This window comes from Manihot esculenta, chromosome 15, assembly GCF_001659605.2.
Source record: "Manihot esculenta cultivar AM560-2 chromosome 15, M.esculenta_v8, whole genome shotgun sequence".
Taxonomy (NCBI): domain Eukaryota; kingdom Viridiplantae; phylum Streptophyta; class Magnoliopsida; order Malpighiales; family Euphorbiaceae; genus Manihot; species Manihot esculenta.
The window spans coordinates 15,729,662-15,801,750 of NC_035175.2; the positions used below are offsets into that span (position 1 = coordinate 15,729,662).

General features: G+C 33.7%; 1 protein-coding gene and 3 non-coding genes across 5 annotated transcripts; 1 reads left to right on the forward strand and 3 right to left on the reverse strand.

Annotated features, from left to right (window-relative positions):
* Positions 1 to 31,696: 31,696 nt before the first annotated feature.
* LOC110601030 (calcineurin B-like protein 9) lies at positions 31,697 to 38,038 on the forward strand. Of its 2 annotated transcripts, none has more exons than XM_043951501.1 (9): positions 31,697 to 31,949; positions 32,412 to 32,574; positions 33,269 to 33,351; positions 34,482 to 34,541; positions 35,335 to 35,443; positions 35,583 to 35,635; positions 37,065 to 37,145; positions 37,513 to 37,625; positions 37,737 to 38,038. In XM_043951501.1, the coding sequence occupies exons 2-9, from the start codon at positions 32,496 to 32,498 to the stop codon at positions 37,798 to 37,800; spliced, it is 642 nt and encodes a 213-aa protein (XP_043807436.1). In that variant the 5' UTR covers positions 31,697 to 31,949; positions 32,412 to 32,495; the 3' UTR covers positions 37,801 to 38,038. The 2 variants fall into 2 exon arrangements, with proteins under 2 accessions (XP_043807436.1, XP_043807435.1); XM_043951500.1 differs by having other exon boundaries at positions 31,698 to 31,949; positions 32,435 to 32,574.
* A 2,381-nt stretch (positions 38,039 to 40,419) lies between these two features.
* Positions 40,420 to 40,491, reverse strand: TRNAQ-UUG. Its single transcript has one exon. It is a non-coding gene; the product is annotated as a tRNA-Gln (tRNA).
* Positions 40,492 to 42,440: 1,949 nt separating this feature from the next.
* Positions 42,441 to 42,512, reverse strand: TRNAQ-UUG. Its single transcript has one exon. It is a non-coding gene; the product is annotated as a tRNA-Gln (tRNA).
* Positions 42,513 to 65,399: 22,887 nt separating this feature from the next.
* TRNAQ-UUG lies at positions 65,400 to 65,471 on the reverse strand. The gene has a single exon. It is a non-coding gene; the product is annotated as a tRNA-Gln (tRNA).
* Between the last annotated feature and the right edge of the window lie 6,618 nt (positions 65,472 to 72,089).

Consider the following 72,089-nt stretch of genomic DNA (forward strand, 5'->3'; position numbering starts at 1 on the left):
GAGTTTTAGTTTAAAACTAATAAGTTTAAAACTAAAATAATTTTAGTTAAATAAGTATATCTACAAATTAGCATGTAAACTTATAAAGATGAGTTATTAAATCTCAATGATCCAAATATATGCAAGTTTAAGAGTGTAACTAAACTATATAGAGCTGAATTTTAAAAAATTTAGATTTGGCTCATTAAAGTATATGCAGGGTTTGAGTTTATTTCTCTTATGATAGTAATTTCAGTTTGCTTAACGAGACTGTTCACGAGCCTATTCGCGAGCCTGCTCATGAACTCAGAAACGAGCCGAGCTCACAGCCTTAACGAGCCGAATACTATGGAGCTCAAGCTTGGCTCGTTTACCAAACGAGCCTAAAAATTAAGCTCGAGCTTGGCTCGTTTAGAAATCGAGTCGAGTCGAGCTTTTATCGAATCGAACCTCGAATAGCTCACGAACGGTTTGGTTCATTTACACCCCTATGCACGACATGCTAGCTTCATTAATGCATTTTCGGCTAGACATTCTGTGGATATTCCTTCATCTAGCCTAGGCACACAACCATTCTCTGGCAATTTTGTACAATACACACCGGAACAGCAGTACTCCACTTTTGCATCTGATGATATCTATTTACCATTGCATTATACTGCAACACACGATCCGAACTCGGTAGCTCCTGATCTAAATATTAATCCTGCTGCTCCTGAAGGTGAGGGTACAAGTGGTGACCGCAGGCCATATAGAACTCGACGTCCACATGAAAGAAGGGGACGCCCATATGTCACGGGAGGACATTTGGGACATCATTAGCATTATTTTTCTATTTTATCATTTGTAATTATATTGTTTTACTTTTATTACATTCCGTAATTTTAATTGTTTATATATTTTTTTAAAAATTTTTATGATTCACAAATATTTTTTTATTTATTTATAAATATAATTTTAATAAAAATAATAAATTCTATAAATAAATATAAAATATATGATATTATTTTTAAAATAAATATAATGACAATGTTATATATATATATATATATATAATTTTAATTATTAAAATAAATTTATATATGATTATTATTATTATATTAAATGATTAATATTAATATAATTTTTATAATTATATATATATATATATATATATATATTATATATAAATAAATAAATAAAATTAATATAATATATATATTAAACAAACCTTAGGATTACTGCACTTTTGAAGTGCGGTAGATTTTTTTTAAAAAAATTTAAAAAAAAATTTAAATCAAATTCTACCACACTTCAAAAGTGCGGTAGAATTTTTTATTTAAAAAAATTTTATTTTTAGACTAATGACTCTCTGCCGCATTTTATAAGTGCAGTAGAGCCTACTGCACTTATAAAATGCGGTAGAGGACTGATTCACCCTGATCCGGAAAAAAATTTCCCGCGGACCAGGGTTTAAAAAATATATATTTTTTAACTTTATTTTGCAAAAAGCCCGAAGTCAGCTGGGAAAATTAATTTTTCTACTTGGACCAAAATATCCTCTAACACGCTTTTAGGATAAACTATTGATCTATCCGCTAGTTGGATTGTGATTCCTGTTTGTTTCAAAGGACCTGTATCTAAAGACAAATAAACTAATAAAGGCATAACATTGATGAAAGCTCCTAAATCACACATTGTTTTCTTGACTTCAAGGTTTTCAACTTTACATGATATTGCAAACATGCTTTTATCTTTACATTTTTCTGGAAACTTTCTTTGAAGTACAACTAATACATTCTCCCCTACTTAATCTTTTCGTGCCCATACAATTTTCTTTTATTAGTGCAAAGGTCTTTTAGAAATTTCACTTACCTAGGTATTTGCTTTATGGTTTCAATAAGGGGTACGTTTACCTGGACTTTGTGAAAAATCTCCAATATCTCTTTTTCTTCCTTTTCTCTTTTTGATTGAGCAAATCTTTCATGAAAAGGAGGATGTATTACCTGAATTGGGGTTGTTCTACCTCTAATTTTTTAGGTTGATTCTCTACTGGAATTTCTATTTTTGCTTCTGCCTTCAGGTCTGTCGTACTGGTTTGGACAAGCCTCTTTGGGCTGGCAGATTCCAACTCCTTCCCACTTCGTAGCGTAATTGCGCTTGTGCTTTGTTTTGGATTTGGCATGGTTTGGGCAGTTGTCCTTGAGATTTCAGCTTGCTCACTGATGTAGCAAGTTAGCTCATTTGATTTTCCAAATTCTGTATGCTCGATTTTGTTTCCTATTGAAAAGCAAGAGTGCTATTAGCAAGGGATTGAACAATGTCTTTTAGAGACATACCTGATTTTGCAGCTTGATAGTTTGCTATTGGCTGGTAGTTCTATTGTCTATTCTCATAGCTAAGGTTTTGATGATCTCTCCACCTCGGATTGTAAGTGCTTGAAAATAGGTCATACTTTCTTTGTTGTCCATTGAACCCTCCAATGGCATTTAACTGTTGCTCTCCTTCCTTGAGGATAGGACAAATATTTATGGGATGGTCGGCTTGTTTACAAATACCACAAGTTCGTGCATTATTCTCTGCAGCCAATTGTTGAATTGCAGCTGTTAGTTGTGAAATTTTAGAATCTAAAGATGCAATACTTACCTCATTGGCATTTCTTGAAATGTTCTTCTCTTGGCCATACTGTCTAAAATTGGCGGCTATTTTGGAGATTAAAGTTTTACCTTCTTCAAATTCCATTTCGGCAATAGCTCCTTCACTAGCAGCATCTATTGTTCTTCATTCTAATGGTAAAAATCCTTCGTAGAAGTGAAGGTTAAACTGTTTTGGAGTGATTCCATGTTTTGGACAACTTGCAATTAATTTTTTATAACGTTCTCAATGTTCATGTAGAGTTTCATTTTTTTCTTTATTTGATTCCACTTATTTCCTTTCTTATAGATGATGCTTTGGTTGCTAGAAAAAAACATTTCTAAGAATAAGTCTCTAATTTGCGCTCAAGTAGTAATTGAATCTGGAGGCAAATAGTAGAGCCAATCCTTAGCGGATTCAATCAAAGTAAAAAAAAAGCTACTAACCTTATTTGCTCGTCAGTTATACCCTGTGGTCTCATACTTAAACAAACTACATAAAACTCTTTTAGATGACGATGGGTCTTTATTCTCCAAACCTTGAAATTTTGATAACATGTGAATCATACCTTTTCGTAATTTCAATGGTGTATTCAACACTAGGTATGTGATGCAAGGGGGTTGTTCTTCCGTGGCAACAGCTGCGGCCACTGTGTCTCTTCAGTTAGTGTCAATTGGAGGCTTGGTTGGTGTTGAAACGAGGTGTCTTCGATGCATAGAGGGGATTGGGCAGATAGTTGAGAGGCTTCCGAATTGGCCTATTCTTGTAACTTGATTATTTTTCTCAATCTTTTTGCAGTCTTCTCGATTTCTGGATCAAACTGAATTCTGCTATTTTCAGACTTAATCATAAAAATAAAAACAAACTGTTAAAGATTCCCGGTAACGGTGCTAAAATTTGACGGGTGTCGAATCCGTTAATTAAAATTTACTTATCTTTCCTTGATTTAATAAGAACTTGTAGATAGGGTAAGTAAGTATTAATCCTACAGAGATCTTAACTCTGTTTAATTTAGATGACTAGTTGAAATAGAAGAGTAGTTTAATACAAAAGTGAAAAAAAAGAAAGTTTTTAATGAAATTGATTTTTTGCCATGGGCAAGCCAAAAATACTTAAAAGCAAAAGAAACAATGCAATTAAATTTGAGAAATAACTAATTAATTAAAAATTCAGTTGAAAGTAATCAAATTGAGGTGTTTTGCAATTGATCATCGATTAGAAAAATAATTTATTTTATTATCTATTTTTTTGTTATAGTGGTCAAACACGCGAATCCTGTTGATCAAACATAAATTAGCCACATTTTTATTATCTTTATTATTGCTTATTTACACATTTTTCAGCTTAATTTATGATTTTTATCTTATTTTTACAGAAAAGGAAGAAATTGGAAAATTGGAGAAAAAGAGCAGAAAGGCTGGAAAAGTGATTGGGCCAGAGTGATTTGGCCAAATCACTCGCAGAGACGGAAAAACTGGACGGACTCACAGAAAGCGATTGGGGCAAGTGATCTGCCCAAATCACCCGCCCCAATCACATTGATAGTAGAAATTGACAGCAGAGTGGGAAAAAGGGAAAAATCATATTTAAAAAGAATAGAAGCCCAAAAACACTTCAAACACTGCCAGCTCAAATCCAAAAGCCAGAGCATTCCATCTACAACAAAATACAAGAAGAAAAAGAGGAATCAAAGACCACAAAGACCAAGTCAAAATAGGGATTCCAAACCCTAATTGAACTTGAACTCTCCAGCTATAAGAAGGCAGCCTCCAAACCAGCAAGGGCATCTCTCCACCTTCGGAAATTTGCAGAACTCAGCAGGAAGCCTGCGGCAGTCCCTTCTTCTCTTCTTTTCTCCTTTCTTTTGTGATTTTGTCCACCATGAGTGGCTAAATTCCATTCCTTTCTAGTTGAAATTGGGGAAATTCAAATTTGTGATGAATTGGGAGATTTAAAACTCCATTATTAAACTCCTATTTGCTTTCAATATTTATGCAACTTGATCTTTCTATAATTATTACTTTGCTTTTGGAATCAATTTAGGCCTATTGCTTTTAATTGCTTGAGTAATATATTGTTTGAATGAGTTAAGTCCGCAATTGCTTAGGTTGTTTAAACACAAGTATAATCGGTTGCATAATCTAAACTTGACCACGCGGTTGGCAAGGTTAGAATTGGGCTTCTCTAAGTCTTAATGCAGTCAACAATTGTTCGATGCTAAAAGCCCCAAGGATGTTCCTTGGCAACTTGTTGACTAGTGTTTGATTAGCGAACGTTTCCTAATCAAACTAGAACTAAGGAGGAATTTGGTTGTGAGAAGCGTCTTCCACAACCAAAACTAATTTATTGAATTAAAATAGGAGTATTAAATAATCAATGATCAATTCTGAACAAACTGAAATAGATCCATATTTCAACTAGAATCTTTCCCCCATTGAAATTCTCACTTATTTAAATTATTGCTTTCTCTTGCTTTCTAGATTTAATCCACCAAAACAAAACCCCTCTTTTATTTATTTGTTATTTGTTTGCCTTAGTCATTATTAGGAAAATCTTTGGTGTCAAATCCCTGTGGTTCGACCCTATTGCCATTATCTACAAGTTAATTGTTGATTGTTTAATAGGTTTATTTTTTACGGCTTCGACAACCGCTATCACCTATCAATTCTTCCTTATGATTAAATTAATCTGCTTCGTACTTAAATTAATTCCTAGTTAACTAACAACCCCAACACGTATGTAGATTTAATTAGTCAACTGTATTAAGAGAGAAGAACTCAAACTTGATCAATAAAAACACATAAATTATTTAAATCAAATCTACTAATTCCTTAGTATAAATGAATATGCTAATTGCTACTTATTATTAACTCAATTAAACAATTATGGATTTAATTGGATTAATTAGTAATATGTTGTCTTCCAAAGAGATTCAATGGACCCTTTAAATTTGTAATCTCAATGGATCCCTTAAATTCCTAAGAAGATTACAATGGAGGTGGTGTTCCTTGAAAATAGAAATTAATAGAAAATAGAAATAAGATAAAGAGAATTTAAGCACATAATCTCACAACTTAAATAAAACCTCGATTTGGATTAACTTTCAACTGAAAAGAATTGTTTAGTCTCTAAGGGTTATAATAAAATTGCAAAAAAAAAAAAAACTAAAAAAAAAAAAGAAGATGAAAAGAAGAAGCAGAAGGAGAAGGAGAAGGAGAGGGGGGAGGGCGGCGGCTCAAAGACAAGAGGAGGGAGAGAGGGAAAAATATGATGTAAGTTTAATTCTTCAACAGAAAGATAAAATTTAATAATTTAAAATATATTCTACTACTCCTATCTTATCCCTATGCTAATCTGATTATTTTTTATTCAATTTGAAACTGATCTTATCTTTGTTTTAGATGAAAAAAATCTTTCAATTCAGCATTTTCTTAACTTCCACTAAAAAATCTGTCCAAAATCAAATTCTAAATAAAAATTAATTATTTATAGCAAAATCATAGAATTTAATAAAGAAAAAGTGGTAAATTTTGCAATTCGTTGTATTTTGAGTTCTTTAGCTTTAATGATTTACTATATTTTTATTTGTGGTTTATATGTATTTTCTTTTATTCAATACAGAGTAGCCGTAGATGAAATTTTCTTGATAAAATTTTTATTTGCGCTCTGATTTAAGCGCTTGGCTTTAGTTGGGAGTGCTTCTTCCTCCTTAGTTGCATGTTCTTCGATATATTACTTTGTATCTGCGGTAATCAATTTCAACCGAATGGCGAAAGGCTATAAAGGTGGTAACAATGGTGAAGAAGTCGGAGAGTTACATAAAGATTTTATGTTTTTGAGCCATGTGCCCTTCTGGAATTTGGGTGTCGGAAACCTCTAGAAGGGTAAAAGCATGTTTTTATAAAATGTTTTCATGTATTTTAATGTTTTAAGTATGATTTTAAATAAGTTTTTGCATGAAAATTCTTTAAGGAAAAACCCTGGTTCGGCCGCCGAAACTCACTTTCGGCCGCCGAACATGCATGGACTTTGGGAGGCACGTTAGGCCCCCGAAAGTCTAAGTGAGGGAAGTGCAGGTTCGGCCGCCGAACCTCATGTTCGGCCGCCGAACATTGCATGGATGCGGAGGCACATTCGGCCCCCGAACGTGGCCTGGCCAGCCACTATAAAAGGGTCCCCTTGGTCCGCACGGGCGAGCTTTTTCTCTCCCATTGTCGGCCAAGGTGAGTCTCCACCGTTCCTCCCTCGATCTTGAGTGTTTCCTCTAGATCTTTCATGGTTTTAACAAGTTTATAACTTTGTTTTGAAGATTTGTGAGCTTTGAGCAAGTTTTGAGTGCTTGGAGGTTCAAAGAGCTTAATCTCTCCATCTCCAAGCTAGGATCGCTTTCCTCTCGTTTCTTCAAGAGGTAAGGGTCGATCTTGAACCCTTTTTATGTTTTAAACAAGTTTTAAGTAAGATCTATGGGTAGAAATGCATGTTAGGACATATGTTGAGTTTATGGGTTTTGATGATGTTTGAGCAATGTAGCTTGATTGTGTGTGAATGAAGTGTTGTAGATGGGGTATATGCATGTTTGAGACCCCTAGGAACTTGTATGTGTGTTTTGGTTGAGAGATATGCATGATTTATGGTTTTGGGAGGCAGGAGGTTCATTTGAACCAAGTTTCTGCCATTTGGCAGAAACCAGGTTCGGCAGCCGAAGGGAGTTTCGGCCGCCGAACCCCTCTTGTGGAGGCAACTTTCGGCCGCCGAAGGTGCCGCCGAACCTAGCTGAGTTTCGTCTCTGTCCAGGACTTTCGGCCGCCGAAGGTGCCGCCGAAGGTGCCCTGTTCAGCCATTTCATGCATATTTTCTGTGATGTTTTCATGATGTTTTAGGGGGTTTTTTGGGGGATATACTAGAGTTATGATTATATATGTTTGGTCCCTCATTGGAGTCCACCTGTGTAGGTTCGGACCCGAGGAACCGAGGACCCCAGCAGTGAGTGAGCTGCTTCAGTGTCTGGTCAGAGCTAGCCAGAAGTGAGTGGAAACAAGCTTAATGTTTTAAATCAAGCAATTAAATGTTTTGAGCATGTTTCATGCATCATGATGACATGTAATAGGCTGATTGCATTAGTTCACGAATATGTCGCATTGCATTTTATTTTGTGGTTGTGGGTGAATGCTGTATGATCCAATTAGTCCACGAGACTTAATATATGATATAACAGGAAGACCAGGACCCCATGCTACGGCCTGGCACGAGGCTTTATATATGTTATGACAGGAAGACCAGGACCCCATGCTACGGCCTGGCACGAGACTTTATATATGTTATGACAGGAAGACCAGGACCCCATGCTACGGCCTGGCACGAGGCTTTATATATGTTATGACAGGAAGACCAGGACCCCATGCTACGGCCTGGCACGAGACTTTATATATGTTATGACAGGAAGACCAGGACCCCATGCTACGGCCTGGCACGAGACTTTATGTATGTTATGACAGGAAGACCAGGACCCCATGCTACGGCCTGGCACGAGACTATGTTGGGACTAATTGGTGACAGGTTCACCCTTGATGTGAATTGTCTGTGTTATGATGCATCTCATGAAAGCATGAACTTTATTATAATGTTTTTAGTTTCTGCTCACTGGGCTTTTAGCTCACCCCTCTCCCCTAACCCCAGGTTTGCAGGTACGGGATTGATAGAGAAGAAAAGAAGAGAAAAGTCATATGTATGTAATAGCTAGAGTATGTGGACATGACAAATGATAAGAATGTAATGTAAAGTTTATGTAATTATGTTATTGAGGATAGAGTTGTGCTTGACCATAGTATTTGTTAATCCCTTGGTATGTACATGATCTTATGTTATGATGATGATGCAAACCAACTCACCATATGATGTATAGCCCTTGAGGCTTTGATGAAATCCCATAGAGGGATTAATGTTTATGTATATGATGAATACAGTGCATGCACAGGTTGAGTTTGGTGTATGAAGGAAAAGAAAAGTTTTTAATTCTTATGTATGTTTGTTGATCATGTATGGGATTAAACAGGTAAACAGGATGTATGTAGGCTTGCTACGGGTTCCGGCGGCCTTAAGCCGACCTGAATCCTAGCGCCGGTAGCGGTCCGGATTTCCGGGGCGTTACAGAGTGGTATCAGAGCCCTAGGTTCATATGGTCGGACCTAGAGTGTCGGGCTCATAGAAGTTATAGAAGGTCAAGCACAATAGGCAAAAATCATGTCCACTAGGATAGGATGTAGAGTCCTGTCTTGCTATGATGATATGATATGCCATGATAAAATGCATGTGCATAAATGATGTGATATGTGATGAGGGTTCATGTGTGCCCACATGAACCATTTAATGCTAATGTTTATGTGATGTTTACTGTTTCTCAGAAAACAGGATGAGAGGAACCCGTCGATCTGCACGATTGACTGGAATACCACCTCAGGACGAGGGCACTGAGGCCCGTCCTTCAACATTGCCTAGGGCAATGTCAAGTAGGTCCAACAGGGACCGAGCAGTGAGAGACCCTAGAAGGTCTTTAGATCTGGGAAGAAGCAGATCAGTCAGAGGAACAGTACAGGGAGGTATGTCAGAGGATATGGGGGATCAGATGGATGTTGATCAAAGGAGGGATGGCAGTTTGGGCGTCAGTATGTCAGAAGAGGGTATGGGAGAATCCCAAGGAGGCACTCAGGCCTCGGGATTTGTTCAGCCACCTCACTACCCGCCCTACACCCAAAATCCCGGGTATTCGATGGGAGGTACATCGGATTACCCTAGTTTTAACCCTTACTCCACACAGATGCCATACCCACCATACTACCCACCATATCCACAGTACCCAATGTACCCACCTCCACCATACCATCCAAATCCAGCAAACCCTACCTCAGGGGATGCTGTACCTCCTCCACCACCAGCACCTACAGTCCCAGATATCCAGATACCTCAGCCTAGCTCATCTGGGGGAAGCAAGGCTAAAATGACAGGTTTATGGAATTGCTGCCTTTTGCTGGGCAAGACCTTAGCACAGACCAGAAGAAGTTGAGGAGGTATATCATGAAGCTCCATCCCAGGTATTCCTCCTTGGTACAGTCAGCAGATAGAGAGAGTTTTCACGCCATAGTAGACATGGCTAGGAGAATGGAGGCTAGTGCCATCGTTCAGGGGACAGTCAAACAGACAGTGGCACAAGCTTCTGGTTCTAAAACTCCGGGAGGGGGAAGGTTAGATCCCTCTACCTTGAGTGCAGCAGCTTCAGGCAGTAAGAGATGGGGTAAACCCAAGGGTAAGAAGAATAAGTTCTGGAACAAGGTCAAGTCTAGTCTGGGATTTGGCAGTGGTTCTAGTTCTGGGGCAGATAATGCAGCTTGTGCGAAGTGTGGTAGGCCACACAGGGGTTTATGCCGGTATGGGACGACGACCTGCTACAGATGTGGGCAAGAGGGGCATATGTCATGGCAATGTCCTAAAGCAGTTCCTATGGCACAGACACAGCAGACAGCTTCAGGAAGTGTGGCACAGCCAGTAGCTCCAGCTGCTACGCAGGCCAGTGGCAGAGGCAGAGGGAGAGGGTCAGCCTCTTCTTCAGCAGGGTTCAGAGGTGAGGGTCCGTCAGCTCCAGCCAGGATCTTCACCATGACGCAGCAGGAGGCTAACACATCCAACACCGTGGTGTCAGGTAATCTCATCATTGGGTGTTCTGATGTGTATGCATTAATGGACCCGGGTGCATCTCACTCTTTTATTGCACCGAGAGCCGTTCAGAGGTTAGGATTGATGGTCTCTGAGTTAGAGTGTCCCCTATGGGTCAGTGGACCCAAGTGTGACCCGTCAGTGGCAGAGGCAGTCTGCCAGTGTAGTCCAGTTTTTATAGAGGGAAGATGCTTGTCCGCCGACCTTGTGGTTCTAGATTTGACAGACTTTGACGTCATTCTAGGGATGGATTGGCTATCTACCCATGGTGCTACCTTGGACTGCAGGGACAAGGTAGTTAAGTTCAGATGTCAGGATGGGTCAGAGGTCGTCTTCAGAGGAGACAAGAGGGGTACACCTAGAGGTCTGATATCAGCTCTTCAGGCTCGTAGGTTGCTTAGGAGGGGATGTCAGGGGTTTTTGGCTCATGTGAGGGAACTAGACAGTCAGGTTAGAGAGCCCGCCTCAGTGCCAGTGGTCAATGAGTTTTTAGATGTTTTCCCAGACGAGCTTCCAGGACTACCACCTGCAAGGGAGATAGAGTTTGAAATAGAGCTGATGCCTGGAACTAGGCCTATCTCTATCCCTCCCTACAGGATGGCACCAGCCGAGATGAAAGAGTTAAAAGAACAGTTGCAGGAACTGGTAGACAAGGGTTTCATCCGACCGAGTACCTCACCTTGGGGTGCTCCAGTACTCTTTGTGAAGAAAAAGGATGGATCCCTCAGGCTTTGTATCGACTACAGGCAGTTGAACAAAGTCACCATCAAGAATAAGTACCCATTGCCAAGGATCGACGATCTATTCGACCAGCTAGCAGGAGCGGGTTGTTTCTCCAAAATAGATCTGAGATCCGGGTACCATCAGTTGAGAATCAGAGAGGAGGACGTGCCAAAGACGGCCTTCAGGACCAGATATGGGCACTATGAGTTCCTTGTAATGCCGTTTGGGTTAACCAACGCCCCTGCAGCATTCATGGACCTCATGAACAGAATATTCAGACCATACCTGGATCACTTCGTTATTGTCTTCATAGATGATATCCTAGTGTATTCCAGGAATGCAGAGGAGCATGCCCATCATCTGAGGATAGTTTTGCAGACCTTGAGGGAACATGGCTTGTATGCCAAGTTCTCCAAGTGTGAGTTCTGGTTAAGGAGCATATCATTCTTGGGGCATATAGTGTCAGAGAATGGAATAGAGGTAGACCCCAAGAAAGTAGAGGCTGTGACTAACTGGCCCAGACCCACCTCAGTGACAGAGATCAGAAGTTTCTTGGGTTTGGCTGGTTATTACAGGAGGTTCGTACAGGACTTCTCCAAAATTGCAGCTCCTTTAACCAGATTGACCAGAAAGAATCAGAGGTTCGAGTGGACCGATCGATGTGAAGAAAGCTTTGAGGAGCTCAAGAAGAGGTTGACTTCAGCACCAGTGTTAGCTCTGCCAACCAGCAATGAGGACTTCACAGTATTCTGTGATGCATCCAGAGTAGGCTTGGGTTGTGTGTTGATGCAGAATGGTAGGGTGATCGCTTATGCTTCTAGACAGCTAAAGAGGCATGAGATGAATTACCCCACACACGATCTGGAGATGGCAGCAGTTATCTTTGCCCTCAAGATGTGGAGGCATTACCTCTATGGGGTAAAATGTGAGATCTTCACAGATCATAAGAGCCTGCAGCACATCTTGAGTCAGAGGGATTTGAACTTGAGGCAGAGGAGATGGGTAGAACTGCTCAGTGACTATGATTGTAAGATACAGTACCATCCGGGTAGGGCTAATGTAGTAGCTGATGTCTTAAGCCGGAAATCACTTGGCAGTCTATCCCACATCACGGCAGAGAGGAGACCGGTGGTGAAGGAATTCTATAAGCTCATTGAGGAGGGTCTACAGATGGAGTTGTCTGGTACAGGTGCTTTGATTGCACAGATGAAAGTAACCCCCGTGTTTCTGGAGCAGGTGGCTCAGAAACAGCACGAGGACCCAGAGTTAGTGAAGATTGCCAGGACTGTTCAGTCAGGCAAAGATAGTGAGTTCAGATTCGATGATAAAGGGATCCTCCGCTATGGGAACAGACTATGTGTACCAGATGACATCGGGCTTAAAGGAGACATTATGAGAGAGGCTCATAATGCAAGATACAGCATTCACCCTGGAGCCACCAAGATGTATCAAGATCTGAAGAGGGTGTATTGGTGGCCAGCTATGAAGAGGGAAGTGGCACAATTCGTGTCAGCCTGCGAAATATGTCAGAGGGTGAAGCTGGAACATCAGAGGCCGGCTGGAATGCTTAACCCGCTACCGATTCCAGAGTGGAAATGGGAGAATATTGCTATGGATTTTGTAGTGGGGTTACCGGCAACATCCAACAGACTAGACTCCATATGGGTGATTGTGGACAGACTCACCAAATCTGCTCACTTCATTCCAGTTAGGAGCAACTACTCTGTGGATAAGTTAGCGCAGGTGTATGTTGAGGAGATTGTCAGACTACATGGAGTCCCGGTATCTATAGTGTCAGATAGAGGGCCCCAGTTTACCTCCAGGTTTTGGCGGAGTCTGCAGAGTGCTATGGGTACTAGGTTGGATTTTAGCACTGCCTTCCATCCACAGACAGACGGACAGTCAGAGAGGACCATCCAGACCATAGAAGATATGCTCAGAATGTGTGTGCTAGATTTTGGCGGTTCTTGGAAGCAACATCTACCTTTGGTGGAGTTTGCCTACAATAACAGCTATCATGCTAGCATAGGGATGGCTCCATATGAAGCTTTGTATGGGAGGAAGTGCAGGTCACCCGTTTGCTGGGAAGAGGTTGGAGAGAGGTCCTTAGCAGGACCTGAGCTTGTTGAGATCACCAGCAGGGTGGTGCCCATTATCAGAGAAAGGATAAAGACTGCCACCAGCAGGCAGAAAAGTTATGCAGACATCCGCAGGAAACAGGTAGAGTTTCAGGAGGGGGATCTAGTATTGCTCAAGGTGTCTCCGATGAAAGGGGTGGTTCGGTTTGGTAAGAAGGGTAAGCTAGCTCCACGGTACATCGGACCCTTTGAGGTCTTGCAAAAAGTTGGGAATGTATCGTACAAGCTGGATTTACCCGCATCTATGGAAAGAATCCATCCGGTTTTCCATGTTTCCATGTTGAGGAAGTTCGTGTCAGATCCGGGCAAGGTTCTTAGCGAGCCTGATGTGGAGATCCAAGAGGATCTCACTTATGTTGAACAGCCGGTGCGGATTCTAGACACTCAGATCAGAAAGTTGAGGAACAAGGAAATCCCGATGGTGAAAGTCCTTTGGAACCACCACAATTTGGAAGAATGCACTTGGGAGACCCGGGAGTCCATGCTCCAGCAGTACCCCCACCTCTTCTAAGGTTAGTTGAGATGTGTTCCATGTGCTACATGTGTGTATGTTATGTTTGTTTCGCTATGCATGTATTAGTTGAGGAACATTCGGGGACGAATGTTCTTAAGGGGGGAAGAATGTAATACCCGGCTAGACTCCGGTATCGGAATTCCTACCGTCCGGTGGAATTTGGGTGTCGGAAACCTCTAGAAGGGTAAAAGCATGTTTTTATAAAATGTTTTCATGTATTTTAATGTTTTAAGTATGATTTTAAATAAGTTTTTGCATGAAAATTCTTTAAGGAAAAACCCTGGTTCGGCCGCCGAAACTCACTTTCGGCCGCCGAACATGCATGGACTTTGGGAGGCACGTTAGGCCCCCGAAAGTCTAAGTGAGGGAAGTGCAGGTTCGGCCGCCGAACCTCATGTTCGGCCGCCGAACATTGCATGGATGCGGAGGCACATTCGGCCCCCGAACGTGGCCTGGCCAGCCACTATAAAAGGGTCCCCTTGGTCCGCACGGGCGAGCTTTTTCTCTCCCATTGTCGGCCAAGGTGAGTCTCCACCGTTCCTCCCTCGATCTTGAGTGTTTCCTCTAGATCTTTCATGGTTTTAACAAGTTTATAACTTTGTTTTGAAGATTTGTGAGCTTTGAGCAAGTTTTGAGTGCTTGGAGGTTCAAAGAGCTTAATCTCTCCATCTCCAAGCTAGGATCGCTTTCCTCTCGTTTCTTCAAGAGGTAAGGGTCGATCTTGAACCCTTTTTATGTTTTAAACAAGTTTTAAGTAAGATCTATGGGTAGAAATGCATGTTAGGACATATGTTGAGTTTATGGGTTTTGATGATGTTTGAGCAATGTAGCTTGATTGTGTGTGAATGAAGTGTTGTAGATGGGGTATATGCATGTTTGAGACCCCTAGGAACTTGTATGTGTGTTTTGGTTGAGAGATATGCATGATTTATGGTTTTGGGAGGCAGGAGGTTCATTTGAACCAAGTTTCTGCCATTTGGCAGAAACCAGGTTCGGCAGCCGAAGGGAGTTTCGGCCGCCGAACCCCTCTTGTGGAGGCAACTTTCGGCCGCCGAAGGTGCCGCCGAACCTAGCTGAGTTTCGTCTCTGTCCAGGACTTTCGGCCGCCGAAGGTGCCGCCGAAGGTGCCCTGTTCAGCCATTTCATGCATATTTTCTGTGATGTTTTCATGATGTTTTAGGGGGTTTTTTGGGGGATATACTAGAGTTATGATTATATATGTTTGGTCCCTCATTGGAGTCCACCTGTGTAGGTTCGGACCCGAGGAACCGAGGACCCCAGCAGTGAGTGAGCTGCTTCAGTGTCTGGTCAGAGCTAGCCAGAAGTGAGTGGAAACAAGCTTAATGTTTTAAATCAAGCAATTAAATGTTTTGAGCATGTTTCATGCATCATGATGACATGTAATAGGCTGATTGCATTAGTTCACGAATATGTCGCATTGCATTTTATTTTGTGGTTGTGGGTGAATGCTGTATGATCCAATTAGTCCACGAGACTTAATATATGATATAACAGGAAGACCAGGACCCCATGCTACGGCCTGGCACGAGGCTTTATATATGTTATGACAGGAAGACCAGGACCCCATGCTACGGCCTGGCACGAGACTTTATATATGTTATGACAGGAAGACCAGGACCCCATGCTACGGCCTGGCACGAGGCTTTATATATGTTATGACAGGAAGACCAGGACCCCATGCTACGGCCTGGCACGAGACTTTATATATGTTATGACAGGAAGACCAGGACCCCATGCTACGGCCTGGCACGAGACTTTATGTATGTTATGACAGGAAGACCAGGACCCCATGCTACGGCCTGGCACGAGACTATGTTGGGACTAATTGGTGACAGGTTCACCCTTGATGTGAATTGTCTGTGTTATGATGCATCTCATGAAAGCATGAACTTTATTATAATGTTTTTAGTTTCTGCTCACTGGGCTTTTAGCTCACCCCTCTCCCCTAACCCCAGGTTTGCAGGTACGGGATTGATAGAGAAGAAAAGAAGAGAAAAGTCATATGTATGTAATAGCTAGAGTATGTGGACATGACAAATGATAAGAATGTAATGTAAAGTTTATGTAATTATGTTATTGAGGATAGAGTTGTGCTTGACCATAGTATTTGTTAATCCCTTGGTATGTACATGATCTTATGTTATGATGATGATGCAAACCAACTCACCATATGATGTATAGCCCTTGAGGCTTTGATGAAATCCCATAGAGGGATTAATGTTTATGTATATGATGAATACAGTGCATGCACAGGTTGAGTTTGGTGTATGAAGGAAAAGAAAAGTTTTTAATTCTTATGTATGTTTGTTGATCATGTATGGGATTAAACAGGTAAACAGGATGTATGTAGGCTTGCTACGGGTTCCGGCGGCCTTAAGCCGACCTGAATCCTAGCGCCGGTAGCGGTCCGGATTTCCGGGGCGTTACACCTATCTTATCCCTATGCTAATCTGATTATTTTTTATTCAATTTGAAACTGATCTTATCTTTGTTTTAGATGAAAAAAATCTTTCAATTCAGCATTTTCTTAACTTCCACTAAAAAATCTGTCCAAAATCAAATTCTAAATAAAAATTAATTATTTATAGCAAAATCATAGAATTTAATAAAGAAAAAGTGGTAAATTTTGCAATTCGTTGTATTTTGAGTTCTTTAGCTTTAATGATTTACTATATTTTTATTTGTGGTTTATATGTATTTTCTTTTATTCAATACAGAGTAGCCGTAGATGAAATTTTCTTGATAAAATTTTTATTTGCGCTCTGATTTAAGCGCTTGGCTTTAGTTGGGAGTGCTTCTTCCTCCTTAGTTGCATGTTCTTCGATATATTACTTTGTATCTGCGGTAATCAATTTCAACCGAATGGCGAAAGGCTATAAAGGTGGTAACAATGGTGAAGAAGTCGGAGAGTTACATAAAGATTTTATGTTTTTGAGCCATGTGCCCTTCTATCTTAAAGCACTTGGGTTTGAGAGCTTCTTTTATCTTTTTAGACTTGAGTTTCTGAATTTGATTTTTGAGTTGGATCCTTTTAATGAATACTTCTATCTATTGAAAAAAAAAAAAAAAAAAACTCTGATTCTAAATCTAGTGGCCTTCGCATGTTGGAATCTCATCTTATGGTTTTTGCAGAGTGTCATACCCATTTTTGCTAATCGATTGTGGCTTGGTAGTTTTGTGCAGCCCAGAATTTGACGTGATATGGGCTTGAAGAGGGAACTGATTGACCTAAAACAATTTGTTCTTGGATTATAAGTAGACCTCCTATCCTTGTGGAATGTATTTTGTAATTGGTGCAAATACAAAATTATGTTATGTAATTTATTTATTTATTTGAAATTTATGATTTTCTAACATTTAGATTGTTATTGATTGCTATTAAAAATTAAGAGATGAATTAACTTGCATTATTGAACAAAAATAATATAAACTTATATTATTAAAAAAATCTAAACGTTTACATTAATTTTCATTTATATCTAAAATTTTAAATTTTAAATAATAAAATTAAGCTTTTTCAATTTATTATAATTATAACTAAAAAAACTAAATTAAATTTAAAAAAATTAACAGTAAATAAAATATAATTCCTAAAATTTTAGAGTTTAATCATTTGCTTCAAGTCTCTGTATGCCTGCAATGAAAACTTTCTTTTTAATTCAATTCAAAAACCTTCACTCCATGATCAAATGTGGGGGGCAATAATGAACCAAATTCCCAAATTAAAAAGGGAGTAAAATTGAAAAGTGGTTATTTGAGGAGGGAACCTTTTTATTGGGTAGGTGCTTTTGAAGCTGAAAGAAGGGGCCAAGAGACAAAGGGAATAAAGGGCTGTTCTAAAATTTAGAACTAATAATAGAGTGCATTAATATTATATATATATATATTTATTTATTTTACTTATTATTTTATTCTTAACTTGTCTGCTGAAGTGACACTAATCATAGATATAATCTAAATCTTTTACAAACTTTATGTTTTGAAATTAATAATTTTATAAAAATTCCATTAATTAAATTTTTTTTATAAAATTTTTATTGAAAATAAAAAAAATTTAAAATTTTTAACTTAAAAATTTTATATTATATATGGAAATGAAATTATGAATAATTTTATAAAAATTTATTTAAATTTTTTCATTTAAAATCATTTATATTAAATAAGGGTAAAAAATAATTAAAAAAAAGAAAGTAAATGGAGATAAATTAATGGAAGGCCATTAAAACAACTAAAGTATTAGAATATAACTTTCAAAAAGCAATATGAATGGTTAGAGTTTTTTTTTAATTAAAAATTTTTAATTCTCTAATTAAAATTTAAATTTTTAAATATAGTGATTTTTTTAAAATTTAAAATGGGTGTTTTGTCAATTAATAATTACATTTAGTATGATTTTAAATTAATCGAGTCAATAATTTTTAGATATTGCACAGTAATATATTTAAAAAAAATCTTAAAATATGAAACTCAACCACAAGGAAGGATTAAAAGTGAAATTTTGCTACCTCTAATCTTCACTTGACATATGGCAAAATTAAGTCCTAGAATTTGAAAAAAAAAAAAAAGGGAAAAAAAAGAGAGTGAGAAGGAGAGGGAAAAGAGTGGCCAGCCATTCTCCATTAGCCCCTCCGCCGTCTTCCCTACTCTTTCGCCTTTCTCGACAGCTCATTTTATCTCACACTATTTTATTTTATTTAAATGAAATACATTTTTATATCTATAAATTAAAAAAAATTATTAATACTCTAAACTTTATGCGACACTTTAATTATTTAAAAATATAATTAAAATAATCTCGTAATCTTAATATAAAATAACATGAATATAAATGCCATTATATATATTTACAAATATAAAATTACTGTTTAAATTGAACATTCATAATTAGTAATTTAATAATAATAATAAAATATAACGTATAAATTTTAAAATTAAAACTCACTTTATATTTTTTTATATTTCAATAATCCCTCCCTTGAATTCAAATAGACTTAAAAATGCTTTTGAGGATTCACACTGACTGAAACCTCAAGGTTAACTTAATTCCAATTTTAGTTCAGATATGAAATTGAATGTCTTCAAATTCAGGTTGTCTTAATGTCTTCTTTACTAAAATAAAAATATCTATTCAATTTTCAAACCCAAACAACCACTCCCACTTCCTCACTTTCCACCCTTAAAGTTTCTCCCTCCATGAATCATGAAGTAAGATGAGTGGATGTAGATATTGAAACAAATAAAAAATGGCAAAATGCATATACTTCATATCTATACTTTTAGCATTTTTAGTCTATCAAACACCTCAATTTTGATCGTAATTTAATAAATATTTAAATTTTAAAAAATATTATTTTTAAATACTTAAATTTTTTTTAAAATATTATTTTAAACACCTAAACTTTAAAAAGATATATACTTTTAAATACAACTTTAAAATTATGAATTTAAAAAATTATTTTTAAATACAATTTTAAAATCATAAATTTGATAAAATTGTGTCTAACAATAATTATTTTTTAAAATTTAGGTATTTATTAGGTTCCGATTACAATTGAGATATTTGATAGACAAAAGCATTAAAGTGCAGGTGTAAGTATGTATTTAGCCAATAAAAATTTAAGGGGAGAAAGACTTAAAAGGTTAACTAAAGGTTGAAATTTCTTCAATCGGTTAGACTCTGTTAGACTCTATTTATTTGCGAAAAATAATTTACATTTGGAAAATATTTTTTATAGAAAATATTTTCTTTGAAAAATATTTTTCATCAATAATATTTTAAAAAATATTTTTTAATAAAATAATTTATTTTCTATTATTTAATTTTAATTTAAAAAATAAAATATATTAATAAATTTATATATATAGATTTTAATAAAATATTTTAAAATGTGAAAAATGATTTTTTTTAAGAATAGAAAGTTAATTTTAAATAATTTAAAATTTTTTTAACTAATAAAATATTTTTTATTAAGAAAATATTTTCTATTAACTAAATTTTTTTGAATAACTAAAATTTAATACGAAACAAATGGAGGATTAGGCTCCATTTGTTTGATTAAAAAATTTTCACTTTTTTTAGCAATTAAAATATTAAAAAAAATCATAAAAAATATTTTTTTAATTAAAGAAAAAATTAAATTATTTTAGACTTTATTTATTTGCAAAAAATAATTTATATTTAAAAATTGTAACAGCCCGGACGTGAACCCCGGCACTGTTACCGCTCACAGCCCGTGACCTTCCTCTGGGCCCAGCCACTGTGAGCAGCTCTTAACATCCCTTCACCCTCACGGGTTCCAGGCAGGATTTGTCCCTCGGGGAGCCATTACGGCCCGCCCTAGCCCGAGTGGATTTGGCCCAATTCCTTCATCTGGGAATTAGGTCGCCTCCCCCACTGCTCGAACCCTTAACCTCCCACTTTAAGGGAATAGTCTGGTGAGAGTGAGTACCAATTGTTCCATTGGGCCATTGGAAATAGGCCAATTGGTACTCACTCTCACCAGACTAACGACCTAATTCCCAGAGGAAGGAATTGGGCCAAATCCACTCGGGCTAGGGCGGGCCGTAATGGCTCCCCCGAGGGACAAATCCTGCCTGGAACCCGTGAGGGTGAAGGGATGTTAAGAGCTGCTCACAGTGGCTGGGCCCAGAGGAAGGTCACGGGCTGTGAGCGGTAACAGGGCCGGTCGTACGGGGCCGGGCTGTTACAAAAATATTTTTCATCAAAAATAATTTTTAATATTTTCTAATGAGATAATTTATTCTATTGTTTAATTTTAATTTAAAAAATAAAATTTACTAATAAATTTATATATAAAAATTTTAATAAAAAACTAAAGCGTGAAAAATAATTTTTTTTAAAAAAATAAAGTTATTTTTTAAAAATAACTTATTTTTTTATAATGAAATATCAAATTTTTTAAGTGTTTATAATATCAAAAAATATAAAAAATATTTTTTAGGAAACAAATAAAATTTTAAAGAAAAGTAACTTTTTTCCTTTCAAAAGAAAAAGTGATAATCTTATTAAAAAATTTATATATAAATTTGTTAATATATTTTTTAAAATTAAATTAAATAATAAAAAATAAATTATTTTATTAAAAATATTTTTCATGGATCACATCTTTCCAAAAAATACTTTTTATAAAAAATATTTTTTAAATATAAATTATTTTTTACAAATAAATGGACGCTTAATTTCTTTCTTCCTTTCTCAATCTCTATCTTCTTCTTATACTCCTTGTTTAAAATGGTACATTTTGAGAGAATTTAAATGAATTGAATTTTTTTTTAATTTTTGTATTTGACAAAATTAAAAAGTAAGAATCCATTTTTTTAAAATTTGTATGAGAATTAATTTTGAACTAAAGGTAAAATTTGCTAAAATTATTAAGATTTTATAAGAAATGATTTCTTTTAAGACTATTTATATCAAAATTACTTAATTAACCCTTTGAGAACTCTATTTTTCTTTTTCTTTTTTTATCTTTTATTTTTTATTTATTTTAACTTCAAATTTATTTGTGTTTCCTTAAGTAATAATTTTTTTTAGAATTTAATTTAATATTAAATACTAATATTTAATGCATTTATTATATTATTTTATTAATTTTTTATAAATAGTGTCCCTCTTAATTTACATTGTTTAATGGTAAAAAATTATGTAAAATTTAGATTTTAAATACTGTGAAAATGTTAATAATGGTGTTCAAAAAATATTTTCAATGTAAAAAAATAATTGTTATTTGTAAATCAAATATTTGTACTTAGCTTAGAAATAATAAGGATGATGAAGAAAATAAATTAATTTAAATTTATTATTATTTCGTTTAAAATAAATAAATTTAATTGAGTTTTATTATCTTAAAATTTATTTTAAACAGAGGAATTCTTTTGCTCTTATTTAAAATGATTAATTTTGAAACAATTCAAAATAAATGAATTTCTTTTTCTAAATTTTTATGTTTGGCAAAATTAATAGTGTAAAAAATTCAATTTTTTTTAAATTTTTGTGAGAATTAATTTTAAATTAAAAATAAATTTTATCAAAATTATTAAGATTTTTCAAGAAATGATTTCAATTAACGTATATTTACATTAAAATTACTTAATTAGTCTTTAAGACTTTTTTTTCTTTTTTATACAAAGTTTTTTAGTTGTTTTAATTTTAAATTTATTTTTTAATTAATAACAGTTCTTTAAAAAATTAATAAAAATGATGAATAAATTAAATTAATTTAAATTTATTATTAACTTGTTTGATATAAAAGAGTTCAGAATTCTTTATATTAAAATTTATTTTAAATAAATGAATTCTTTTATTAATAAAAATAAATTGATTTTTTTTAATAAAAAATACATACTAAATAAGGAAATAAAGATGTAGTGTGTTATGATGATTTGAGGTGGGAAAGATTGATCTGAGCCACAAGAGAATAAGGAAAAAGTAGGGTTGGACAAGGATTGTTTCCATATATACTACCACCCTCTTCCTTTTCTTTCATATGTTTTTAAAATCTTATAAGTTAAATATATGGGTTAGAGTATGGAGTGGACTAAAGAGCAAGAAATGATTCTGTTGAATTAATTTGAATATTTTATTTAATTTATATAGACTTTTATTAGTTAACCAACAAATAATCATTTAATATCTAATTATACATTCTAATCCTAATTTTATATTTTTTTACTTAGTTTTTGTATTAGTTTGAAATAATAGTAATTACAATTTTTTGTATTTCTATTATTATTAGGAATATAATATCTCAATTCAAATTTTTTTATTTTTTAAAAAATTAAAATTTATTTATTTTTGTATCTGCAATATATTTTGCAAACATATTATTTTATGTTTCTGTAATTATTTTAGGTGCAATAATTTTTTAATTTCAGCAAAATTAAAATTAGCCATATTTCTAAAAAAATAATAATATATATTTTTTAATTTTTACAAAATTAAACTTAATAACATTTTTAAAAAATTAAAATACTATGTAGAAATTATTTTAATTTTTTTAATTCGTACAAAATTAAAATTAGTCATATTTATAGAAAAGAAGAGTTAAAATAATATGAAATTTTATTTTATTTTTTAATTTTTGAAAAATTAAAATTAATCACATTTTTAAAAAAATTAAAATAATATGTAGAAATTATTTTAAATTTTTTATTTAATTTTTAAATTTCTGAAAAATTAAAATTAAAATTATAAATTTTATTTTGAAGTTATTTTTTTTTTAATTTGAAAGAATTAGAAGCCTATAATTTATAAAAATAATTAAATATTTTTTATCTTTTTATTATTTGGAAGTTAATATTTAAATTTAATTATTTTATTTAATTTTTATAATACTTTCTAATTTATATTTTTTAGTTGTATTTTTATTATTTTAGCAAATTTACTATTGAGATTTGGATAAATAACTTTCTATTATATTTCATAATTAGTATGAAATTAATTAGGTAAAATTTATTTTAATTATTGATGGGTATGTGACTATTAAATGATTTGAATGGCTATAATATACTAGATGGATTATGATTGCAAATTCAAATAATAAATTTTATGATGAATTAAGGTGAATTAAATTCAAATTTGATCCAAACTAACTATTGAACACTTCTATATATTATAGGCATTGGCCATAATGAATTTTATATAAATTTCATCATAATCAATAGTTAACATATAATTATCGTATATAAAATAATTGTATAAAATAATGTTTTTCAAAGATTTGCAGAAATATTCTTTCGATCAATTCTTATACTTGTATGCAAGTGCTTAATTCACATATTAATAACACGATAAAAAAAAATTTGAGGTTTTAAAGAAATTTGTTTCTGAGTGGAAGTGTTAGCTTATCTCCATAATCGTGCATTCTAAATAATTGATATAAATTTGGAAGTATTATTATCTGTATTTTGCTCTATTTATTATGTTTATTTATAATAAATGTATTATAATTGCTCGTGGAAAATGATTTATTAATTTTTATTAAATCTTCACTTTTTATTTTTAAATTTTGTGCAAAATTGTATTATTCCAAGACTTCACTGTTGAGAATAGCCCCTTTGTGTCTTATTCATGAAATGTAAATAAATGTAAGGTTGACATTTAAAAGCGATCTTGAGTGTCTTTACGTAACTAATATTTGGAGTCTAGGAGATGATGGTGATATCTTTGAGGGCTTTTTGTAAAATTAGGGGCGGGAGAAAACTTATTTGTGGATTTAGGGTTGAAGATAAATTATTTGCGGATTTGGAGTTGGACTGTCAGGTGGCACTCGAAAAGAAAACCTGCCGCCTATTTAACAGGCGCCAGGCATTATTATTATTATTTTTTTTTAAGAATGGCCTGGCGCCACTTAGAGTGGCGCCAGGCCATTCTTTTCTTTTTTTTTTTATTTTTTTTTATTTTTTTATAAAATTATAAAATAATATTATTATATAATTAAAAAATTATTGATATTATTTAATAATAATATTACTGTATTAATTTATTAAAATAATAAAAAATTTTATCATTAAATAAATATATATAACATTATTAAATTATTTTTATATATCTAAATTATAATCGAATTGTTTTTATATATCTAATCGCAGTATAATATTAATTTTATAATTATGAAATTATAAATTACAGTAATTTTTTATTTAAAAATTAATAATAAAATTTATTCAATATTAATATATTAAAATTATAAAAAAAATTATTATTATAAAAATATCTAATATTATTTAATTACAATCGAAACTGCTTATATCGTTAGTACGAAAATGTCAGGACCCTTTTCACGTTAGACGGTTATTTAATTCCTTCAGCGCGCATGCGAGCAGAGTTGCGAATTGACTGGGTTTGCTGTCCTTCTTCAAGTCACATCACAAGGCTGGACTCCTCGTACTGGATCCAGACTCGCAGCCAACCCGATCTGTCCCGTGTCTGGATCAAGACCGAATATGCTGGACCGGCTAAATAAAGTGAATTTCTGAGACCTTAGACCTATTTCACTTTTTCGGATTTAGTTTCCCCTAAAGTGATAAAAGTCCGGCAATTATCAAATTATATAATAATATATTTCATAACTCTCTAAAATATTAGGATATTAATATTATTCTATATGACTGAATAATAGCAATTCAATAAAAATAAATTTAATTTTTATAATTTTAAATATTTATACACTCATATATTAATTAATTAATATAATTATAATATTTTAATAAATAAAATAAATAATGGCCTGTCGCCACTTAGAATGTTATATTTCATAACTCTCTAAAATATTAAGATATTAATATTATTCTATACGACTGCATAATAACAGTCTAATAAAAATAAATTTAATTTTTATAATTTTAAATAGTTATACATTCATATATTAATTAATTAATATAATTATAATATTTTAAATAATATATAATATTATTGTTAAATAATATGAGTAATTTTTAATTATATAATAATATTATTTTATAATTTTATAAAAAAATAAAAAAAAAAGAAAAGAATGGTCTGGCGCCAGGCCATTCTTAAAAAAAAACAATAATGCCTGGCGCCATTTTAAATGGCGCCAGGTCCTGGCGCCTGTTAAACAGGCGGCAGGTTTTTTTTTCGAATGCCACCTGGCAGTCCAACCCCAAATCCGCAAATAATTTATATCCAACCCTAAATCCATAAATAAGTTTTCTCTCACCCCTAATTTTGCAAAAAGCCCTATCTTTGAGTTATTGATGAAAATTTAGACTCCAATGATAAGAAAGACTGCTGAAATTTCTATTAATAGAAGGTCTCACTTTTAAAATAATAAAATTTTCACGTTATTGTGTAATAGTGAATCATGAGTAACTGATGGTATTAAAGGAATGAGTTGGGATTCCCATAATTAATTAAATACCAACTTAATTAGTAAAAGTTTTATACTTTCGCATTTTAAAATTGTGAAATTAGTGGTTCTCCGTTGGAGATCGGACTTATATTTCATGATGACGAAATGATTCCCCGCAAAATGATCGAATCGGACGAGTTGATATAATTCTCTTCTTTTTTATATACATATCGCTATTTCACGAATTCCATCATTATTATTTATCCGTTTATAATTATAATGTTAATATTATAGACATTCAGCAGAATTTTAAAGGAAATGTTTAGGGTGGACATTATTTAGTTGGAATTAAAATAACTGATTAAATTAAATTAAATTAATTTAAAATTTTAATTTAATTTTAGTTAGAGAAAAATAATTTTATTCGGTACTTTAAACCATCACTTAGTATTTAATATAAACTATATATTATTTATAATGATTTTACCATTTTTAATAAAATGTAATATTTTTATTTTATATTAAAAACATATATAATTAAAAATTAATAAAAAAATATTATATTTTAATTTATTTTTATAATTCTATTCATATTTTAAAAATAATCAATTTAAGTCTATACTTTTAATAAAATTAAAATTACACGTATTCGTTAAAACTTTCTATAAATTCACTAATAAAAATGTCATGTTATACCACATTATCGCAATATAATATAAAATAATTGTAAAAAAAATTTATACTTTACCTTCTTTATTCTTTACAATTATACTCTATTTTAAAAATAACTAATTTAATCTTATATTTTTAAAATTTTTACTAATTATACTAAAATCGTTAAAAAAAAAAACTACTAATTCTCTATTATGTTATTAATAAAAACACTATGTAATCATACTATATATTATAAAATTGGTTAAAATATAAAATTTATTCGCGGATTAAAATATTAAATTTTATCATTTAATTTAAATTTATCATTAAACTATTATTAAAAAAACTAAATAAAACCATCATTTATTTATATTTTTTTTATCCTTGGTCTATTTAGTTTTATTTGATCTTTTAATAATAAATTTAGATTAAAAAGTAAACTTTAATAGTTTAACTCACTGTAAATTTTAGGGGTAAATTTAATTTTTTTTATCCTGTAAACTTACCGATTAGACTTTTATCAATGTTAATAACTATTTTATAAACGTAAACATCATATGCCTATAAATATCTCCTATTAAATGGTGAAGCGACATTATGATAATTTGACGATGATATGACATATCCATTTAAAAAAAAATGATATCTCTACTAATAGATTAATGGTTGTTTTAATGGTCCAGTATAATTGATGAAAGTTTTAAAAGTATAAGGTATGATGACCGCTAGACTTCTAGCACCCAGTCCGTAGTTGAGTCATTCTAGAAGAGTCCGCCCCAAAATCCATCAGAGCCTATTATGCAAACTAGTCAATTAGCACGTAATTCAGTCCACAATCGAGCAGGTTGGACTGACCGGGATCTGGACTCATTAAAGAGGAACTCAGCTCCTTTGACGCGACGGGGTAATAGGGAAACAAATCCAGATATACTACGATCCTATCAGCACGAGCGTCGAAGGAAAATTAAATAGCTGTTTGACGATGATGAAAAAACAGGTACGTCTATATGTACGATTTTATAAGATAGCGACTTATAACACTTTAGTAGAGTGATGGTTAGCGTAATCAACGGACAAAGAAAAAAAGAATAAAAAAGAAAGACGTGAACCATTCAGACTAAACTCACTCACTCATATTAAAATCATATTTTATTATTTCTTTCACATTATATAATAAACTTTTAATTTTAAATAATTAAATTAAATTATTAATATTGATTATAATTTTAATTAAGAGATTAAATTAATTTTATCAAAATTAAAATGATCACTTTATCATCCTACATGTATTTGTTTAAAATTTATATTTTAAATTTATTGTCTAAAATAATCTAAACATTTATGGATTTTTATTATCTCCCAATCTTTTTAGTTCGTTAAATAAAATAATTTAAAAAATTTACATTTATATATTAATATTTTAATATTAAATAGTTAAAAAAAATAATTATCAATATATTTAAAAATCAGCGATTACATTTTTAACCAAAACGCTAACAGAGAATAAAAAATTAATTTAGTTAGTGATTTTTTTTTTACAGTTTTGACTGTAATAAAAAAATAAATTCTAAATAAATTATAATAAAAAAAAATAATGGATAAAAAAATTAATTTAAAAAAGACTGTTAAGAAAAATCATTATTATTTTTCTCGTACTTTGTAAAAAAAAATATTAATTAATTTTTTTATATTGATGTTTTAATTAAAAATGCAATTGTTGATATATGTCTTAATAATCATATCTCCACTATTCAGTATTGAAATACTGTGAATTTCTTCAAAAATTTAAATTATTTTATTCAAGAGTGAGATATTAATATAAATTTATAGAAATATTTGTATTATTTTATTTAATAAATTAAAAATATAATTAATTAAAAAAAACATGAAAAATGACAATTTCAAATTTTAGTTAAAAATTAATTTTAACTCATAATTAAAATTATAATAAATCTTAAAAGTGTGGTTTAATTGTGCAAAATCAAAAATTTATAATATAAACATAAATTAATATAAAGCGTTTAGATTATTTAGATTAACAAATCTTTCTTTTAAATATTACTCCATGCATAAAAATAGATATATTTTTTTACATAAATTAAAAAATACAGTTAGTAGTGAAAATGGTAACCAATCATTGATCAACTTATATACTTTGTTAACATTAATGAAATTTTTAAATACTATTCCCCCTGATCACACAAAAATAGACGTATTTACTTTTTTTTTTTTACATGTATTAAAAAATATAGTTAATATAATAAAAAATTATAGTTAATGTAATAAAAATAATCCTTTTTATTCCATAATTTTGTTCATTTTATTTTTTCATATAAATTAAAAATTAAAAATTATTTTAGTTATGAATAATTTTTTATTAACTTTTTAATTATATTTATTTTTAATATAAAATAAAAATATTAAATTTTATTAAAAATGGTAAAATCATTATAAATAATATATAGTTTAAATTAAATGCTAAGTGATGGTTTAAATTCTCATTTAGAAAAAAGAAATTAATAACTAATTATATTGAAAATATAATAAAATTAAATAAAATTATAATAGTTATTTATTTTGATCCTATTCTAACTCAAACGAGACTAAATTTTTTTTTTTTAATTTATTCCGGAAGTTTAATAATTGGTATTATTTTTAAGAAAATAACTTTATTGTATATATTAGTTATAAAATATTAAAAATTAATTTAAAATTATATTTCACATTATTTATTTCTAGGAGTATAGAATAACAAAATAATTATAACTATTTTTTTCAACATGCTTTTTCTAAATAGTGTTTTCTTTTAACTTTCAATAATAATTAAAGTGAATTTCATAAAAAATAATTTAAAAGGTGAATTAATTGAAAGATTAAATTGAAATAAGTTGTTATACCCAATTTATTGATAAAAAATAAATTATAATAATTATATAATTTTTAAATGCAATTAGTAGTAAAATTTATAAAATTATGAAAAATCAGAGTATTCTTAATTTTAGTACAAACAGTTAATTTTATTAAAAATATAATATTATAATATGTATTTGTTTTTTTTATTTTATTTGAATATAATGAAGTATTTTTTTTTCTAAAATGTATATACATAGCCAATAATTGACAGAAAAAAAATGTCTAACCAATAAGCTTTATCCAGAGCACATTGCAATGCTCTAGAAAAATATCTCTTCCGAACGCGTGTGTTTATATTCAACGTTCAAATTCAAAACTGTACTTCTGTGGGGACAAAGCAAAAACGAAAATCATAATGTCACTATTTCAATTTTCAATGGTCAGTACGCTTCCGTTTCAGTCAAATTGCCAATAGCCTGCCAAGGCTGCGTAGTAGAGATGGCCCAAGACATCACTATTCGTCTCGGTTTTCCAGAATTGAGCTCTAATTTTTTTGCCATTTGCAAGAATTTTCGAATGAGACTGTAAATTAAATTAAAATTGAATTGATTAAATTTAAAATATTTATATTAAAATTTATATAATATTTAAAAAAATATAAAAATTTAATAGCACTTATTTCCGTATTTCTTTTCCCAAACAAGTTGCCTATATGGAAGTGGTCCTATGTAAAAATTTTATCTAGAATACCAAATTCCAATTAAATTTAAAACTTAGGGACCATCTAAAAATAAATAAAAGGTTTAAATCATGTTAAATAATTTTCAAAATGACTCCATAAAAAATAATTTCCAAAAGAGAAAGATCAAAAACAGCACAAAGGCCGTGTATGACTATTGTATACGAGTACTCCATAATATATTTAAATATTTAATTTAACTGTTGAATTGAGTCGTGGGTGATAAAATCAATCTATTTAATAAATTTATCAAATTCTAGAGACGCTTTAAAAAATAAATTCTTTTCATTACAAAATATTTTTTGCATATTTAAAATATTTTTTAATCAATAAATTAGCTATATCTATTTATTAAATAGTGTATAAATATAAAAATATGATAATAAATATGCATATTTTAAAAAGGGTTTACCAGTCATATTTTATAAAACTTAAAATTAGATAATTACATTTTTATAAATATTATAGTAAAAAATTAATAATATAAAAATTTAAGATAAGGTGTCAATTATTTTTCATTTAATTATTAGTGTTCAAATTATATATTTAATTTAAATAATATAATATATTTCATATATATATATATATATATATGAATAATAATTTTGAACATAATTTTATAAAACACTTAAAATTTATCCGTTAATATCCTTCTCTGTAATATCTATTAATCATCAACTATATCCACCATTTAAACTAAAAAATTAAATGATTGAAAAAAAATTGAACGTTTACATTAATTTATATTTTAATTTAAATATTTAAATCTTAAATAAATTAACTTAATATTTACCGTACAATTTTAAAAAATTAAAATATAAAAATTTAGATAAAATAATAAATAAATATTTTAGTATTTTTAAATATAAATTAATTTTGTCTATAAAAATAATATTAAGTCATATTTAATTATATTTAATAATAATATATTTAATTTTAAAAATAATAATAATTTATTTTTTTATATTTTTATTCAATTTGATTAATATTTTAAGAATCAATAAAATTTTAATTAATTATTCGATTTCATCAGTTAAAATGCTCATCCTAGGAATAACTTTGAATTGAACAATCTAAATTTAAAAACTAAATCATTAGATTTTGAAATATAAGAATTATTATGTTAATATTTATTAATTATATTAAAATTTACATTAACATTAAAAAATAATAACATCTCATAATATCACATTATTAATAAATATCAATAATTTCTAATGAATACTGTTATAATATTATATTATATATATATTATTTGGATAAAAGTGAAAACATATTATATTTTTTATATATTTTTATTAAAAATAACTAATAATTATATTTTATTTATTATATCAATATTTTATAACGAATGATACTTCTATTTATTAGTAAAAAGTATAGTAAGATATTATTTTAATAAAAATTTAACTATAAATTTTAAAATAAAAAATAATAATAAAATCACATCATATTTTTTTTAAAAATAATTATTTAATTTTTTATATTACTGAAATTCATTAATTAATTTATTAATTTAAAAAAAAATTATTAAAATATTTTTAATTTATTATAAAAATATTAACTAATCATTTATTAACTTTAAATATCAAATATTATATTATTTAGTGTTTATATTATGAATAAATTTATTAATTAATTTTTTAATTTTATAAAAGTTAAATTAATTAATCTATCATTATAAATTTTTTTCTATATTTAATAACTAAAATTAATAAAAAAATTAATTAATAAATTTTTTAATATTTTAATTATATCTTAATATATATTTTAAAATTAAAATATTAATTAATAAATTTCACTGAAAGATTAAATATTATTTCTCTTTAATTTTTTTATACTTTTCCAAAAAAAATTATATCCGAAAAATACAGAAAGAAAATGAATAAAAGACTAGCGGACTTCGGCGATGAAACAGATGAAAAATGCAAATAAAAGTCATCACTAGCCCTCTGATCAGCCGGTATATAACAACCATAGGCCGTTAACCGACACAAAACGGACACTCTCTCTCTTGTCTCTTCTCTATTTTTCTCTTCTCCTCGTTTCGTCCTTAATAACAGAATTCTCTCTGGTTTCTAAAACAAGGGGTGAAGAAGGAAGATAGCTTAGAATTTGCTTTTCAATTTACCTCTTCCATTATACGCACGCCGCATTATACTCTCGATATTTTGGTTAGTGATCGTTGTTTCGACATCTTTTCAATTATTTCTTTGCTTTTTTATTTTTTTTCTTTGAATTTTTTTTTTCTGTATCTTGTTGCTCTTTTTTTTTTGTGATATTGTTTAATGATTTGAAGCAGTTTTATGGGTTTTCTATGATTTTTTTCCTTTTCCCCTATCTTCTCTGTTTTATACCTGAGAAAATCGGAGGAAAATGAAAGAACCTTGACTAAAATAAGGATTTTTAATTATTTGATTGCAATTGAAATCATTTTAAGAAAAAGAAAGGAAATCATTCTATCTCTCTCTCTTCCTTTTTTTTTTTTTTGTTTTCTTTCTTCAAATCTACTGCGAGTTGTTCTTTTTTCTTTTTTACTTCCCTTTTTGTTCATTGGGATTTATTGTCATTACTAATTGTAATTTTCGCGTTGTGATCTTTTCAATATTGGGTTTTTGTAAATTGCAAATTTTCAGATGATTTTGGTGATAAATTGTAGTTTGAAGTCTAGGCGCCAAGTCTAGTGCTGGTCTCTCTCGCTCTCTTCTTCATCATCAGTAATGGGCTGCGCTAGTTCTAAAGTCGCAAGACAGTTTCCTAGACATGAGGACCCCGTAGTCCTTGCTTCACAGACAACTTGTAAGTTGTTCATCCATTTCAAGAAAATTCTGCATATTGATCTCTGTGGTTTAATTTTGTTGTTAGATTTCAGTTTTATATTTTGCTTGACAGTTAATAATACATGACAAAAAAAGGACCTCTTGTTGATTATGATGAAGTTAAAGATGTAGGATCTGAAAACCTTTTTTTTTTTCTTTTGTGGGGGGGGGTGGGGGTGTGTCTGTGGGGGGGTTCTTGAGTCCCTTTGAACTTGAAGTGTACTCAGCTGCCACGCCACCCCTTTGTTTTTGTTATACAGCAACCTGGGTCTTTGATATGTTTTAAAGTAGTATCTCTACCCAAAGGAGGGGGAGTTGAAGATGTGCAGTTATATTGCAATTTTTTATTATTTAACTGTGCTTTTTTTTTTTTTTCCTTTTAAAAAAAATGCCAATATTCTAAGCTGCCACCCCTTTATACTGTGTTTAATATATTATGTCATGCTTCTACTGCTGTTCCTGAGAGAAGTCCAATCTGTATTGATTGCCATTTAATTCATCCTCTTCATATGACATTAAGCTGGATCTGAACAGTATGTATTAATTTTGTGCATTCTCAAGTTGGTGTGCGTTTCATTCTTTGTTCCTATTTCTCACATATATGTGTATTTTTGCCTCTGTGCGGTTCAATGGGCAGTTACACTAACTTGCATGTCATTTTCTGCGTTATTCAGTTAGTGTAAGTGAAGTTGAAGCACTATTTGAACTATTCAAGAGAATTAGCGGTTCTGTTGTTGATGATGGGTTAATAAATAAGGTATTTCATGCGATATTACTCCTGCCTTGGATCTCCTTTCTTTTAAATGTGGTATTGTTTTTTCCTTTTATTTCTCTTATAAGCTGTAATGGTTTTCATCTTCACTGTTTAGGAGGTTGAAGGTTCCTTCTTCTAAGTGTTTCTTCTGCCTGCAAAAGACCATTTATTAGCAGGAGCCATAGCTTAGCCGATGAATGGATAATACTGAGGGAACTGATTAACATAGATGGTAGCTTGTTAGATTTGATGTTGTGATGATCATGATGAAACTGCTCTCCCAATGTCGATCATGATAATCCTTGTTAATATTGATGTTGGGATGATCATGATGAAATTGCCCTCACAATATTGATCTTTATAATTGTCTGGCAGCATACTTGTTTTATATGGAATAGTATTCAATCACGACTTCTTGCAATTGTGTGTTTATAGTACGAATTTGATACTTATATTCTTCAATGAATAGAATGAAAAGCATGGTTTTAAAAAATGGCCGTTATCTTACGTAACGGCTGTTATGTAACGGCTGTTACTCTGCTGTACAACGACCCCCCTGAGTTACAGGCGTAACAACCGTTACCAATAATTGAAATTCTTTTGTATCTTTTATCTTCTGCCCCTATTCTCATTTTTATCAGGTTCCACATTTTTCAACGGTTTCAAAGGCAATATTTTTTAAGTTCCCTTCCCTTTCTCTTTCAAATTTCGATCTTCTCTCCATATTTCTCATATAAGCTTGATCCATCATAAACTAATGCATTTACAAGTTTATTTCCTCTAAAAGGTTTTTTTTTTCCTAAATTTTTGTGGATTAAAGTGTTATAGTTGTTTAATTTAAGTTAAATAATCTATATTTGATTTATTTATGTTTATTATGCATTTGTATACATTGTTCTAAAATAAATCTAATCAATGTTATTTCATTTTATGAACTTTGCAAATTTTTTTGAAAAATTTGCGTGGCGCCAGACCGTTTCCGTTACGTTATAGCCATTACAGGCCTGTTGTTGTTACTCGCTGACTGTAATTTAAAACCATGATGACAAGTGCATATTCATTTGGCATTATAAAATTCTCAAGTTCATATGAATATTAGTTCTAGTTTTAAATAGTTCTTTTTGTGTGTGCAGGAGGAGTTTCAGCTGGCTCTTTTCAATAACAGAAAGAAAGAGAATCTCTTTGCCAATAGAGTATTATTCTCATCCTCTTCATTTTTTTTATAATAAAGTATAGACAGTATAAAAGGGGAAAAGAACTAACTTTATTGTAACCTGCTCATTTTTTTACATTCTTGACTTGATGGTCTACTTCTATATTGAACTTAGCTTGATATTGAATTCTCTCTGCAGTTGACTGCTAGTGTATAGTATAAGTGTCCCTATTATTCCATAATATATACTGTAGTTGTAAATGTGTGCTAGAATCGGAAGGCACATAGGTGCTGGCCTTAGAACCTCTGGCAAAGGCGGGCACCTTCTTGACACAAGACATAGTGCACCTGTCTACTTCCACCTCTGGGGAGACTTTCCTAGTAAAAAACACTGGATAGACTAAAATTTGCATCCCCAGTCCAGTCTTCATGTTTCAGTTCAGGAAGTTGCTGGAATCTTTTTCAGACCAACACACCTGGAATTCTGCCTATATATGCTTTTTTTTTTTCAACTTTTTACATGCCAAGTTGTTCTCTAAAGAAACACAATGCTATTACTTCTTGATTTCTTTTTTTTTTTTTTTTTTAAATTTATATGTTCATTTATTTAGTTTTGCACCTGATATCATTTAGGCATGTATATGCACCTAGGGTCCTAGGCTCCAGGAAATTTTTGCACCTATAATGTAAAATAAATTGGTTAATTGTGTGAAGGTGGTAAAAATGACATAAAAATTTGTACCGTACGTTATACCCATCAAAATAAATGTCATATGTATTGCTCTTTTTATTCAGCTGCATAAATTTTTAGATTTGAATAATGTTCCATGCAGATCTTTGATCTCTTTGATGTTAAGAATAAAGGAGTCATTGATTTTGGTGACTTTGTTAGAGCACTTGATGTCTTCCATCCCAACAGTCCACAAGAAGAAAAGATAGACTGTAAGTTGAATAGACATTGTATAGTGACTTGTCAGCATCACAACCTGGAGTACTGTTGTCATTTGTTATTCTTTGTATAACTCCATCTTATAATGCAACATACTTTTGCTTACATGCTGTGTTTGAAATTGCCTTGCAGTTGCATTTAGGCTTTATGATTTGGAGAATACAGGATTTATTGAGCGGCAAGAGGTATGATGAGTTTCATTTTATTTGCCTGTATGATAATCCAAATGCATATAGGAAGGTGAATAAAATCTTTATTTTTTATCAAGTCTATGAGAACCTTAGGCAACAATGTGTTGCAAATGAATTTGTAGCTTATATCCTTAGTTTCGGCTTTTTCCCTATTGTCATTGCATTCCAGTTGGACTTCTCAAGCTCAAATATAGAACATAAGATTCTCTGCCAGCATTTCAAATGAAGCCACTCTTAATATACAATTATGAAAAGCAATGGAAGGGAAAGCGATTGATTTATCTAAACAAAATTAGCATTTGAAGGTGGGTGTAAGGGGTCGCAAGATAACTTGGTTTTTGCTAAAATCCCAATTGATACTCGATTGGTATCATGCCCAGCAGTTGTTGGTGGCCCAAAAATGTGACAGCTCCTTCAGTGGAACTCTGGTCCCATACAATCCTTAACAAACTTAGCTGGACAGAACCTACTTTCAATGTGAACTATGTGGAATTGTGGAATTACTTTGTACTATACTTTCCTTTATCTTATTTCTGGTTGAAGTATAGGTAGTTACTGTACTACAGTACTAGTTACCCACTATGAAACTCAGAATCGCTGAATAGCCATGTCATACCCATCGACATGACATGACATGGAACGTGATACCTCACGTAATATGTGTCCGATACACTTCTATGAAGTTGGGCACGTGAATGAGAAGAAACCAGGCAGTACAGTAGGAAAAAGAAATTAAGAAAAGAAAGAAAAAGAAAAGAAGAAGAAAGAGGGGAGAAGAGACGCAGGTTGAAATGAGGCTTGGTAAATTGGGATTACTTTTTCTTTTCTCTGTTTTATGGGTCAAGTGGCAGGCCCTAGGTCCTACGAAAGCTTAAATGATGCTTGGGAAATTGAAAAGGCACTAGGATTCACATGTGGACAAAAAATGTGAAATGTGACACTGTTTTTTCTTTTTTTATTTTAATGGGTCATGGGGCAGTTAATCATGATTTAAATAATATGTAACAACATCATCACTATAAAATATAGATATTATTAATTTTAATTATGTAAAATATATTATTATATTAAATCTTAAATTATATTTACATTATGTTAAAAAACTTTCATATCATTAATTACTATAAGTCAGGCACATGGATATGTATCAATTTCCGACACCTTTACTTGAGTATGACTAACCTAGGCTACCTATTGTTAGCTTGCTGTCTCTTTTAGCTTTTCTCTTGTGGTCTGTGCGCTTTAGCTCTTGGTTTAAGTAGGAGATTTTTGCTTTCTTGTACAATAGACTTTTAGAATAAATGTTCTTATAGAAAAGGAATAAACTTCAGTTGAGTACAGTAATCCAGCCAATAAGTTTTGAAGTTTAGCTTAAAGAATCTTTCTCTTCATTTGAAAGTCTCTGCTCATGTGATTTTGGCAGGTTAAGCAAATGTTGATTGCACTCCTTTGTGAATCTGAAATGAAGTTGTCAGATGAGACAATTGAGATGATTATCGATAAGGTAAGTTATTGCCTTTGAAATTAAATCAGTGCTATATGTCCCTTCTCAGTGAACTCCCTGTTTTGAATGACGACCATTACATGTCGCTTCTTTTATGTAACTTCAAAATGTTATCAATTTAGTGGCACTTTTTGGCATCCAGGTTTTATATGGATTTGCTTTCACATCTGTGCATGGACCACAAAAATGAAAGATCAATTTGTTTCCCTATTCTGGATTTTGTGGTCATATTCCCAAGGCATGCATTGCATGTGGTCAATTTTTATTAAGCAAAACAAAAAAAAGGGTCTACACGCCCATTTTGAAAATATTGATGGATTTTGAACTTATGTGAATGTTGATGTGTCATATGTTCTTTTGTGGGCAGACTTTCCTGGAAGCTGATTCTGACAATGATGGTAAGATAGACAGATCTGAATGGCGGGACTTTGTCTGTAAAAACCCATCCTTGTTAAGGATCATGACACTGCCCTATCTAAGGTAATCAAGCAAAAACATTTCAGTCCTTACATCCCTAGGACAATCATAAGATCTGATAGATTGGTGTTTCTTTGTTAATTGTGTATTTCTTTAATTATGATATAAATGTAGGGACATCACAACGACATTTCCAAGTTTTGTTTTCAACTCTGAGGTGGATGAAATTGCTACCTGAAAAGCTGAAAGACTGGAAAATAGCTTTAGGATTCTTACAAACAGTGGTATGAGCCACTGGCCCTCTTTTTTTTTTTTTTTGAAAAAAAAAAAATCCAGAAGTCAAGAATCATGGTACTCATGAGGTGGAAAGATCCATTGGGAGTAAAAGCTAGCTTGAGTTATCTTTTAACTGTAAAGCACTATTGTTCTAATTGAGATTCTGTCCATTTTTCATGTTAATAATAGTAATTTCATAATGAGGCAGAAGTTTTCTTAATTTCCTTTTTTCCTTTGTTTATGTCCATTAAATAATTTAAACTTGAACATTGTAAATTACGTTCAATATGTACAAGAAAAAAATATTTTTTGAAAAATGTTTTCTATAAGAGTTAATTCACAATTCTGTCATTATTACCTCCATCATAGAGTGCAGGGGTGTGCATGGTTGAGTCCATCTATCTGATCCGGTGAATTTAGTCCAATTCATATTAACAAAATTAATTAAATAGTAATTTTAAATGGATATTTTATTTATTTTTATAGTTCTTTTATTTATTACTTTATTTTAACTTTTTAAATTTCTGTAACATTAAAATTAATCATATTTCTGAATAAAAAAGTTATTTTTAAGTTCTTATTCACTGTTTGTATTGAGTTCCATAACCCATTGGTAAAAGAACTGTTATAGATTATAGGTATATTTAGTTCCTATAATCTATAACATGTTATAGATTATAGGAAGTAAATATATTAATATAAAAAGTAAATATTGATAGATGTATTTTTCTTAATTAAAAAAAATGTGTTAGATATTTTATGTTAAGGACTCAAATTAAATAATGAGACAAGACTAGTACTCATAGACCTAGACAGATATCCTAAATTAATTGGCAAATTACTTTACTTTGGTGTCACTAGACCATATATCTCCTACGTAACATAATACTTCAATCAGTTTATGCAGCAACCACGCAAATAACATTGGGATTCGACCCTTCATATCTTTCGCTATTTGAAAGGTTGTCAAACTCGAGGTTTATTTTTTTTTTTCGGCCCAAAACAATTTCAAGATATGAGTTTCTTTGATGCAGACTATGCATCTTATCCAATGACCAAAAAATCCCTCACAGCTTACTGTATATTCCTTGACCCATCATTGATATCCTGGAAAATAAAAACACAAAAAACTATTAGTAGATCCTCAGCAGAAGCAAATTACTGCAGCATGGCAGTTACAATGTGTGAACTACAATGGATTACTTATTTGTTAAAAGAGTTTCATGTGCAGCTGGAGCTCCCCATTCCCTTACACTGTGATAACCAAGTGGCTCAATATATAACTACCAACCCCGTCTTTCATGAAAAACGAAGAATTTGGACATCGACTGTCATCTTATTTGAGACCAACTCTCTAGAGGCTTTATTTCAACAGTGCACGTGCCATCCTGCTAACAAATAGCCGATTTGTTCACAAAGCCCCTCGGCATAATGCAATTCCAAAACCTTCTGTCTAAGATGGGATTACACAAAATTAGGGCATCTACATCTTGCGTGGGTGGAGGGAGGGCTGAAGAGATAAATACGAGATCCATCTAAATGACACTGTAGAAGGAAGTTGAAAAACACAAAAATCAAAGGAAAGAAAATGACTTTGCAGAAGGAAGTTGAAAATGATGCATTTTATTTAAAAGATGTAATTTTCCCCATATGCTTCTGGAATGTTGTAGAGAATACTAATTTTTTAGTTTATTATGTTTCTGTTGTTTCTTGCCTAAAGTTTAGATTGTACATATAAGTTTTCTTCTACGATCAATGATATACATTGATTTTTACTTAAGCATTACAATAACTTTTTCTCACATACCCATATATTAGAAACCTGAATGGATATTCCTTACCATCCTATCACCGTTAATAGTGACCATTAGAAGTGAATGGTCAAATAAGCTAGGAGGCAATACTTCATATTTTGATAAACAAAATTTATTCAACCACGCCGTATTTATAAAACATTTGTCCAACTTTCTCAAAATTTTAGCATGTTTTTCTTGATTATTTGTACAAGTAAAAAATATCCTATACAATCCTCAAACTCTTCACAAGTAGCATTTTTCTTCTAATATTTTACCAAACACATTTTTTTTTTTTACTTTTAAAAATAAAAATATAAAAACCCATAATGATAATGGAAGAGCCTTTTAGGCTTCACATTTCAGAAACCAACTATTTACTTCTTGTAATGTTGAAAAATCAACAAATTGATCCTTGTACAATAAGATTATTTTATTTTATTCAATATTTAGTCTTTTACATTATAACAATTTAGCATTTTTAATTTAAATATATACTGTAAATTAGTACTTTAAAGATAATATGATACTGGTGATTTAGGTATTTTAAAATTATAACGATTAAATAATTAGCTTTTAAAAATAAAAAAACTATTGTATATGTCATTAAACTATAAGAATTAAATTGTAATTAATTTGAAAAATTTAGAAAAAGGATTTTGTACATTTTCAAACAAATAAAATAGAAATATGAGGTTAAAATAATAATCATTAAACTAATTTAGTTGATTTACTTCATAGGTTTTATTAAAAGGAAACAATTTCATTTCTCATTAATAAAAAAAAACAGGTCCCACCGGGAGTCGAACCCAGGTCGCTGGATTCAAAGTCCAGAGTGCTAACCACTACACCATGGAACCAGAAACGGGTGGCTTGCCTTTTTGTTCAAAAATCAAATAAAATATAAATTACTAAATCATATATGTAAAAAAAAAAATTACAGATCTACAATTAACAGTCAAAACCTTAAAATAATCTTTTTGTAACAGAAGTTAAAATACTTTATATATAAATCAATATTATTATATTAATTAAAAAGCTAAAATTATGCTAATAATTAAGTGAAGCATCCACTTGCTTATCAGAATATAACCTAAATATCACTTCAAAGAGACTTTATTAATCTTAATTCATTTCATAACTCAATTTATGCAATTTTCTACTAAGCTATATACAATTATTCATACAAATTTTAATTATTATCTATAAATTAAAAAAAAAATTTACGAGTGTATCAATAGATTTTAATATGTAATTTATCCGCTCGATAAAGATGTACATATCATGTGCTTGTTCAGTGATATTAATTGATTTAGTAATATTAAATAGTCGGTAATTATTTTGATAATGATTAAGTTATAAAAAATAATTTTTCATAATATGCACTTTCAACCTCTACGCTAAATATTGCCAACTTCTACGCTAAAAACTTTTTTCTCTAGTTGAATAGGGGGAAGTTTCAGTTTTATTATGAATTGAGAGATCTGAAACACCATTGTTAAATTTCTATTTTTCAATATTTATGCAACTTGTTCTTCATATTTATTATTGCTTTGCTATTGGAATCAATAAGGGCCCATTACTTTTAATTGTATAAGCAATATATTGTTGGTTTGAATGATTTAAATCTGTAGTTGCTTAGATTATTTGAACACAAGTGACAATTGGTTACATGATCTAACCTAACCACATGGTTGACAAGATTAGAATTAAGTTTCTCTAATTTTTAAAACAGTTAACAGTTGAAAAGTGAAGAACTCCAATAATGTTTTTTGATAATTTGTTAACTAATATTTGATTAGCGAATATTTTCTAATCAAACTAAACTTAAGAAGGAATTTGATTGTGTGGTGCGTCTCTCACAATCTAAACTAATTTATTAGAATAAATAGAAAAATTAAAATATCAATGATCAATTCCAAAGTGAAATGAATCTATACTTCAACTTTTTTTTTTGAAATAGATCTATACTTCAACTATAGTCTTGTTATTATTGATTTATTCATCTTTTAATTATTGCTCTTTTTTACTATTTAGTTTTAATTTTAGTTCATTATAATAAAAAAATAATCCCTTTATTTTACTTTTATTGTTAATTTACCCAATTCATTATTAGAAAAATCTTTAATATTAAATCCATGTGGATTCGATTTTATTACTATTATCTGCATCTCCAGTTTTAATTGTTGATTATTAATACGTTTATTTATGATGGTTTCAACAACCGTTATCATTTGTCCAAGTAAAATACATCCTATATAATTCTCAAGCTCCTCGCAAATATCTGCATCAAGACTCTCAATTCTGTTCTAGTATTTTATTCAACACAATTATGTTTTTTTTAATACTTTTAAAAATAAAAATATGAAAACCACAATGATAATGGAAGAGCCTTTAGGCTTTCCATTTTTATAAATCTACTATTTATTTCTTGTAATGTTGAAAAACCAAAAAATTAATTCATATAAAAATAAGATTATTTTATTTCATTCACAATAATTTTTCATATATATGCCATAAATTAATACTTTAAAAATAATATGACAATGGTAACTGAAATATCTTAAATTATAAAAATTAAATAGTTAGCTCTTAATAAGAATAAATTGAAATTAATAAAAAAAAACTAGAAAAGGGATTTTATTATTAAGTGTACATTTTCAAACAAATAAAATAGAAATATGAGGTTAAAATAATAATTATTAATTAATTTAGTTGATTTAACTTAGTGGTTGATTTACTTCATAGATTTTAAAGGAAAAAAAAAAATTAAATAATGTCACTTATTATAATTATAACCAACAAAAAGAGGTCCCACCGGGAGTCGAACCCAGGTCGCTGGATTCAAAGTCCAGAGTGCTAACCACTACACCATGGAACCAGAAACGGGTGGCTGGCCTTTTTGTCAAAAATCAATTTAAAATATGAATTAAAAATTTTTACTAAATCATATATGTAAAAGAAAATTTACAGATATACAATTAAACAGTCAAAACCTTAAAATAATTTTTTGGTTAGAGAAGTTAAAATACTTTATATATGAATCAATATTATTATATTAATTAAAAAGCTAAAATTATACTAATAAATTACCTGAAACATCCACTTGCTTACCTGAATATAACATAAATATAATTTCAAAGAGACTTTATTAACCTTAATTCATTTCATAATTCAATTTATGCAATTTTCTGGTAAGCTATTACAATGATTCATACAAATTTTAATTAATATCTATAAATTAGAAAAAGAATTTTTATGAGAGTTTATCAATAGATCAATTTATCCGGTTGATATAAATATAAATATCATAATAATTTTTAGTTAGTTATTTTAATAATTTATAATTATTTCGATAGTGATTAGTCAAATGTTATAAGAAATAATTTTTTATAATATACACTTTCTACTTCTACATTAAACATTGTGTTTAAAATTATTGCTAAATGAAGTCCTTAACTGTTAGATATATTTTATTTTTATTTAAAAAACTTTTAGTTTATAGAAAATACAATTTTGTTAATGAAAATGAATAGACGTTAGGCAATCAGATCGGACGTGATCTTTTGACATCATAAGGAGAATGAACAGAAACACTATTGATAGAAAAACTCCATTCTCCATAAGCCAATTTAAAAGCAAGGCTAAGAGAAAAAAAACTTCTTCTACGGAGAAGGAGCAACTAAGGTGCGTATGTCTAAATTTCTAAACGATCATGAAGCTAAAACACACATGAAGCTAAAACACACATGGTAAGACAAAAGCTAAAAATACAAAGTTTTAAAGTTAATCATGGAGCAACGGATACATAAGATGATAGGTAAAACTTGTGAGGAGCTGGATCAACATGGATGGGTCACGAGTGTCCTTGAGATAAAGCCACCGCTCATTAAAAGCTTGATACAATTATTAAAAAATTAATTCTAAAAATCATAAAATATATCGGTAATAATATGCAACTAACATATCAAATCTACCACAATAAAAAAAGACAAATGTAAATTTAAATCAAAAACTCTTTTCAATTTTAGCATCGCTTTAGAAAAATTAAAATCAAAAGAAATATATATACATCCGACTTAATGATCTCACTAAATAGTTGACTTATTATTATAATAATAATTATTATTTTAGTATATAAAAGATTTGGAGTTAGAATGGGAGTTATTTTTATTAGAAAAATAAATTTTACATTATTTATTTTTTTAAGTAAAAATTTGAGTGGATTATTTAACTTTATAATTTGGACAATCAGAGACCATTGGAATGACTAATTTGAATACGTGTTGAATAGTCCCATTAAACGGCAAAAACTGATTTTACAATATTAAAAATCGTATACTTTAAGTTTTGGAATCATGCTATCACATCTTAGTTTGTTTGATTGCTAAATCCAAATTTTGACAATTTTTATGACTGTTAATAAGTTAAAACACACGTGAGTTAATCGATAAAATTATAATTTTGTCTGGCTTTCTTTTAATAAATCAAATTCAAAATATTTGTAAGTTCATTTACTAATTTAAATGTATTATTATTTAATTAGTGCAGACTTGCATGTTTATAAATTCAATAAATTAAGGATATTATATTTTTATAATAATATTACATTTTAAAGTTAGATTATAATGATTTCACAGTGAATATAAAATTATTATCTTAACATTTTTAAGACATCAATTTAATAGTAATTTAAAATTATTACAGATAAAATTTAATTTTTATTATGTAAAATAATATATTTTTAATAAATGACTTATTATATGCTTAATAAGATTATAATTTTGATAGTCATTTTTATTGGTTAGGAAAATATAATTAAATTATTACTTTATGTTAAGGCAATGAAAACAGATCTAACAATATTTAAAATGTTATTATTGCTATGAATGCAATTTAAGTACATATTATAACAAATTACAATTATTATTTTAAATCTATTATGGAGTATTGTAAAATTCCTATATACTAATCTATAAGTAGATGGCTATAATTATTATTCCTCTAGTGGGCCTACAATTCTTGAGTATAAGTCAGCCATTTTATACAATACAATTGGTAAATCTCTTTGTCTCCATGATTATATATATATAAAAGACTAATTAATTGGTAAATTTTTTCTTCTTTCTATTTTCTTGTTTTTCTAGTTTATATTTTTTAAAATTATAATCATATTTATATTTGTTTGAATACGTTAATAATTATTTAGGAGTATGCACAAATTAATTTTAATTGAAGAAATAAATCAATTTAATTTAATTATTCAGTTTGATTTCTTTTAATTAGTATAGAAAAATATTTTAAACATATATAATTATAGAAAAATATAAAATTTCACTATAAAAAAATTGTTATTTAATATGAGAAGAATCTATTATTGAATATTAAAAATTCATTAGTAAATGACTTCATTAACGGATTTATGATGGACTAAATCCGTTGTAGAAATCTTTATCGATAAATTCAGCACCAACCACTCAAAAATTCATTACAAATTATAACGGAACAATGGAAAGATTCATTATAGTTCCTAATAGGTCCAAGATCCATAAGTGAATGAAAATATTTTTCACAATGAATTTAATTTTTTACTAATGGATGACATAAAAATTATTTTATTTTCTATAGTTATCGAACTCTTCTGTTAGCAATATCAATAGAAAATCTGTTGGTAATTTGTTAGTGATTATATTACTAAATAAGAGATTATCCCGGTATATTATTCATATATATCCATCATCCTTGTATATTATTCATATTTATCCATCATCTCTATATATGCAAAAACCACATCAATTAATTTATAAATTACAAGATCTTTAAAATTTAAAATATTTCATAACTATAAAATATATGTCAAATTTGTGCAAAAAATTATATAAATTAAAGTAAAACTATCAAAGATACATATAAAGAGTGGCTGAAACAAATTAACAAATAACATCTTGAAAGAGAGTAGAGACAATGATTAAAGAAGGGAGCACTAAATACTATGTTGTGAGCATAAGTACTATGTTGTTTATACTTTGTTTTTGTCTGTAAATATTTGAATTATTGCAAAGTCAACAAAAAAAATGTACAAGGCAAATTCCTCATAGGGAATGCTACACACTCAGGGATATATTTCTTGCACCTTTAAAAGCTAACTACAACCAATAAATAGTAAACCGAACCCAAGTTTAGGTCTTTCTAGACCACTCTGCAATAGCTAACCGGTTTGAAATATAGGCACCCATCAACCTCAACTTGACACAAAAGCTATGTCTTTGCACCAATCTATTAACATCCGCCTCCCCCTCGTTGGAAGATAACATCATCTCTTGGTGGCTGCTAACAAGCTCTTCTGTGTAGGTTTTCTTAAAAACCCATTTACATTTCTTCTTTATCTTATTCGCTGCTTGTGAATGGCACATTTCAAAAAATTGAGCTCCATGACCCATTGGAAAAAGAACAACTAAAGGACAAATACTACACAATCTCCTCCTAGCAATGTCAGAAATTATAGATAATATTATCGACCAATCTCCATTTTACTAGTCTAGCTTTCACAATAAGTCTATTCATTAGAGTTATCCAAGCAATAAAAGCATGTCTAAAAACTACATACTCCTCTTGGTTCTCCACTGTTCTGTACCTTTTATGTTATATTTGGATAAAATTGTGGAAAGGAAGGAAAATAAGAGAGGGAAAATAATTTTTATTTTACCTCTTTTATTTTCCCTATGTATATTTGGATGAGTAGAAAATAAAAAATAATGGAAGGAAAATAAACTTATTTTCCATTATTTGGAAATGAGGGATGGAAAAAAAAGTAAGTGAAAATACCAATATATCTTTTTGTTTAAATTATGTTTTTGTTATGCGACTACAAATCTATAGGTTGTAACAGAAATAAATCTATTAAATAATAATAAATTTCACTAAAATAATCAATTTATATTTTCTATAAGGGCTAAATAAAAAAATATTTTTAATAAATAAAATTCTTTTAATTTTTACATCAATCTATTTTATAAAAAAATATAGATTATATTGACCATTATAAGATGTGGAATCCAATCATAAAGTTGGACACAAAAATGATTTACCTTATAAAGACAACCTTTGAAAAAAAAATTCCGAATTAACAAATAGTTGGAAAATAGACAATAAAGGCTTATTAGTAATTTTATAGTCAGCTGTACACTTTTTTTCTCGATACTCATGTTTTCACTCCAAAATGGAGGGAAAATAACTAGACTCCACTTAGTTTCCTTGCATATCCAAACAAGGGAAAGTGGAAATCCGATTTTATTTTCATCTTTGATATTTTCTTTCCCCTCCCCTTTCTACCCATCCAAATAACCCGCTAATCTCCTCCTATGTAGATTCTACAAAATTGTTCATAGGGTCAAATAGGCAAGCCCCATTCCTCCAATAATGCTTGACTTTTGCATGCTTGGGGATGCTTGCATTAGTGATGCTCAAGGAGGGATATTTGTCAATAACAACCATGGCCTCCAACTAAGGATCATACTAAAAAGACATATCACCTCTTCCCAATTTGTAAGTGAAGAACTGTGTAAAAATATCCCTTAGTTGTTACCAAATGCCTCTATGCTTAGCTAACATCCAAAGGTTTAGTAATACCCTAGAAAATCAATTACTTGAGCTTGTTTCTAGCAACTTAGACAACCCACAATGAAGATTTGAAATTGACAAAATTCCATATTTGCACCCATAATAACTTTATTCTAAGAAACTATGTCCTTAAGGCACAAACCTCCTTCAGTCTTAAGCCTTAAAACCTTTTCCTAAGCCACAACTCCTCTCCTTTTGCTTTTAATAGACTCCTTTCACAAGAAATTCATGTATCTTTTGTCATTCTCCTTTACCATTGCTTTTGGTAAATTAAATCATTAATTCATTGAACTCTACGTACACAAGATAAATTCTTTCCTTAGGTCAACCTTCATAGCACACCTAGTGTTGGATATTGTAACGACCCGGAAATCCGACCCGTTACCGGCGCTGGGATTCAGATCGGCTTAAGGCCGCCGGGACCCGTAGCAAGCCTACATACCTCCTGTAAACCTGTGGAATCCCATACATAACAACATATACATGATCTGTAAAAATTTTTCTTTTCTCTTATCCAAGCAAAACCTGTGCATGCACAAAATCATACATAAACCCCACACTGGAGTCCTCATCAAATACTCCAATGGGGTATCATCATCATACATATCAGCTTGGATAATCATGGTCATTAACATCATTACTCATTAAACACTCTATACATAATGGGGATTCACACACTTCTAGGTCAAGCACTACTATAATCCTCAATACATCATCAAACATTCATTACATTACATGGTCATAAATACTCATTACATCATGTTCATGTCCACTACTATCTATTACAACATACATGACTTAACTTCACTCTAGCCGACTTCCTGATCTACCCTGTACCTGCAACTCTGGGGATAAAGGGAGTGGGGTGAGCTACTAGAGCCCAGTGAGCAGAATAATAAAACATCAATTTAAATCATGCTTTCATGTATGCGCCATAACACAAACATTTCACAACAAGGATGAACTTGTCACCAATTAGCCCCTATCTTTCTTACTTATACATGCCGGGGGCGTAGAGCCGTAGCAGGCACACCCGGACTTCCATAATCTGTCATAGTGCCAGGGGCGTAGAGCCGTAGCAGGCACACCTGGACTCACATAGGCTATCATGACATCCAAGGGCTAATGGATCATTCAACATTCATCCACATCAACAACAAAGTGTGCAATGCAACATATTCGTGAATTCTAATGCAAACAACCTAATATATCTCATGGCATTCATGATGCGTGAATCATGCTAAAACATTTCATTAATTTGCTTTAAATCTTAAAGTTTATTCCACTCACCTCTGGCTAGCTCTGAAGAGACTCTGTAGCAGCTGGCTCACTGCTGGGGGTCTCGGTTCCTCGGGTCCGAACCTACACAGGTGGACTCAAATGAGGGACCAAACATGCATGAACATGACTCTAAAATACTCCCCAAAAACCCCCTAAAACATCCTGAAAACATCACATGAAAACATGCAAGGAATGGCTGGACAGGGCACTTTCGGCGGCAGGTTCGGCGGCCGAAAGTCCCTCTGCAGCCGAAAGTCATGCAGGTTCGGCGGCACTTTCGGCGGCCGAACCTCCCAGACAGAGACGAAACTTAAGTTTCGGGGGCAGGCTTCGGCAGCCGAAACTGCCTCCACAAGGGGGTTCGGCGGCCGAAAGTCACTTCGGCGGCCGAACCTGAGTTTCTGCCGAAGGGCAGAAACTTGGCTCCCTTGTGTCCACAGCCTCCAAAACGCCTCAAAACATGCATAAACTTGTTTCTACACATGCATACACATCATACATCACACCTAGGGGTCTCAAACTATAATATACCCCAACTACAACACTTCAAACAACACATTACCAACATACATTGCTCATCAAAGCATAAAAACCCACAAACTCAACAACAAGCCTAAACATGCATTCTACCCCATCAACTTGCATAAAACTTTCATAAAACATAAAAGAAGCATAGATCGAAGCTTACCTCTTGAAGATTGAGAGGAAGAACGACCCTAGCTCGGAAAAATGGAGGGATTTAGCTCCAAGACTTCCAAGCTCCAAAACTTGTTTCAAAAGCTTAGATCTTCAAAACCAAGGGAAAATAAGTGAAAATCTTGAAAGATTTAGAGGAAGAACATCAAAAATGGGTGAGGGGCGGCGGAAAGCTCACCTTGGCCGAAAATGGGGAAAAGCTCGCCCGTTTTCGGCTAAGGGACCCTTTTATAGTGGCTGGCCAGACCACGTTCGGGGGCCGAATGTGCCTCCGCATGCATGCCATGTTCGGCGGCCGAACATGAGGTTCGGCGGCCGAACCTGGACTTCCCTCACTCATGCTTTCGGGGGCCTAACGTGCCTCCAAAACGCATGCATGTTCGGCGGCCGAACTTGACTTTCGGCGGCCGAACCTGGGTTTTCCTCCAAAGACTTTTTCATGCAAAAACTCAATAAATTTCTTACTTAAAAACATGAAATACATGAAAACATTTCATAAAATCATAGTTTTACCCTTCTAGAGGTTTCCGACATCCGAGGTCCCACCGGACGGTAGGGATTCCGATACCGGAGTCTAGCCGGGTATTACATTCTCCCCCCCTTAAGAACATTCGTCCCTGAATGTTCCTCAACTAACACATAAAACATGGCATCAACATAACATACAGCATAGCATACATACAGACACTCAAAACAACTAACACTCACCTCAAAACAGATGGGGGTATTGCTGGAGCATGGACTCCCGTGTCTCCCAGGTGCATTCTTCCAAGTTGTGGTGGTTCCAAAGAACTTTCACCATTGGGATTTCCTTGTTCCTTAGCTTTCTGATCTGAGTGTCTAGGATCCGCACTGGCTGCTCTACATAGGTGAGATCCTCATGGATCTCCATATCAGGCTCACTAAGAACCTTTCCAGGATCCGACACGAACTTCCGTAACAGAGAAACATGGAAAACCGGATGGATTCTCTCCATCGAAGCAGGCAAGTCTAGCTTGTACGACACATTACCGACCCTCTGAAGCACCTCGAAAGGACCGATGTACCGTGGAGCTAACTTACCCTTCTTCCCGAACCGAACCACTCCTTTCATAGGAGACACCTTTAGCAAAACCAAATCCCCCTCCTGAAACTCTAGCTGTCTTCTGCGGATATCTGCATAACTCTTCTGCCGACTAGCAGCAGTCTTGATCCTCTCTCTGATTATGGGTACCACCCTGCTGGTAAGCTCTACTAACTCCGGACCCGCAAGAGTCCTCTCTCCTACTTCCTCCCAGCAGATAGGTGATCTGCACTTCCTCCCATACAAAGCTTCATATGGAGCCATCCCTATGCTAGCATGATAGCTGTTATTGTAGGCAAACTCCACCAAAGGTAGATGCTGCCTCCAAGAACCGCCAAAATCTAGCACACACATTCTGAGCATATCCTCTATTGTCTGGATGGTCCTCTCTGACTGTCCGTCTGTCTGTGGGTAGAAGGCAGTACTGAAGTCTAATCTGGTACCCATAGCGTTCTGCAGACTCCGCCAAAACCTGGAGGTGAACTGGGGCCCTCTATCAGACACTATCGAAACAGGAACCCCATGCAGCCTGACAATCTCATCCATATACACCTGTGCCAACTTATCCACAGAATAGCCACTCCTGACAGGGATGAAGTGAGCAGATTTGGTGAGTCTGTCCACAATTACCCATATGGAGTCCAATCTGTTGGATGTCGCCGGTAGTCCCACTACAAAGTCCATGGCGATATTCTCCCATTTCCACTCTGGAATCGGTAGTGGATTCAACATTCCAGCCGGCTTCTGATGCTCTAGTTTCACCCTCTGACACACATCGCAGGCTGACACGAACAGTGCCACGTCCTTCTTCATAGCTGGCCACCAATACACTCTCTTCAGATCCTGATACATCTTGGTGGCTCCAGGGTGAACACTATACCTGGTATTATGGGCTTCCCCCATAATATCTCCCTTCAGACCAATGTCATCTGGCACACATAATCTGTTCCCGTAGCGGAGGATCCCCTTATCATCAAACCTGAACTCACTGTCCTTGCCTGACTGAACAGTCCTGGCAATCTTCACTAACTCTGGGTCCTCATGCTGTTTCTGAGCTACCTGCTCTAGAAACACGGGTGTCACTCTCATCTGAGCCACTAAGGCACCTGTGCCAGACAACTCCAACTGTAATCCCTCACTCATAAGTCTGTGGAACTCCTTCACCACCGGCCTCCTCTCTGCTGAAATGTGGGATAGACTGCCGAGTGATTTCCGGCTTAGGGCGTCTGCCACAACATTCGCCTTACCCGGATGGTACTGAATCTTACAATCATAGTCACTCAACAGCTCTACCCATCTCCTCTGCCTTAAATTCAGATCTCTCTGACTCAAGATGTACTGCAGGCTCTTATGATCTGTGAAGATCTCACACTTTACCCCATAAAGGTAATGCCTCCACATCTTGAGTGCAAAGATCACTGCTGCCATCTCTAGGTCATGTGTGGGGTAATTCAGCTCATGCTTCTTCAGCTGCCTAGAAGCATAAGCGATCACCCTCTCATTCTGCATTAGCACACAACCCAGTCCCACACGGGACGCATCACAATATACTGAGAAGTCGTCATCACTTTTTGGCAGAGCTAACACCGGTGCTGAAGTCAACCTCCTCTTAAGCTCCTCAAAGCTTTCCTCACACTGATCGGTCCATATGAACTTCTGATTCTTCTTTGTCAATTTGGTCATAGGAGCAGCAATCTTTGAGAAGTCCTGAACGAACCTCCTGTAGTAACCTGCTAAACCCAGAAAACTCTTGATCTCGGTCACTGTGGTGGGTCTAGGCCAGTTAGCTACAGCCTCTACCTTCTTGGGGTCTACTTCAATACCCTGTTCTGACACAATGTGCCCCAAGAATGAAATGCTCCTAAGCCAAAACTCACACTTGGAGAACTTGGCATACAAGCCATGCTCTCTCAAGGTCTGCAAAACTGTCCTCAGGTGATGGGCATGCTCCTCTGCATTTCTGGAATACACTAAGATATCATCTATGAAGACAATAACGAAGTGATCCAGATACTGGCTGAATACTCTGTTCATGAGGTCCATGAATGCTGCAGGGGCGTTGGTCAACCCAAACGGCATCACAAGGAACTCATAGTGCCCATACCTGGTCTTGAAAGCTGTCTTCGGTACATCTTCATTCCTTATCCTCAACTGATGGTACCCTGATCTCAGATCTATTTTGGAGAAACAACCTGCTCCTGCTAGCTGGTCGAATAGATCGTCGATCCTCGGCAAAGGGTACTTGTTCTTGGTAGTGACCTTGTTCAACTGTCTGTAGTCGATACAAAGTCTGAGGGATCCATCCTTCTTCCTCACAAACAAAACCGGAGCACCCCAAGGTGAAGTACTCGGTCGGATGAAACCCTTATCTACCAGCTCTTGCAACTGTTCCTTCAGTTCTTTCAATTCAGCTGGTGCCATCCTGTAGGGAGGGATAGAGATCGGTCTGGTACCAGGCATTAACTCAATCTCGAACTCTATCTCCCTAGTAGGTGGTAACCCTGGCAGCTCGTCTGGGAAAACATCTAAGAACTCACTCACCACAGGCACTGAGGCGGGCTCTCTGACATGACTATCTAACTCCCTCACATGAGCTAGAAACCCCTGACATCCCCTCCTAAGCAACCTACGAGCCTAAAGAGCTGAGATCAGACCTCTAGGTGTACCCCTCTTGTCTCCTCTGAAGACGACCTCTGACCCATCCTGATCTCTGAATCTGACTACCTTGTCTCTACAGTCCAAGGTAGCACCATGGGTCGATAACCAATCCATCCCTAGAATGACGTCAAAATCTGTCAAATCTAGAACCACAAGGTCGGCGGAAAGGCATCTTCCCTCTATGAAAACTGGACTACATTGGCAGACTGCCTCTGCCACTAACGGGTCACACTTGGGTCCACTGACCCATAGGGGACACTCTAACCCAGAGACCATCAATCCTACCCTCTCCACGACTCTCGGAGCAATAAAAGAATGAGATGCACCCGGGTCCATTAAGGCATACACATCAGAACAACCAATGATGAGATTACCTGCCACCACAGTGTTAGATGTGTTGGCCTCCTGCTGAGTCATAGTGAAGATCCATGCCGGAGCTGATGGACCTTCACCTCGGTATCCTGCTGATGAAGAGGCTGACCCTCTCCCTCTGCCTCTGCCACTGGCCTGTGTTGCGGCTGGAGCTACTGGCTGCACTACACTGCCGGAGGCTGTCTGCTGAGACGGTGCTGCAAAGGCTGCTCTAGGACAGTCTCGAGCCAAATGACCCGCCTGTCCGCATCTGAAACATGTGTTTGTCCCTGCCAGACATACTCCCTTGTGTGGTCTCCCACATCTCATGCATGCTGTAACCTCTGCGCCAGAGCTTGAGCCACTGCCTAAACCCAGACCGGACTTGATCTTGTTCCAGAACTTATTCTTCTTAGATTTTCTGTGGCCTCTGTCCCACTTCTTATTGCCTGCAACTGCTGCACTCAGAGAAGAAGAGTCTAACCTTTCCCCACCTGGGGTCTTGGAACCAGAAGACTGTGCCACTGACTGTTTTACCTTCCCCTCAACGATAGCACTAGCCTCCATTCTCCTAGCCATATCCACTATGGCATGGAAACTCTCCCTCTCTGCTGACTGTATCAAAGAGGAATACCTGGAGTGCAGCCTCATAATATATCTACTTGACTTCTTTTGATCTGTGTCCAAATTCTGCCCAGCATATGGCAACAACTCCAGGAACCTGTCTGTGTACTCCTCCACACTCATCTGATCAGTCTGCCTCAACTGCTCGAATTCTATCATCTTCTGCTCTCTAGAGCTCTCAGGGAAAGCCCATCCAGCAAACTCATTTGCGAACTCCTCCCAGGACATACTGTCCGCTCTCGGGTTCACATAGTTCTTAAACCAACCACGTGCCTTCTTGCACTCCAGTGTGAACCCAGCCATCTGAATGGCTCTACTGTCATCAGCCCCTATCTCATCTGTAATAGTCTTGACCCTGCTCAGATACTCAAATGGGTCATCACCTGCTCTGTACTGAGGAGCACCCAACTTCATGTAATCGGTCATCTTGACCTTGCTCCCTCCAGATGAGGTAGGTTTGGGTACTTGTGTCTCTGGGACAGTAGGTTCTGGTGGTGGTGGAGGTGCAACATCCCCTGGGGTAAGGTTTGCTGTACTGGTATAGGGAGGTGGAGGTGGGTACATGGGGTACTGAGAGTATGGTGGGTAGTAAGGTGGGTATGGCATATGTGGAGGATAAGGGCTAACACTGGGGTAATCCGATGTACCTCCCATCGAATACCCTGGATGGTGTGAATAGGGTGGGTAGTGATGTGGCTGGACATAACTCGAGGCCTGAGTGCCTCCTTCTGATTCTCCCATGCCCTCTTCCGGCATGCTCACACCGAGACTGCCATCCCTCCTCTGATCTACTTCCATATCCTCAGACATTCCTCCCTGCACTGTTCCCCTTACTGATCTGCTTCTACCCAGATCCAAAGACCTTCTAGGGTCTCTAGCTACTCTGTCTCTGTTGGACCTACTGGACATTGCCCTAGGCAATGCTGGAGGATGGGCATCAGTGCCCTCGTCCTGAGGTGGCACTCCAGTCAATCGTGCAGATCGACGAGTTCCTCTCATTCTACCTTCTGAAAAACAGCACATAGTACAAGCAATCATTAGCATCATATGGTTCATGTGGAAACACATGAACCCTCATCACATACATAGCATACATATCATAGCATTAATGCACATGCATATCATCATGGCATATCATATCATCATATAGACAGGACTCTACATCCTATCCTAGTGGACATGATTTTCCTAGTGTGCTTGACCTTCTAGAACATCTATGAGCCCGACACTCTAGGTCCGACCATATGAACCTAGGGCTCTGATACCACTCTATAACGACCCGGAAATCCGACCCGTTACCGGCGCTAGGATCCAGATCGGCTTAAGGCCGCCGGGACCCGTAGCAAGCCTACATACCTCCTGTAAACCTGTGGAATCCCATACATAACAACATATACATGATCTGTAAAAATTTTTCTTTTCTCTTATCCAAGCAAAACCTGTGCATGCACAAAATCATACATAAACCCCACACTGGAGTCCTCATCAAATACTCCAATGGGGTATCATCATCATACATATCAGCTTGGATAATCATGGTCATTAACATCATTACTCATTAAACACTCTATACATAATGGGGATTCACACACTTCTAGGTCAAGCACTACTATAATCCTCAATACATCATCAAACATTCATTACATTACATGGTCATAAATACTCATTACATCATGTTCATGTCCACTACTATCTATTACAACATACATGACTTAACTTCACTCTAGCCGACTTCCTGATCTACCCTGTACCTGCAACTCTGGGGATAAAGGGAGTGGGGTGAGCTACTAGAGCCCAGTGAGCAGAATAATAAAACATCAATTTAAATCATGCTTTCATGAATGCGCCATAACACAAACATTTCACAACAAGGATGAACTTGTCACCAATTAGCCCTTATCTTTCTTACTTATACATGCTGGGGGCGTAGAGCTGTAGCAGGCACACCCGGACTTCCATAATCTGTCATAGTGCCAGGGGCGTAGAGCCGTAGCAGGCACACCTGGACTCACATAGGCTATCATGACATCCAAGGGCTAATGGATCATTCAACATTCATCCACATCAACAACAAAGTGTGCAATGCAACATATTCGTGAATTCTAATGCAAACAACCTAATATATCTCATGGCATTCATGATGCGTGAATCATGCTAAAACATTTCATTAATTTGCTTTAAATCTTAAAGTTTATTCCACTCACCTCTGGCTAGCTCTGAAGAGACTCTGTAGCAGCTGGCTCACTGCTGGGGGTCTCGGTTCCTCGGGTCCGAACCTACACAGGTGGACTCAAATGAGGGACCAAACATGCATGAACATGACTCTAAAATACTCCCCAAAAACCCCCTAAAACATCCTGAAAACATCACATGAAAACATGCAAGGAATGGCTGGACAGGGCACTTTCGGCGGCAGGTTCGGCGGCCGAAAGTCCCTCTGCAGCCGAAAGTCATGCAGGTTCGGCGGCACTTTCGGCGGCCGAACCTCCCAGACAGAGACGAAACTTAAGTTTCGGGGGCAGGCTTCGGCAGCCGAAACTGCCTCCACAAGGGGGTTCGGCGGCCGAAAGTCACTTCGGCGGCCGAACCTGAGTTTCTGCCGAAGGGCAGAAACTTGGCTCCCTTGTGTCCACAGCCTCCAAAACGCCTCAAAACATGCATAAACTTGTTTCTACACATGCATACACATCATACATCACACCTAGGGGTCTCAAACTATAATATACCCCAACTACAACACTTCAAACAACACATTACCAACATACATTGCTCATCAAAGCATAAAAACCTACAAACTCAACAACAAGCCTAAATATGCATTCTACCCCATCAACTTGCATAAAACTTTCATAAAACATAAAAGAAGCATAGATCGAAGCTTACCTCTTGAAGATCGAGAGGAAGAACGACCCTAGCTCGGAAAAATGGAGGGATTTAGCTCCAAGACTTCCAAGCTCCAAAACTTGTTTCAAAAGCTTAGATCTTCAAAACCAAGGGAAAACAAGTGAAAATCTTGAAAGATTTAGAGGAAGAACATCAAAAATGGGTGAGGGGCGGCGGAAAGCTCACCTTGGCCGAAAATGGGGAAAAGCTCGCCCGTTTTCGGCTAAGGGACCCTTTTATAGTGGCTGGCCAGACCACGTTCGGGGGCCGAATGTGCCTCCGCATGCATGCCATGTTCGGTGGCCGAACATGAGGTTCGGCAGCCGAACCTGGACTTCCCTCACTCATGCTTTCGGGGGCCTAACGTGCCTCCAAAACGCATGCATGTTCGGCGGCCGAACTTGACTTTCGGCGGCCGAACCTGGGTTTTCCTCCAAAGACTTTTTCATGCAAAAACTCAATAAATTTCTTACTTAAAAACATGAAATACATGAAAACATTTCATAAAATCATAGTTTTATCCTTCTAGAGGTTTCCGACATCCGAGGTCCCACCGGACGGTAGGGATTCCGATACCGGAGTCTAGCCGGGTATTACAGATATATAACAAATTATTTCAAAAGAATCATAAATAATTCAAAATATTTTGAAATAAGTTACAGATTTTAAGTTGGTTAAAAAGATTTTTTCCACTTAAGTTATCTTAATCTTTATCCTAACTGAACCAATTTTTAGCTGATATTGTGGATATCTTAATCTTTATCTTAACTGAACCATATTTTTAGCTGATATTGTGGATTTGAATAATGTTAAGCACTATAAATATCTGTGCATTTACGTTATTCAAGATCACACAAAAAACAAATACTTCTTTTTCTCTCTATTGCTTCTTCTTTATTTCTAGGTAATTAATAATTGTTGCTGTTCTTGCTTTTGGGTTATTTGTAATTCAGAAGGCTTGTTGAATCCTGGAAGATACGCAACCGTCGGCGAATTATCCTTAAGGACAGTGATTATTATCATGCCCCAAGCAAATATTCTACTCATCTTTCATTTAATTTCTATATCTTTTTTTACAAATTTTCAACAATCTTAAGTATAATGGCTGAAATTACTTCTCCTAATAATACTTTCATTACTGGACCTGTTGATCCTTCTGCCACTGGTATTCCAAGTGGTGTTCCTGCTGCTATGATACAACTTGCCATGACAATGTTCAAGCCATTCCCAGATGTCTCCAAAATTGAACAGTTCAATGGTGACAATTTCAAACACTGGCAGGAACGTGTATTTTCAATTCTTGATATGCATGGAGTTGCTTTTGCTCTCACCGATGCGAAACCTGCAGAAACTTCCAACAAACAATGGGAATTATGGGTTCATGCTAATAAGGTATGTAGGTACACTATTATTAGCACATTATCTAACGATCTCTTTAATGTTTATTGCTCTTATAAAGAAGCAAAACAAATATGGGAGTCCGTAATTGCTAAATATACTGCTGAGGATGTTGGCAAATAGAAATTTACTATTGGTAAATTTTACAAATGGGAGATGGTGGATGATAAAGATATAAAGGCACAAATCAATAAATACCACAAATTGATTGAGGACCTAAAATTGGAAAATATAACACTTTAAGAGGAGCTTGTTGCTGGTTTACTAATAAAAAAATTATCGACTTCGTGGAGCGACTACAAGCAGCAACTTAAGTATAAACATAAGCAGCTGTCCCTTTCTAAGCTTATCACTCATATCATCATAAAAGATACAAACAAGAAAGAGATCAAGAAAGTTAAAGGAAAAGAGATCGCTGTCAACGCCAACTTAATCCAAGACAAGCCATACTACCAAAACAAAAGGTATGAAAAAAAATATGATTATAAACAAAAAATTAATAATCCTACTTTTAAGAAAAAAGGTAGTTGTTTTGTGTGTGGCAAGTCAGGCCATCATGCACATCAATGCAGGACAAGAATGGGGAGAAATGACAACCCTGCTAAACCAAAGGAAAATTTAGTGGAAGCAGATGACATAATTGCTGTGGTCATTTCTCAAGCCAATCTTGTGCCTAATGTGAATGAATGATCATAGACTCAGGTGCTACGAGGCACATTTGTGCAAATAGAATTGTTTTTTTATCTTACACTCAAGCTAGTGCAGGAGAAGATTCTGTGTTTCTTGATAACTCAAGGACTACACAAGTTCTTGAAAAAGGCAAAGTGTTTCTTCATCTCACATCTGGCAAATTTTTGAAACTGAATGAGGTGCTACATGTCCCTAAAATTCAAACTAATCTTATTTCTATTGCTCTGCTTTATAAAAATGGAGTGAAAGTTGCATTTGAATCTGACCAAGTAGTTATAATTAAAAATAATGTGTTTGTAGGTAAGGGATATTGTAATAATGGACTGTTTGTATTGAATGTTTCCAAGATTGTTAATGATGAAAATATTGATTCTTCTGCTTACTTGATTGATTCTTTTAAATTATGGCATGATAGGATGGGTCATGTAAGTTTACCTCATATTAAGAAGATACATGCAATTGAACTTATATCTAATATTAATTATTCATGCTTAGATAAATATGAAGTATGTGCTGAATCAAAACAAACAAAGAAAACTTGTGCTTCTGTTTTTAGAGAAACTGAATTATTAAATTTAATTCATACTGACTTAGGAGATTTAAAACAAATTATGACTATAGGTGGAAAAAGATACTATGTAACTTTTATTGATGATTTTTCTAGATATACTAAAGTATATTTATTAAGAAATAAAGATGAAGCCTTTGACATGTTTCTTGCATATAAAAATGAAGGAGAAAATCAATTAAATAGAAAAATTAAAAGAATTAGATCATATAGAGGAGGTGAATATGTCTTGCTTAATGATCATTGTGAAAAATATGGCATAATCTACAAAATTACCCCACCATATCCACCTGAATCATATGGGGTAGTAGAAAGAAAAAATAGAACTTAAATGGAAATGATGAATTGTTTACTTGTTAGTTCTAATGCACTAGATAATCTATGGGGTGAAGCCATTTTATATGCATGTTACTTACAAAATAGAATTCCTTATAAAAAAACTGGTATTACACCTTATGAATTATGGAAGGGTGATAGCGGTTGTCAAAACCGTAAAAAATAAACGTATTATTAACCAACAAATTGATTTGCAGATAGTGGCAATAGGGTCGAACCACATGGATTTGACACTACGAATTTTCCTATTACTGACTTGGTCAAATAACAAAGTAAATAAAAGAGGGAGGTTTGTTTTGAAGAGTTAAAACTAAATAAAAGAAAGCAGTAATTAAATGAGTAAATCAATGGGAGAAGGATTCTAGTTGAAGCATGAATCTATTTCAGTTTGTTTAGAATTGATCATTGACTATTTAATACTCCTATTTATTTCAATAAATTAGTTTAGGATGTGGAAGACGCTTCTCACAATCCAAATTCCTCCTTAGTTCTAGTTTAATTAGGAAACGTTCGCTAATAAAACACTAGTTAACAAGTTGCCAAGGAACGTCCTTGGGGCTTTTAGCATCGAACAACTGTTAACTGCCTTAAGACTTAGAGAAACCTAATTCTATCCTTACCAACCGCGTGGTCAAGTTTAGATTATGCAACCGATTATACTTGAGTTTAAACAACCTAAGCAATTACGGACCTAAATCATTCAAACAATATATTACTTAAGCAATTAAAAGCAACATGCCTTAGTTGATTCTAAAAGCAAAGCAATAATTATAGAAAGATCAAGTTGCATAAATATTGAAAGTAAACAAGAGTTTAATAATGGAGATTTAAACCTCCCAATTCATCACAAACTGAATTTTTCCAACTTCAACTAGAAAGGAAGGTGTTTAGCCACTCATGGTGGGCAAAATCACAAAAGAAAAGAAGAAAGAAAAGAAGAGAAGCTGCTGCGGTATTCCCTGCTGTGTTTCTGCAGAATTGCTGAAGATGAGAGATGATCTTTGCTGGTTTGATTGCTGTCCATTTTATAGGTGGAGAGTCCAAGTTCAATTGGGGTTTGGAATCCCTATTTTGACTTGGTCTTTGTAGTCTTTAATTCCTCTTTTGTCTTTGAATTTTATTGTAGATGGAATTCTTTTGGTTAAAAGATCTCCTTGTGGCTTTTGGAATTGAGCTGGTGGTGTTTGAGGTGGATTTGGACTTCTTTTCTTTTGAATTCTGAATTTCTGCTCTTTTTCCCGCGCTGCTGCGTTTTCTGGCGTTAGTGTGATTTGGGTGGGCGATTTGGGCAAATCGTTAAATCGTTTCTGTATGTTGCCTCCAGATTTCTACCTTAGCTTTCTGCTTCTGATCTCTGCGGGTAATTTGGCCAAATCACTTTGACCCAATCACTTTTCCAGCTTTTTCTGTATTTTTTCTCCAACTTTCCATTTTCTTCCTTTTCTACAAAAACATAAATTAAGCTAGAAAAATGTGTAATTAAACAGTAATAAAGATAATAAAAATGTGGCTAAATTATGATTGATCAAAGGGTTATCCTCCCAACTTAAAATATTTAAAAGTGTGGGGGTGTTTAGCCAAAATTATACTTCCTGAACCAAAGAAAAGGAAAATTAGTGCAAAAACTTTTGATTGTTTATTTATTGGTTATGCTAATTATAGTGCTGCATATAGATTTCTTGTGCTCAAAAGTAATGTTTTGAATTGTAACACCATTATTGTAACTAAAAATGCTGAGTTTTTTGAAAATATTTTTTCTCTAAGAAATAAAGTTGTTTCTAATGCATCTGTTAGTGAAAATATAAATGAAAGTGAAGTTGAAGAGTTAAGAAGATCAAAAAGACAAAGGAAAGAAAAATCTTTTGGAAATGATTTTTATGCTTATCTTTTGGAAGATGATCCTTTAACTTTTTCAGATGCAATTTCTTCTTCTAATACATTATTTTGGAAAGAAACTATTAAAGTTGAAATTGATTCTATTTTACAAAATAATACTTGGAAACTTGTTGATCTACCACATGGAGAAAAAGAAATTAAATCTTGATGGTTCAATTGATAAATACAAAACTAGACTTGTTGCAAAAGGTTTTACTCAACAAAATATTGACTATTTTGATACATATGCTCATGTTACTAGAATTTCATCAATTAGAATTTTAATTGCTTTGGCTTCTATTTACAAACTTTATATCCATCAGATGGATGTAAAAACTGCATTTTTAAATGGTGATTTGGAAGAAGAGATTTACATGGTACAACCAGAAGGTTGTGTTGTTTTAGGTCAAGAAAATAAAGTTTGTAAATTGCTTAAGTCTTTATATGGTTTAAAACAAGTACTAAAACAATGGCATGAAAAATTTGACCAAGTTTTGTTAAGTAATGGTTTTTCTTCTATTGAGGTTGATAAATGTGTTTATACAAAACTTATTGGAAATGATTGTGTAATTATATGCTTATATGTGGATGATATGCTCATTTTTTGTTCATGTCTAGATGTAGTTGAAGAAACAAAATAATTTTTATCTTTTAAATTTGAAATGAAAAACATGGGAGAAGGTAAAGTAATTTTGGGTGTGAAAATTGTACGAAATGATCATGGGTTAATGTTGACTCAAGAACATTATGTTAAAAAACTTCTAAAGAAATTTGAGAATTTTGATGTGAAACCTGTAAACACTCAATTTGATGCTAACAGTCAGTTAAAGAAAAATGTTGGAGATGCTGTAGTCTAAATATGCTTAAATTATTGGAAGTTTAATTCATTTGATGAATTTTACTCAACCAGATATAGCTTATGCAGTGTGTAGACTGAGCAGGTACATTTAAAGTCCTAACCATAATCATTGGAATGCTTTGGTACGTTTAATGAAATATTTAAGAGGTACCATAAATTATGGTATTCTATATAGTGGATTTCCCACTTGGATTTTAGATTCAGATGAGATCAAATCCACTAGTGGTTATATTTTCATCCTATGTGGTGGAGCAATATCGTGGAAATCAGCAAAATAAACTGTTATTGCTAGATCAACCATGGAATTAGAGTTTATTGCTCTAGATTTGACTGGTAATGAGACCAAGTGGTTGAGAAACTTCTTGGCAGGCATTCCATTAGGAATGAAACTAACACCTTTTGTGTCTATTCATTGTGATTGCCAAGCTGTAATAGTTATTGCAAAAAATAAAATTTTTAATGGTAAAAATGGGCACATTCGGTTGAGACATAATGTGATAAAGCAGCTGCTAAAAGATAGAGTTATATCTATTGATTATGTGAAATAAGAAGTGAATTTGGCCGATCCTCTGACTAAACCATTGGGAAAGAAATTAATAAACGAAACATAAAGGGGTATGGGACTACATCCTGTTGGAGGAAGTCAACAATGATGGTAACCCAACCTATATGATTGGCGATCCCATGAAATAGGTTCATATGGGTAATAACAAATCATTAGTTGATCTATATTAAGCACTTTATAAAGTCCTACCTGTGGTGTTAGTGCTAAAACTGCAAAAAAAGTGAGGTTGAATTAAAACTCTTAATTATTTCCATATCTTTTATAGGTGGTGTATAAGCTGCAGTATACACTTGATGAAATGACATATATGAGAGTGGAGTGGAGCTGCTCCTATGAGATTGAAGGCAAATTTCTAGAGCTCTCATGAACTTCCAGGCACGCGCATGGCTTATTAGCGCAACACCGCATCAAACAGCAGAATTGTGAAAGTGCATTGTGATTGGTGAAAAGTTTAATTTACACTAAGAATTGTTTGGTTCATAGAAGTTTAAACTTCACCAAATATTCAGTAAATTATCTTTCACTTAATCAAATTTTGGTTCATAGTCCAAAAGACACCAAAATTAATACATTGTACTATACCCAGAAAATATTTTACTTAAATTTATGTTCTAATTCTTTTGAAATAAGTGGGGTATTGTTACATATTTAACAAATTATTTCAAAAGAATAATAAGTAATTCAAAATATTTTGAAATAAGTTACAGATTTTAAGTTGGTTAAAAAGATTTTTTCCACTTTAAGTTATTTTAATCTTTATCCTAACTAAACTATATTTTTAGCTGATATTGCGGATATCTTAATTTTTATCTTAACTGAACCTTATTTTTAGCTGATATTGTGGATATCATAATCTTTATTTTAACTGAACCATATTTTTAGTTGATATTGTAGATTTGAATAACGTTAAGCACTATAAATAGCAGTGTATTTACGTTATTCAGGATCACACAAAAAACAAATACTTCTCTTTCTGTCTATTGCTTCTGCTATATTTCTGGGTGATTAATAATTGCTGTTGTTCTTGCTCCTGCTCCTGGATTACTTGTAATTCAGAAGGCTTTTAAATCCTGGAGGATACACAACCGTCGGCGAATTATTCTTAAGGACAGTGATTATTATCACGCCTCAAGCAAATATTCTGCTCATCTTTCATTTAATTTCTATATCTTTTTCTACCACTTTTCAACACCTAGGAGGTCCGACATCCCTATGATAATTTCTAATCATCTCATGGTCTAAGAAGATATTGTCAATTATTCTTCTATTAAATACAAAATCAAACTAAGTAGGTTTAAAAATCCTTTTTAAAATATTCCCTATTTTGTTTGTCAATATTTTAGTAATGAACTAGTAAATGATTGAGCAATAGGCAATGACTAATTATATTAAACTACTTCAACAGTATTAACATCTTCTATCTGTATTCATATTGATCTGGATTTCTGCCTATAAAAAATTTTCCTTTGCTTTAATAACTTTCTGAAATGTTAAATCACAACTCTCTTTTCATCTAGTAAAATATCATTTTGAGGGTTTGCATATAAATTTATTTGCAACTTCTCTAACATTTGCAACTTGAGCTCCCCTTTAACCTCTTCAACTCATTCCAAACTCTATATACATAGTATTACCAGTTATGTTACAAACCCTTTCCTTAATTCAACCAAGTCATATTTACTAAACATTTGTCAAACTTTTTCAAAATTTTAACATGTTTTTCTTGATTATTTGTCCAGGTGAAAAACATCCTATATAATCCTTAAATACTTCCAATTCTCTCCTAGTATATTATCAAATATAATTATGGTTTTTTTTTTTAAATGAAAATCCGTAATGATGGTTTCACATTTTTAGAAACCTACTATTTTCTTTTTGTCGAAAAACCAACAAATTATTCTATATAAAATAAGATTATTTTACTTTATTCAAAATTTAGTCTTTTTACATTATAATAATTTAGTCTTTTTAATTTAAATATATACCACAAATTAGTACTTTAAAGATAATATGACAATGGTTAGCTCTTAAAATTTATACAAATTAAATAGTTAGCTCTTAAAAATAAAGAAACTAATGTGTATTTTTCATTAAACTATAAGAATAAATTGTAATTAATTTTAAAAAAAAACTAGAAAAAGATTTACTATTAAGTGTACATTTTCAAACAAATAAAATAGAAATATGGGGTTAAAATAATAATCATTAAATTAATTTAGCTGATTTAACTGAGTGGTTGATTTACTTAATAGATTTTAAAGGAAAAAAAATTAAATTAATTTCATTTCTTATTGAATCAACAGGTCCCACCGGGAGTCGAACCCAGGTCGCTGGATTCAAAGTCCAGACTGCTAACCACTACACCATGGAACCAGAAACCCTTTGGCTGACCTTTTTCTCTATAACTATTTAAAAAATACTAATTGTAAATCTTTCCACGATCAGATAAAAATAAATTTATCATTTTACCGCTTGAAATTAAAAATATAACTTAAAAATAGTCTACCTAAATCATATATATAAAAAAAATAATTTAAAGATCTACAGTTAACAGTCAAACCATAAAACAATATTTCTGTTAGTGAAGTTAAAATGCTTTTATATAGCAGTCAATATTATTATATTAATTAAAAAGCCAAAATTATACTAATAATTAGCCTATTCATCCACTTGTTAGCTGAATATACAATGATTCATACAAATTTTAATTAATATCTATAAATTAGAAAAAAATAACTAATAGATCTCAACATGCAATTTATCCGCTTGATGTAGATGTATATATCATATTCTTATTTAATAATATTAATTAATTTAATAGTAATTAGCTATTTTAATAGCCAATTTTAATAAATCAAATATTATAAAAAATAATTTTTCGTAATATACACTTTCAATCTCTATACTAGAGATGGTATTTAAAATAATTATTAAATAAAGCCTTTATCTCAGGATGAAATAATTATATTGCTAGATATATTTTATTCTTAATTAGATAATTTTTAATGTACATAAAACACAATTTTATTAATGAAGATATCTAGTTTTTCTTGTCAACTATTCTTTAAAAGTTTATACTGATAATCATTCTTCGTTTCAAATGTATAAAACTTTCTCTTGGATTTACTGTAGCTATTCACTAATTAGAAAAAGGATTTATTTTAGCTCAAAAATTAAAATTTCTAGATTAAATTTGTTAAGTTCGATCTTGATTTATATAAAAAATTAAAAAGCTTAATTTCTTAATTTTTAGGTTAAAATTCTTTGTTACTTGACTTAAATCAAAACTTAAGAAGCTCAATTTGTGCTAAATTGAGATTATATCAAAATGTATGGATTGATTTGAACAGAAAGTTAAAAATAAGATAAACTAAACCTTTTCAATAAATATAGGAATAAAATTCAACATTAAACTGTTTAATTTTTAAAACATAAATTCAAAAAAAAAAAAAAGAAATATATATGGGTTGACCAAGGTTAAAATTATCATATGAGATGCAATAATAAAATATGTTAGATGTAAAGATAATTCACAGATATGCCAAGAATCCCGTTTATTTTAGACCTTGAGAGTTATCTGTGATTAGTTAAACTTGTAAGAAAAAGAAGGTGAGGTGGTGGGTGTTCATGACAGCCACTCTAACACTCAAGTCAATAAATTGAAAAATAGGGCGAACATAGAAAATTACTTAGAACTCAAGTGTACTTGTATAAGAATTGCGTATCTTTGTCTCTGTGATTGTTGGATTTTATACTTTAAGCAGATGGAGTTAAATATAGTATTTCCAATAATCTGGCAATGATATGGCCGGCTAACCTGATAAGGGATCCTGTGGAGTTTACTGGTCGGGGATTTCGTGATTATAGACGTAATGGGAGCCCGCTTAATTGTGCCTGCTAACATTAACTTTATACCGAGACTCGTTCTATCTAGGTGAAGGTGAGTCTTGATGATGAACTGGGTGTTAAGGTGTTCTGATCTTTTTTTCCTCGAATGGAACCGCGTTACTTACTTATCAGATTCTTGCCACGTGACGCTAATTTTGTGGTGACAACTCATGGCCTATTTTAGGCGATCATGATATAAATCAGAGGTCCCCCATTGGTTTTTAATTTTTTAGATTCGAAGGTGACAATTATTTTCACAATTTGAGGCACGTGGCTTTTTGAGATTGATCTTCCCTTGCTCATGCCCTTTTTCCTACTTAGCTCTTCAATATCTGCAGAAGATATTATTATAATCTTCAAAAAGCGGCTAAAGATGGGTCTTCGGTTCCCCATAGACCCATTCGATTGAGGTCCTTTTATTTCATAAATTTGTAATCGCCTAACTACATCCTAATGGATGGAGAATTTTGGTGACCTTCAGGTTTGTTTGTCTTAAAAACAATATCTAGTCGAGCGTGGCCCTCTTCTTCCAATTGTACCATTTGGGTACTCACAAAAAGAAAGAGTTTTGATTTTTAACGGTCGAAAATGCCAGATAATATTTTAACACATACCATCTTTATTAAAATGATGGAAAGACAAGTTTTTTATCCTCCGTCACCGGACATTCAGAGGTTTTGGGTGCCTCCGAACGAGTTGGAACCTGTGGGTGGAGTTGAGGAAGGATGGGGTCCAGCTACGGAGGGATGAGGATGATGCTCTAAACTTTCTTTTGATGATGGTTAATTCCCCAAAGAAAATGGACATCACCACGGCGGTGAGGAACAACATTTTTTCTTAGCAAAGTCATCTCCAAACGAGCTAAACTCGTGATCTTCACTTTCCCAGTGATCCCAGTCTTGGGGAGAGCACTTCTCTGGCTCGAGACCATGGTGTTTTTTCTTTCTGCCTTCTTTTAAATTTGAAACCGCCTTACTTCTTACTTTTCAATTTACGTAGATATGGCTGGGTCTAGAAGCAAATTTACTGAAGTGGCATATGCTGCCTGCAAAGGCAAGGCTGTCGCTGGGGCAACCGGTTTCCTTTCCAATCGTACTCGTCGAGCAAAGAAGTGATCATGCTTCCTCTTCCTCCTCCCCAACCTATAATACAATAGTCGGTTCCCTTGCAGCCTGAGTCTTCTGCAATGGATACCTCTGCATCTGTCCCAGTTCCCGAGCCTTCTACTGTAGTCCCCACTTCTATTGAGCCCATTCCTGCATCCATGAGGTATGATTCCTTGTGGCCTCCTAGCATCTAACGCTTGGAGCTGGCTCTAACTCAAACACCTTCTCTCCTTGAGGATCCCAACTTGGCCGTCCTATAACTAAGAATGCTTTAAGGCCCGGGGACCGTTGTCGCCTGAACAAGGTCGAGGCAGATAAGCTTTTTGACAACATTATGCATTTTGCTCTAGAGAGGGCCCTCTGTGCCTATATGGCCAAGGAGCGTAATAAGGTCTTGAGGCATGAGTTTGGTGCTCAAGAAACAGATAGAAGGCTCTTGGCAGAGGAATGCTCGAGGCTGAAGACTCGGGTTGATGAGGTGGAAGGTATCATGAAGGAGACTCTAAATGTAACGCCCCGAAAATCGGACCGCTACCGGCGCTAGGATCCGGGTCGACTTAAGGCCGCCGGGACCCGTAGCAAGCCTGACATAAAACCTGTAAACCTGTATAATCCCATACATGATCAACAACATGCATAAAAATTTAAACTTTTCTTCATACATACTGTCATCAACTAACTCAACCTGTGCATACTCTGATCATATACATAACATAGTCCCTCTGTGGGATCTCATCAAGCCTTATAGGCAAAACAACCTGTGTTGAGTTAGTTTACATAAACATCATAACATAAGATCATGTATATACAAAAGGGATTAACAATATATTATGGTCAAGCACAACTCTATCCTCAATAACCTCATTACATAACATCCTGAATATTTTTACATTTCATCATAATACAATTGTCATGTCCACAAACTAACTATTACATACATATGACTTTTTCTTCTTGTCTTCTCTATCTATCCCGTACCTGCAAACCTGGGGGTTAGGGGAGAGGGGTGAGCTACAAAGCCCAGTCAGTAGAACTGTAAAAAAAAGAATATTTAAAACATGCTATCATGAAATGCGTCACTGCACAAATAAATCACACCACGGATGGACCGATTCAAAAATCCCTCAACTCCATGCCCGGCCCTATTATGGGCACCACAGGACTTCGTATTGCCCGGCCCTATTATGGGCACCACAGGACTTCGTACTCGGAGTTATTGCCCAGCCCTATTATGGGCACCACAGGTCTTCGTATTGCCCGGCCCTATTATGGGCACCACAGGACTTCGTATATAGAAGGCTAATGAATCATCCTAATGTCCATCCACTATCATCTATCACAACAATACAATGCGGCATAGTCGTGAATTCTAATGCAAACAACCTATAATATGATCATGATGCATGAAGCATGATAAAAGCATTTCATTTCTTAATTTAAAAGGTTAAGTTTAGTTCCACTCACCTCTGGCTGACTCTGACAAACTCTGTAGCAGCTGGCTCACTGCTGGGGTCCTTGGTTCCTCGGGTCCGAACCTATACAGGTGGACTCCAATGAGGGACCAAACATACATAAACATAACTCTAATACATTCCCCAAAAACCCCCCCTAAAACATCCTGAGAATATCACATAGAGATATGCATGAAGTGGCTGAACAGGGCACTTTCGGCGGCACCTTCGGCGGCCGAAAGTCCTGGACAGATCCGAAAGTCGGGCACTTTCGGCGGCACCTTCGGCGGCCGAAAGTCCCAGACAGAGACGAAAGTCTCTTTTCGGGGGCAACTTCGGCAGCCGAATGCTGCCTCCACAAAGGGGGTTCGGCGGCCGAAACTCCCTTCGGCTGCCGAACCTGGTTTCTGCCAAAGGGCAGAAACTTGGTTCAAACGAACCTCTTGCCTCCCAAAACCTCTAATCATGCATATATCTCGACCAAATCAAGCATACAAGTTCCTAGGGGCCTCAAACAAGCATATACCCCAACTACAACACTTCAAACATACTCAAACATGCCACATTGTTCAAGAATCACATAAAACCTAACATTTGCTTAAAAACTCATACAACCCTATACATGCCATTCTACCCCATAAAATCACTTAAAACTTACTTAAAACACATGAGGAGCTTAAGATCGGCTCTTACCTCTTGAAGATCGAGAGGAAGGCGACCTAAACTTGGAGATCCACGAAAATGAGCTCCTGAGTTCCCAAAGCTCCAAAACTTGTTTCAACAGTTCAAAACCTTCAATGCAAGCTTAAAACTCAAGAAAAATGGTGGGGATTTGGAGGAAAAACACAAGATTTGCAAAGGGAAGGTCGGAAGCTTGCTGTGGCCGAAAATGGGAGAAAGCTCACCCATTTCGGCTAAGTGCCCCTTTTATAGGTGGCTGGTCAGGCCACGTTCGGGGGCCGAATGTGCCTCCGCATCCATGCAATGTTCGGCGGCCGAACTTGACTTTCGGCGGCCGAACCTGGACTGCCCTCACTCATGCTTTCGGGGGCCTAACGTGCCTCCAAAACGCATGCATGTTCGGCGGCCGAACTTCACTTTCGGCGGCCGAACCTGGGTTTTCCTCCAATGCTATTTTCATGCAAAAAAACTCATTTAGTTTCATACTTAAAACTATTAAAACATGAAAACATTTTATGAAAGCATGGTTCTACCCTTCTAGAGGTCTCCGACATCCGAGATTCCACCGGACGGTAGGAATTCCGATACCGAAGTCTAGCCGGGTATTACATTCTCCCCCCCTTAAGAACATTCGTCCCCGAATGTTCCTCACTAGCACACATAGCATGGCAAAGAACATAACACACATACAAGGCACATAAACACATAGGGATCTAACCTTAAAAGAGATGAGGGTACTGCTGGAGCATAGACTCCCGTGTCTCCCAAGTGCATTCTTCCAAGTTGTGGTGGTTCCACAGGACTTTCGCCATCGGGATTTCCTTGTTTCTTAACTTTCTGATCTGGGTGTCTATGATCCGTACTGGCTGTTCAACATAGGTGAGATCCTCTTGGACCTCCACATCAGGCTCACTAAGAACCTTGCTCGGATCTGACACAAACTTCCTCAACATTGAAACATGGAAAACCGGATGGACTCTTTCCATCGAAGCAGGTAAATCCAGCTTGTACGACACATTCCCAATCTTTTGCAAGATTTCAAAGGGTCCGATGTATCGTGGGGCTAGTTTACCTTTCTTCCCGAAGCGAACCACTCCCTTCATTGGAGACACCTTGAGCAATACCAGATCCCCCTCCTGAAACTCTAACTGTCTTCTGCGGTCGTTTGCATAGCTCTTCTGTCTGCTTGCAGCAGTCTTGATTCTTTCTCTGATTATGGGTACCACCCTGCTGGTGATCTCTACTAACTCAGGCCCTGCTAAGGCCTTTTCTCCAACTTCCTCCCAGCAAATAGGTGATCTGCACTTCCTTCCATACAAAGCTTCATATGGAGCCATCCCGATGCTAGCATGATGGCTGTTGTTGTAGGCAAACTCCACCAAAGGTAGATGCTGCCTCCAAGAACCGCCAAAGTCCAGCACACACATTCTGAGCATATCCTCAATAGTCTGGATGGTCCTTTCTAACTGTCCATCAGTCTGGGGGTGGAAGGCAGTACTGAAGTCCAACCTAGTACCCATGGCATTTTGCAGACTCCGCCAAAACCTGGAGGTGAACTGGGGCCCTCTATCTGACACTATAGAAACAGGAACCCCATGCAGTCTAACAATCTCATCCACATACACCTGCGCTAACTTGTCCACAGAGTAGCCACTCCTGACAGGAATGAAGTGAGCAGATTTGGTGAGTCTGTCCACAATCACCCATATGGAGTCCACTCTGTTGGACGCCGCCGGTAACCCCACTACGAAATCCATAGCTATATTCTCCCATTTCCATTCTGGAATAGGTAGCGGGTTAAGCATTCCAGCCGGCTTCTGATGTTCCAGCTTCACCCTCTGACACACTTCGCAGGCTGACACGAA

Excerpts from the sequence above, each read along its gene's own strand:
- LOC110601030 (XM_043951501.1), top strand. The coding sequence starts at position 32,496 with ATGGGCTGCGCTAGTTCTAAAGTCGCAAGACAGTTTCCTAGACATGAG. Across the intron at positions 34,542-35,334 it reads AGAATCTCTTTGCCAATAGA|ATCTTTGATCTCTTTGATGT; the intron begins GTATTATTCTCA and ends TGTTCCATGCAG. Across the intron at positions 37,146-37,512 it reads TTGAGATGATTATCGATAAG|ACTTTCCTGGAAGCTGATTC; the intron begins GTAAGTTATTGC and ends TTTTGTGGGCAG.